At 37.7% G+C, this 55,590-nt stretch overlaps 2 protein-coding genes across 7 annotated transcripts; one reads left to right on the forward strand and one right to left on the reverse strand.

Moving 5' to 3' along the window:
• Positions 1 to 1,139: 1,139 nt before the first annotated feature.
• LOC124288322 (ribonuclease kappa-like) lies at positions 1,140 to 5,412 on the reverse strand. Its single transcript, XM_046724829.1, has 2 exons — positions 5,261 to 5,412; positions 1,140 to 3,656 (listed from the first exon to the last, which is right to left on the reverse strand). The coding sequence occupies exons 1-2, from the start codon at positions 5,333 to 5,335 to the stop codon at positions 3,435 to 3,437; spliced, it is 297 nt and encodes a 98-aa protein (XP_046580785.1). The 5' UTR covers positions 5,336 to 5,412; the 3' UTR covers positions 1,140 to 3,434.
• Positions 5,413 to 9,212: 3,800 nt separating this feature from the next.
• Positions 9,213 to 55,342, forward strand: LOC124288338 (pleckstrin homology domain-containing family F member 2-like). Of its 6 annotated transcripts, none has more exons than XM_046724853.1 (9): positions 9,213 to 9,256; positions 45,364 to 45,428; positions 46,548 to 46,685; positions 47,076 to 47,139; positions 47,653 to 47,778; positions 48,184 to 48,293; positions 49,055 to 49,208; positions 49,380 to 49,462; positions 50,420 to 55,342. In XM_046724853.1, the coding sequence occupies exons 1-9, from the start codon at positions 9,241 to 9,243 to the stop codon at positions 50,447 to 50,449; spliced, it is 786 nt and encodes a 261-aa protein (XP_046580809.1). In that variant the 5' UTR covers positions 9,213 to 9,240; the 3' UTR covers positions 50,450 to 55,342. The 6 variants fall into 6 exon arrangements, with proteins under 6 accessions (XP_046580809.1, XP_046580808.1, XP_046580807.1 ...); XM_046724852.1 differs by lacking the exon at positions 9,213 to 9,256 and adding an exon at positions 27,306 to 27,425; XM_046724851.1 differs by lacking the exon at positions 9,213 to 9,256 and adding an exon at positions 31,613 to 31,646.
• Positions 55,343 to 55,590: the final 248 nt, after the last annotated feature.

Genomic DNA, 55,590 nt, shown 5'->3' on the forward strand with positions numbered 1-55,590 from the left:
GGGTTTCACACTTTGTACCCATGTGGGGAATCGAACCCAAGCCATTGGCATGATGAGCAAACGCTTTAACCACAAGGCTACCCACTGCCCTTGTGAAAGAAGACCCAGGTGTATCTTATGGATGTTCTGGAAAGTAATCATGTGGAAAGGTTGCTCATTTAGTGTCACCCATTGTTTTGAATGCAAGTGATGTGTGAAACATTAAATTATTCGGATATTAAATACACATTTTGTCTTTATTTTGTAGAACATGTACACCCTGCTAGTGACATCAGATGAATTTATCACAGGAAAGGGTTTTTCTTACATATATCTGTATTATGACTGCCATCTGACTTTCAAAATGTGTAAATTGAACAGGGTCATCTGTAGTTTGACTTTCAAGCCATGTCACTTCAAACACCATGTACCCGTGAAGATCCAGGTTAGAAATTGATCTTCAGTAACCCATGCTTGTCGTAAGAGGCGACTAAGCGGATCGGGTGGTCAGGCTTGCTGACTTGGTTGACACACGTCATCGGTTCCCAATTGCATAGATCGATGTTCATGCTGTTGATCACTAGATTGTCTGGTCCAGACTCGATTATTTACAGACCACCGCCATATAGCTGGAATATTGCCGAGTGCGGCGTAAAACTAAACTCACTCATGCAAACACCACGTCATGACAACAGTACATGACAGTCAACCAGCTTTTATGTGGTCTTACAAAATGGTGACTATCCAATCAAACTGCTGTATCTTTTAACAACCAAAAATGTCAGCAAGCTTATGGTATTATTCTGCTTCAGTTAAGGTAGTCACACACATCTCAAGCACTGTGTAATCCACACAGCTTACATGATCACGATTCTTTCAGCATCACTGTTTAATCTCTACATGTCCTTACAGGTTGCCCCTGTTACATGCAGAGAGGGAATTCACTGTGACATAATTCCGGTCACACGTCACTTCATGTCTTCCATCCTTTGGGAACTGCCCAATGGCTTCCTTTAATTGATGTCAAGGGTGTCTGATCCCAGCACAAATACCTGACTGTCAGTACAGACAATAATTTCTGTACAGACCACAATATTACTTCCTGTGTTTTTCCTTCACCACAAAAGTGGGTACACGCAGAGTACAGAAATAACACATTCTTCAAATAACCCATACTTTATTTCATTTGTTCTATATATTCCTATGATACAACACGATCAAGTCTCCCTATATTGCCGAATCAGCACAACAACGGGAACTTCTTCATTACCCATACAAAGTGAGTCAAAAACTTAAATATGACATGAAACTGTACATTTTGTACAGACACACCAGTTAAAATAACCATGCGTACCAATTTAATACAATTTACTGAATATCTAAACCTGAAGATATCACTGAATATTCAGTGTATCCTGCAAAGATGAGACTGAAGAACATTCATATACATAAGGATGCCGGTCCTCATTACAATAATTCACCCGTGAGGTAATCATGCACTTAATGAAGATTATTGACAGAATTTGTAGGCAAACATCTTTAATCAAAAGTCCTCTCTTAAGTGCTACACTGACACACTTTTTGAATAGCCATTCAATAAGATAAGAAGTCACTTAAAATGGAATACCCTATGTAATTATCCTGAAACTCCATCAATATGGCAGAGATGCAGATAGAGCACACTCAGGATGAACCAGGGATTCAAACTAACCACAGCAGATCCCGGCAGCTAAGGAGCGCAACTCTGCACAACTTTATCACTTACACACCATGATGAAAGTCATGATGTGATGTTCAAAATGTACAACTTCATATATTTCACAGCCATATTTGCATTCTCCATAAACAATAATGTATTGATGTGAGATATGAACATATCTACAACTGGTGACTGGATTTTACCGAAAAGATAATCCACAGGACATATGTGACGTGTCTATGAGGAGGGTCATGATGCACATACACAAGTAATCAGTACATATCATGTGACCTCAGTCACGATGATGCATGTCACCATACTTATTTGTAATATTTTGGAATCTTTTTTGTGGCCAGCTAACAAAACAATGTTGTTTTGAACCTGTTTGTATGTGATATGCATGACACATTGTTTTGGCTTTTGGCAAACTTCGAACAGCATTAAGCGGATTAAACATTTTGAGGTTATCAGGCCCAGTTATTACAGGGCTTTTGCACATCACTTTTTAGATCTAACACAGATATAAAACAAATTCTACTAAAGGGAAAGCTTACGTATCAGATAGCCTGGTTTCAGTTTGTGATGCATCGATATATCTGTAAACATGGTGAATCATGACACTCCCAATGTCTCGTCAAGAATACAATACAGACATAATCAACAAAACATTACAGATATAAGTAAGAGCAAACTGATACCACTTATTGAAATATTGATTACTGAATATGGTTTACACTGATACAGAAAATGAAAACTTAAATGGTACACAGATGACAGTTAAAAAGATATAACAAGGTGGTATTGCAAAGGAATCAAAGATGAAGCATTCCACAAGACGGAAATGAAAGATCAATACAGACACTTATTCGATGCCAATGCCTGGCAAAATATATTTGGTCTCGTAAACTCAGCTTAAAAATTGTTGATAATTTGGAACTTCATTAACATCACTGAAAGGTACTGACAATTTGATTTAATAGGCATCCATAATTATACACTCTCTATGTACAAAAGAAGTCATTATTGTCAAATTGAACACTTGAGCACAATTAATTTCTCCCATCTCAAGTGTAAACATGCCATGGAATGTACCAAGACCACAAGATGACTAGAGATGCACTATTCAAGCTTATATTGACAAAAGATTTGGAAAACTGATGGGTACTTCCTTGGCCAATATCAAAGATATTTTCCCCAAAATTACTACCGGTACATAAATTATGCAGATCTAAATAGAACTTCTCTACACAGCCATATCATCATAATGGTCACGAAAGAATGCTTCTTTCATATATTTCCTAATCACCAACACCAGGGATAAGGTCAGCTTTTGACCGAAACAATATGCCTGACCTTTGAGTGAAAACTATTAACAGTGCAACCTAATTTTTATAAGGCTATATTTCATGACAATTTCAAGAAAATTTAGCTGTCCTTTTACTGCATACAATTACAAAAGATGTATTTCTTTCAAAAAAGGCTGAAACAAATATTCATCATTGGTTACATACAAGTCAGCCCGATTCCTTTCTTTTGATGGACAGTAATACATAAGCTTGTTCTTGGCTACATCTTGGGGGTGGATATGTCAACAACAGATTCCTTGATTCCTACTACAACTAAAACTATCTTTCATATCTGCTGGTGTTTCAAGGATTCTTGTTTGCAGGCTTCGCTTCATAGAATTGATCCAGCCAGGAGATCTCAACTTCTATGGACAGTTGTTTGGATACCAGAAAGTACATTATGTTGTAATCTATGACAGCTCATAGTTAGCTCTGGAGTTCATTCTTTGTTGTGTGAAGGAGAAGATAAGAAGGAGGAAGTAGAGACCTGCAGCAATCCAGCAGTTCGTGGCATTCTGTTCATACTTCTCCTGCACATGGGCGTAGGTATAGTTATTCTTCTCCCAGTCTCCCAGAGGAACGTCTTCAAACAGTGCAGGGCTTCGGATGTAAAAGAACAGACCGAGCAGACCCTACGAAAAAAGAACATATCATCCCTAGAACACAGGTACAATATTTAATTATTCAAGAGAATACAAAAAGAAGATAAGTCTACCTCCAGACACTGACACAACAGAACTGTAATGTGTTATTGCTTATTTATCTGTTATAATGTTATCCACTGCTATCAAACAGCTGATAAACAAAATGAATGAAGGGAGAAACTGGTAATTAGTGCTGGCGCAATTGATCAAATAATCAGTCTATCACTCCGATCTCAATTGTGTCAGTGATTATCTATGGGCTCAGGAGACTAATCAATATTCATAAAAATGAAACATCACATTAAACTTTAAAAAGTATGTTTCTTATTGTTATGTTTGTCATGGAGATTGTCAATATTCAAATATTCAACACACCAGGGCTCCAGATAATTTTTCAACATCAGGAGTACGTACTCCATATTTTTTCACTACAGGAGTACTGGAAAACCTTAAGAGTACATTATTGTTTCGTTTCATATACTCATGCCAATAATGGTTGTCACCCCCACACACCACCTCCAATAAAAAAAATTGAAGGGGATGACAACCATTATTGGCATGAGTATATATGCACCACAGCATTGATAGTCTTGCGTAAACAGGTCAATAAACAATAAACCAATATTTTTCTTCAGATAAATACGTCTGTAAATGATTCTAAGATCGTACACTATTGCTGTGGTGCGTACCTGCTATATTTTCTAAATTATTTGCTACCGTATTGTGCATATTTTTTATCCGTACATATGCCTATATGGCCCTTATCTGGAGCCCTGACACACAGATGTACACCAGGAAGTAACCTTGATCGTCTTGATCATAGTATTTATCAATATCTGTTTCACTTACACTATGTTATGATCATGATAATTGTGTCCCATCATTCCCCACATGTTTTGAGATGGGGTTTACGATTACAATCGATTATACTTATAGATCCATGACCCATTATATGACCTGCATATTGTGAGTGATAACCAGCACTATTGGTAACCATTCCTTTGCAATCACAAACCATGACTGATAATATAACTATAATTAAAAGAGAGATAGTATATTTCATGTTGAAGAGTTACATATTGTTATACCAATGATAAAGCATAATCAGTCAGTCCTAAAATGGAAACCGATCTGACACCCTGCTCTCATTTGTATTTAACTAGTTTCTCATCTGATGGTCCCACAGATTTGCTTATATCACTGTTTATTCGAACTCCTGGATATTCAGTGAATATATGCAGGACAGATACGTCCTCATGCCAAGGTTAGGTTCTTACGGGTTCACCCTGACCTACATCCTGTCTACATATCTCTGATGTCACATGTGTTGACGATCATGTGTGCTAAAATAAACACACAACGTTTGTCCTTACGGGTCACCATGAATAAATATTACCAGATACGTATTCTCATATACACAAATATATATCAATTTAGGAAAATATTAATCGGAAAACATTGATCTTTTAAATAAATTCACAGCCCGTTTCGTATTCCCGAATTCTTCGGAAAAGCTGAAGTCTGGGGTTGATATTTATAGACACCATATTGATGGTACATACAAGAAATAACAACATATTTCTGATACTTACCAGCATTATGATAGCCCATATACTTAGAACCATGCAATACGCCGACAATTTCGGCCCACAGATCGGACAAGCCATTGTAATATTCGGTGTTTAGTCTGAAGATCCGTATGTCACCTCAACTCAAGATCATGTGACCAGCCTGTAACGTAATGCACCAGCGCAAAATTAGGGAGGATAACTCGCACAACTTAGCGTACCACTAAATAATATAGTGAGAATATACGTACATGGAATCTTGGAGTTCACATGGTATTCGCCTATAAATATATACATGTATATGGAAAAGAAATGTATTGGAAATGTAAAGTTCATATGATGTTCAGTCATAAATATATAAGGCCTATAGATACTTGGAATTTAAAGTTCACAAAATATTTACAATCATATGACAAAACATTTCTTTCAATACAGTCATAATATATTTTTCTTAATAGTAAATTTCTTGGTAAAAGAGTTTATGTTAATGGGTTTTCTTTCTGGCAATACATGTTTCAACATAATGAACATCTTTTAGTATCGTTTTGCATAATAGAAAGCAAGGTTTTAATCTGTTGATGTTCATGACAAACATATTGAGTTTGGCCAAAAAAATCACCTGGTAAAGTAATGTGGTTGAGTTTTGATTGATTTTCCAAATGTACAAAATTACGGAATTACTGTTGTTTATTACGATTTTGGTTGTCACACTACCACTAAAGAAACTTATTAACAGTTTAACACGTATATTTGTAATGCTATTTGAAACTTTCCCTGACGTACGGTACCCGGCTAACGCACCGTTAAACGTCTCTGTTGACCACTTAAACGATATATAACTGCAATCGAGTTGGTGAACGCGACACTGTAATTTCATATACCGAAGCGTAATTAGCATTGAAATATTACACACAGAAATAAATAGATAATTCTAAGATTGTTTTAAAAATGTTTCTTTTCAAGGATACGCAAATTAACTGCAGACTGTCGATCGATACTATTTGCCTTTGAGGGTGATTTTGGTTTTATGCCGCTTTTAGCAATATTCCAGAAATATCACGGTTGGGGGCCAGGAATGGGCTTCACACATTGTACCTATGCGGGGAATCAAACCCGGGTCTTCAGCGTGATGAATGAATGCTTTAACCATTAAACTACCCCCACCGCCCCATGCCTTTGAGAAAATTATTACCCCTATTACGGAAATCGTGGTTTAATTCAATCATCATGAATAACTCGCTATAATAGGAGTTACGTGATTACTCTTTTAAACCCATGAAGATCCAGGTTAGAATTGGTTTTCAGTAACCCATGCTTGTCGTAAGAGTCGACTGACGGGATCGGGTGGTCAGGCTCGGTGACTTGGTTGACACATCCTATTTGCGTAGATCAATGCTCATGCTATTGACCATTGGATTGTCTGGTCCAGACTCGATTATTTACAGACTATCCCCATATAGCTGGGATATTGCTGAGTCCGGCGTTAAAACAACCAACCAACTAACCAATCAATATTTATTTTTTAAATACGTTGTCTTTGTACTGGGTTTGGATGTTTTGCGACTTTTGTTCAAGGTTACCACACGTTTAATAATATTAATTTAAGGTTGTGCATTTGTTACTTTTTGGAAATATATCAACAAATTATAGCTGTGTCCATAAAATATGTTTAATTTACATAAATGATAAAGGTAATGCCACAAATCGCGAACAGGGAAAGACAGAAATCAGAGCTTGTCTTGAATAAACCAAATTCCACGGGGTCAACCAGCGCACCACAGAAATATGTCTGCCTTGAATAACAGTGTCAACCAGCGCACCACATAGCGTTATGTGCATAATTATGTAAACTCTTGTATCACCATATGTGGTTTATAGAGAATAAGGTGAATTATAAAAAACCCAAAGAAACACAGACTTTAGGCCATGCTGTATCCTTGCACTGCTTGAGCTGCCGTATCTAAACGTATTTGTTCGATCCTGTTTAGAGAATAGCTAAGTTGGAATGTTCACATACAAGTCAAAGATATTTATTGTACTTAAGGCCTCCGGCCCATATACAAGTAATACAAGTATATATACAGCACATGTTACAGACATTTCACAAAGTAATTACAGTTCAGATAAGATATTGCTTCTAAGGAAAACAGCATGTTTTACATAAAGCGCAAGATTACGTATTACATTTTCATTTTTGGAAGATAGAATGGAAGCAAAGGCAGATGAAGGATATTTTAACAGGTAATTATTTGGGATATATTTTTTTCTTAAATCAGCATAATGTGGGCATACAAAATCGAGGTGAATTTTATCTGCTATAGCCGAGTTACATAATGGACATATCCTTAAACGTCTCTCTATTGAAAATCGTCTGCCCTTATTTACTGTTAAATCTAACAAGCCCAATCGAAAATTGACAAGTGTGCGTCTGATATTTCAAGATGTTAGTACAGATAGATATAGTTCTGGTTGAATTAAGCTCTTATGTGATCTATACAACTGGTATATTGAACTATTGTCTAGACAGGAATGCCATTCTTGATAATACATGCTAACAGGTTGTTCTCGAAATTGCTTAAGAAATAGATTAATATTACCAACTGTTTGATTTAGCCACACAAATCCAAAGCCATGAGAAAAAAAAAGAGTTCTAATATGAGACGCCAATGTTGTCTTACCCCTATCATCTAAATGTACAAGCATGTTATAAGCTAGTTTGGGGATTCTTTGTTCGTGCATTCCAAGGATCTTTAACCAATATTTTAAACATCTGATTTGTGACTTTATATATATCGGATATCTACCGCATTCTCCATAAACCATATAGGTTGGTGCTGCTCGCGCTACATTTAAAAATCTTTTACATGCTAAAAGGTGTAGTTTTTCTAGACATTCATGACGTTGAAATCCCCAAATTTCAGACCCATAAAGCATAATCGGTTGGATTTGTGCATCAAACAATTTAAAATATATTATCGGGGTTAAAATTCCCAAATTCTGGGAAACTGACATAACATTAATAAGAGCCTTCTTAGCACGTGATTTCAGGTCTATAACAATCTTTTTAAAGTTCATGGTATGGGAAAACAATAGTCCGAGATAGGTATACTGATTAACAATAGATACATTTTTGCCACTCAAAAAACATTTTCCTTTAGAGGCGACAGGCCCACCTCTTCTAAAGATAACTATGTTTGTTTTTTAAAAATTAACAAATAATTTCCATTCATTTGTATAACGTTCCAAAATATTAAGTTGGTTTTGTAGATCGACGATAGTATCTGACACTAAAATTACATCATCGGCAAAAAAAGGAGGATAAAAATTTCAATCATATCTGGAAACATTTGCACACCATGTTTACCTGAATTAGAAATATCATAATACAGTTCACTTATAAAGAAGGAAAACAATACAGGGCTTAAAATACACCCTTGCCGAACTCCCATGGGACAGTCGAAAAAATCGGTGACATCATCACCACAACGAACACATGATTTAATATTCAAGTACATAGATTTTAAAATAGAATACATTTTCCCTTGTAAACCAGACTTTCGTAAGCAGTGCCATAATTTACAACGATCCACAGAGTCAAAAGCTTTCTTAAAGTCAACAAAGTTATAACAATATTTTAAGAACTGCAGAGAAAGTTCCGACCAAAGACGCATATACACTTCCAATACTTTACATGCAGCAATATGGTATTGCTGGCCATTAGTGGGGCATTACTTAAATTCACAACCACTGTCAACCAAATCATTGTGAGTCTGTACATAATAAAATGTCTTTTCCATTGGGAAAATAGAAACCTTTATGATCTGTACACACACAAGACAACTAGAGTACATATCTGATACATACTCAAAAGTCGCACCCTTGTGAACCGTGAGAAACCCATTACAAGTCCGTGGTTCAAGGGAAGCTACTCTATCATTCACAGTGGTCACCTCCTAATTTTCTTGTAGGACATCGCGTACCTTGTGACTCAGAAAACATTCAAAATGGTGGACCGACTGGGTAAGTCAGCTGGTGGTGACATTTAGTGTTTTGTAAGGTATTCAAGATAGGTTATCATGAAAGGCAATCGTATGGCAGTTTATTTATGATCATGGAATAGACCATTGGTTACATTTTCTTTGATTTTTTCTTCCGTTTGAAATCTCAAAAGTACTATTTACTGTCGTTTTACTTATAGGGTGGTAGGCCGTAACTTTGGACATAGTGATTTTTTTAATATGTTTTGTTATTTGTTTTATTATAAAGGGACTTGGAAGTAAAATGATAATTCAGGAACGTGTTGAATTAATTATTTGTGATACTGAATATTGGTAAATATTGTGTGAACAACTTATAACAGATTACAGGTACAGTTGGAATACCTCCGTAGTTTATATTTAATATGCCGCCACTCCCCTTCAACCCCCATCAATAGGTTTTAACTTACTATGTACATACATACTACAGCCTACATGATTGTTTATAGGAAGACTTTCCAAACTGTACCTTAGTATATACATATAGATGATATATACTACTTCTTACCTGTAGTACAACGTGCCTGTATGAAAACTGTCAACAATGCAGTATTTTCTCAGTCATTTGCCAGTTTCAGTGAAACCTAATACCCTGATATGTGTGTTCTGTGTATCGGTAGTAGTGCCAAATAGAAAGTTCTTTGGCCCATGTTGTTTACTTGATGCCAAAAAGTAATTTCTCAAAAAGTGAGTTGGTGTTTGTTAGCAATATCCTGACATCAACAGAATTTCATTCTCTCTGCCAGGGTTCTTAAATGTTACCAATAATCAGGCTAGCATGCTCCATATTATTTTCTACACTGACCTGTTTTTTGTAGAAGCCAGGAAGTTGTTATATGGACCCTGTTGGATTCAAGTTTTTGTACATTATGTGAAATAACTCGTGTCTGCAACTGTCAGGCCAGTAGCTGTTCACATATTTATTCCACCTTAATATACAACTGCTAGGAAACAATGGTGAAGATGACTTGTCGAAAAGGTTTCCATTTATTTTACTTTTATGTCATGTATGTAGGATGCCTATAGCTGTCAATGCTGAGGTTATGTTTTCAATCAGACAGGCACCACAAGAGACTTGAATGATTACAAGACATGATCAAGTTACCCTATCAGTAATTTCCTCTCATTGATCAGTAATCGTAACATGATAGCAACATGTTGTGGTTGATTAATTCAATAATTGATTATCAGGGATGGAAGTAACCCATTGCCCGACGTCCAGTGTTTTTTTTCTGTTGGGCAAGCAAATTTGTATATCACACTGTACCAGTGTCCAGTTGACTTTCCAATGTTAATTATGTTGTTTATTTAAAAAATCAACAACAAAACGGCCAGTATAGTGGAAAAATTATCAGGGCAAGTGATTTTATATGTGCCACTGTACCGGAGTACACTAGCAATTTTAAAGTTATTTCCATCCCTGGATTATGCATACATTCATCATTCCAGTATAGTTGACAGTTTGTCCTCATTGATAGATTTAGAGTAACTGTTATTACACTGGTGAAAGTTTCATGTAAATTTGAACACAGAAACAGTCAGTTTCTGAGTTTACAAATGTGAAAGAGCTGGGTTTTTTAGTTCAGTGATATTGGGGTTCTCTATGAACTACCAACAATCACCAGTGAAGCAAGTTCCTTATATATGCATGTAAATATTTCAGCAAAACAACAGCACCCAGTACTAGACTACCATATTGCCCACTTACAGTTATATAGATGGAATATTGCTCACTTACAGTTATATTCATAGAATATTGCCTACTTACAGTTATATAGATGGAATATTGCCCACTTACAGTTATATAGATGGAATATTGCCCACTTACAGTTATATAGATGGAATATTGCCCACTTACAGTTATATAGATGGAATATTGCCACCACTTACAGTTATATAGATGGAATATGCCCACCCAGTTATTACAGTTATATATAGATGGAATATTGCCCACTTACAGTTATATAGATAGAATATTGCCCTACTTACAGTTATATAGATGGAATATTGCCCACTACAGTTATATAGATGGAATATTGCCCACTTACAGTTATATACAGTTATATAGATGGAATATTGCCCACTTACAGTTATATAGATGGAATATTGCCCACTTACATAGATGGAATATTGACCACTTACAGTTATATAGATGGAATATTGACCACTTACATAGATGGAATATTGCCCACTTACAGTTATATAGATGGAATATTGCCCACTTACAGTTATATAGATGGAATATTGCCCCCACTTACAGTTATATAGATGGAATATTGCCAGTTATATATAGATGGAATATGTCACTTACAGTTATATAGATGGAATATTGACCACTTACAGTTATATAGATGGAATATTGACCACTTACAGTTATATAGATGGAATATTGACCACTTACAGTTATATAGATGGAATATTGACCACTTACAGTTATATAGATGGAATATTGCCCACTTACAGTTATATAGATGGAATATTGCCCACTTACAGTTATATAGATGGAATATTGCCCACTTACAGTTATATAGATGGAATATTGCCCACTTACAGTTATATAGATGGAATATGCCCACCACTACAGTTATATAGATACAGTTATATAGATGGAATATTGGATATTGCCCACTTACAGTTATATAGATGGAATATTGACCACTTACAGTTATATAGATGGAATATTGCCACCACTTACAGTTATATAGATGGAATATTGACCACTTACAGTTATATAGAGATGGAATATTGATGGAATATTGCCCACCACTTACACTTATATAGATGATAGATATATAGATGGAATATTGCCCACTTACAGTTATATAGATGGAATATTGCCCACTTACAGTTATATAGATGGAATATTGCCCACTTACAGTTATATAGATAGATACAGTTATATAGATGGAATATTGCCCACTTACAGTTATATAGATGGAATATTGACCACTTACAGTTATATAGATGGAATATTGCCCACTTACAGTTATATAGATGGAATATTGCCCACTTACAGTTATATATAGATAGATGGAATATTGCCCACTTACAGTTATATAGATGGAATATTGACCACCACTTACAGTTATATAGATGGAATATTGCCCACTTACAGTTATATAGATGGAATAGTTATTAGATGGAATATTGCCCACTTACAGTTATATAGATGGAATATTGACCACTTACAGTTATATAGATGGAATATTGCCCACTTACAGTTATATAGATGGAATATTGCCCACTTACAGTTATATAGATGGAATATTGCCCACTTACAGTTATATAGATGGAATATTGACCACTTACAGTTATATAGATGGAATATTGCCCACTTACAGTTATATAGATGGAATATTGCCCACTTACAGTTATATAGATGGAATATTGCCCACTTACAGTTATATAGATGGAATATTGCCCACTTACAGTTATATAGATGGAATATTGCCCATAGATGGAATTACAGTTACAGTTATATAGATGGAATATTGCCCACTTACAGTTATATAGATGGAATATTGACCACTTACAGTTATATAGATGGAATATTGACCACTTACTTACAGTTATATAGATGGAATATTGCCCACAGTTATTTACAGTTATATAGATGGAATATTGACCACTTACAGTTATATAGATGGAATATTGCCCACTTACAGTTATATAGATGGAATATTGACCACTTACAGTTATATAGATGGAATATTGCCCACTTACAGTTATATAGATGGAATATTGCCCACTTACAGTTATATAGATGGAATATTGCCCACTTACAGTTATATAGATGGAATATTGCCCACTTACAGTTATATAGATGGAATATTGCCCACTTACAGTTATATAGATGGAATATTGCCCACTTACAGTTGGAATACTTACAGTTATATAGATGGAATATTGACCAGTTTACAGTTATATATAGATGGAATATTGCCCACTTACAGTTATATAGATGGAATATTGCCCACTTACAGTTATATAGATGGAATATTGCCCACTTACAGTTATATAGATGGAATATGCCCACCCACTTACAGTTATATAGATGGAATATTGCCCACTTACAGTTATATAGATGGAATATTGCCCACTTACAGTTATATAGATGGAATATTGCCCACTTACAGTTATATAGATGGAATATGACCACCACTTACAGTTATATAGATGGAATATTGCCCACTTACAGTTATATAGATGGAATATAGATGGAATATTATATAGATGGAATATTACACAGTTATATAGTTATGGAATATTGACCACTTACAGTTATATAGATGGAATATTGACCACTTACAGTTATATAGATGGAATATTGACCACTTACAGTTATATAGATGGAATATTGCCCACTTACAGTTATTATATAGATACTTACAGTTATATAGATGGAATATTGACCACTTACAGTTATATAGATGGAATATTGACCACTTACAGTTATATAGATGGAATATTGACCACTTACAGTTATATAGATGGAATATTGACCACTTACAGTTATATAGATGGAATATTGCCCACTTACAGTTATATAGATGGAATATTGACCACTTACAGTTATATAGATGGAATATTGACCACTTACAGTTATATAGATGGAATATTGACCACTTACAGTTATATAGATGGAATATTGCCCACTTACAGTTATATAGATATATAGGAATATTGACCACTTACAGTTATATAGATGGAATATTGACCACTTACAGTTATATAGATGGAATATTGACCACTTACAGTTATATAGATGGAATATTGACCACTTACTTACAGTTATATATATAGATGGAATATTGAATATTGCCCTTACTTACAGTTATATAGATGGAATATTGCCCACTTACAGTTATATAGATGGAATATTGCCCACTTACAGTTATATAGATGGAATATTGCCCACTTACAGTTATATAGATGGAATATTGACCACTTACAGTTATATAGATGGAATATTGCCCACTTACAGTTATATAGATGGAATATTGAATATTGACCACTTACAGTTATATAGATGGAATATTGCCCACTTACAGTTATATAGATGGAATATTGACCACTTACAGTTATATAGATGGAATATTGACCACTTACAGTTATATAGATGGAATATTGCCCACTTACAGTTATATAGATGGAATATTGCCCACTTACAGTTATATAGATGGAATATTGACCACACTCGAAAACCTACTAAAGGCAACTGTTATATGTAGCTGAAATATTAAACTAGATTACTTAGAAGCAGTGTAGTATGTAGCCTGAGTATTGCCCAGACAGACAGCTCTTATGTAGCTGGAATACTTGAATGTATGATTGTATTCGCTTCTCAGTTAACCCAAAGAACTTTGGTTTTTAAGAACTTTGACATTGGCGTATGAATGTGTGAAAAGGATGCTTGTGAAGTAAAATTACGTGTCAATGATAAAACTGATAATTGAACAACTGTTGAGGAGGTGTGGGGTTTTGATCATTAAGCTTTGTATATTACATAATGCATTTATAAACAACAGTTACAGAAACTTCCAAGCACACACATGTCAATTCTAAAGCTGAAACTGATCAGACCTCTTTCGTTTGTAATGTTTGTTATGCACTCTACTGACTACATTATCGTTGATTATGTTACCAGTTCCTGTTGTGTATCACATGATGACTGACTTGTTGGGTTTATGTTACTGGTAATAATCAGAGCTCCAGATAAGATTTAGCTCATGTGAGTATTGTACCCACTGTATTTTTTTTGGAGTGGGTATTATGAATGTTGAGTGGGTATTTCTTTTTCTGTTACCCACTGCTTTCAAATATGTGCGTATTTCAGTCATTTTACTCACCTAAGTATATGCCATTGAGTAAGTTTGCTAAGCAGGTATGTTCTGCCTTATGTCAATTTTGTCATACCTACCGTATATTACCGTCTATAAGCCGAATTTTGAGGACCAAAAACAGCAGTCTGTAGAAGGGGGTCGTCTTATCCATGGGTTACGCTTTCGTCAAACTTTTTTCCAGGGGTAAGAAAACAACATTGTATCACTTCGCGTGAACAAACAACAGAAGACGACTTTGTCAGTAGAGACGTCAAATTTGCAATTAAACATCACTAGACAAGATTATTTACCTTTTAAGTTCTAAGTTGTTTTTGCTGGGCATTGTATTATTTGCAGGGATTAAGATTACCGTGTGTATCTGAGCCGGAAATAGCAATCAGCTGTGCACACGTTTCCCGGCGATCAAGTTCAAACATGCACAATAATATAACGGGGCTAATTCTGACGCTGTCATCAGTAAAATATCATACAGAGAACTATTATTTAACCCCAAAATATAACCTAGCATTGTGTAATTTTAATTAGATTTTATGTAAAATATATATAATCAACACTGAGGTTATACGGACCCTCATGAATGTGGTAAGCAGAAGTTGTACGCACATGGAATGGGGTAAAATACGGAAGCCATTTAAATTCACACATTTTTACCGATGTTACTGTAAACTAGCAGTCAATGGAAAACGAGGCGGTAATCAAAACCAACTTAAATATAATGGAAATGATTTCATAAAAAATCACTCATCCTATACTGACAGTACAACACTTGTCCTATACTAACAGTACAACTTGATAGCAATCGATGTCTTTTTCATTACGCAAGCGATTTTTATAAATATATTCCGTACGCATTTGTTTTCAACTTTCTGCGTAACATTTTAAATGCGTAATTGGTACGCAACAATTATTTTTCAATGCGTAATTCTATGCGTATTTTACCCGGATACGCAGCTCATCTTGGCCTCTGATAATGATACCACACTATTAACCTACATACATACAATACAGGAAAATGTTACAGAACAAATAAACTTTTGTTTGTACTCTTTTAACTATTACATATGAAAGATTTGTGGTTAGTCTTATGCGGAACACCAAATTCATTCTTAAAAAACTTGTGGTTAATTAATACCGAAGCGGTTAAAAGTTGCCAAAAAGTCACCTGCTTCACTCTCGCCCGCCAACGAAACCACAGACAGGTTACGTAACTCTGTCGCCAGAGCACTGCAGTGACGTCATATGAGGAAGGATTTTCAGTTAGTTGTATATAAAGTGTGTAGCAAGCTCGTCATTTTGATGATTTCTCGACATCAACGAAGACATGCCGAATCGTTGCGTTGTTGTCAATTGCTCCTAGGGGTCGGGCGATGGTGTCACCATGCACAGATTTCCACAGGACCCCGCAGTTCGTGCTAAATGGGTTATGTTTGTAAGTGCGAAGCGAGCGTTGTGGAAGCCTGAAACGATATCTTACTTGTGTTCAGATCGCTTCACGGAAGTTAAAGAATCAAAACTACTTACTAGTTGTAGTAAAATATGTATATGATTGATGACCATAAAGAGTTTCCATGACACAACTTGTAACATAACGATTTCTTCCTCGGAAGCGAGGTTGTGGTGGAAGTAACAATAATATTGTAAGTAGTATTATATTGACACCCACCTCGCTTCCACGAGAGAAATTGTTATGTTATAAGCTATGTCATGCAAAATCCTATTGGCCATCAATCAAATACATAATTTACTACCAGTAGAAAGTAGTTTTGACTTTGTAACTCGGTGAAAACAAACCTAAATAGCATTTATCCTCAGACTGGCGGATGTTCGCGACAGGGCGCCGCCATTTTTTAAAATCGTAAAGTCACGGGCTAAAGTTAGAATTAATGAGATTATAGTTTGTTTTCTTCAAGTTAGAAAATCAAAAGTACTTTTACTCGTAGTTAAATATGTATTTGAATCATGACCAAAAGGATTTTGCATGACACAACTTGTAACATAACGATTTCTTCCACGGAAGCGAGGTGGGGGTCGAAGTGACAATACTGCGCGATGAATTACTTGCTACATTTACATGGTTAACGTCCACTCACCAGTATGTAGATACTAGTCAATGTACGTCTTTATATTTTGGTCTTATAATCCTAATTAGTTTATTATCATACTTGTATGCATTTTGAAACTAAATAAAAAGCAGACTATCTGCTGATACTTAACAGGACTGTACTATCTAGACATTTTATAGTTTGCCAATGTGAATCATTATTCGCACATACGCCCTAGTGTATGTTGTCTGTCTCATTACACGTCATGGCGAAAACAATGATTCTGTTGAATGCTACGACAAATGAATAAAAACAAAATGCAAATATAAAAATTAAAACAGATTAAAGTTATAGGAACAATGTCAGGCTATTACCTTGTTCGAGGAATGGATCCATCAATATCCACAAAAATGCATTCATCTGCAGCTGTTCCAAGTGATGTGTCTTTTAACAGTCTATTATATAAAAAAGTGATATATCATTTCAGGTATTTCACATTGGTATATAGTCTCATTGGTCACCCAAGATAGAACACCTGGCAACTAATTGCATAATGTCCGCCATTCTTTAAAAAAAGTAATTTAGTTAGCCAATAATGAGCAATCAATCAATGTATTGGCGGTTAATCCTTTGAAAGAAGGACGTTGTTTTACCCAGACACAGACACGACAGAGTGTATTCAGTATAGATTAGTAAATCTACATACATAAACACTACCTTTTGACAAATCCGCTGTGCAAGATAAAAGTAATTAATCAATCAGCGTGTTATCAGTTAATCCTTTGATCGATGTTTATAATGTTGAGTATTTACTCCAGACACAAGAAATGCCAAATGGGAACCTTTGTCGGGTAATCTAAGTGGTGTTACCAGTAATTATACCTGTTATAAATTCATTAACTGACCATCAAGTGAATGATGACAAATAACATGTGTAGGTTTATACCACCTAACACGGGTTACGACAAGGGAGTATTAATTGCTGTATTGCATGCAATTTTAATTGCATGTGAAAACTTACTGGCCGACACCGAACAGAACTTCATTGTTGCATAAGAAATACATATGAGCATTTGCTGTGTGCTAAAACTGTACGTACCTATTTAAGTAAAATTTCAGATTCTTCTAGCAATGGCAAAGTAGGGTTGTTTAGTTTACGGATTCAAATAAATCAAATGTAAATTTTTAATATCATAACGTAATAGACGTCATATTTTTACATGACATGATTACATATCGAGGTAAAAAAACACAGAAATGGGATCAATTTGGATCAGTCATTATACCATCCAGGCATTAGAAAACCTGAAAAAGCCCACACTGCTTTGATACTTTATTACAATCAGACAAGAACTACCGGGGATATTTTCAAATGACTGCATCTGATGGGAATCCACCCTTCTTAATGTAGCACTGTTTAGGTTGAAGAAATTAACCGTAACCGTGATGAGCGAGGCTGATCATCGTTTTCGCTATCACTAGCGTCTGGCTCGAACAAATAAGGCCTAGCGACACCAAGCGATTTTGACAGAATCGTCTATGAAAACAAGTTGGAACTCGGAAACTAGGCAAAGCAGGAGACAAAAATAAATGACAGTAGATTGTGAGAACATATAGCTTTCATTTTCCACAACAGTTGTCATGATTTCAGGTTTATACAAACCTGTAAACAAGATAATTTACCCCCTGAAATGTACATGAATTCTGCATCGGCCCTCATAGCTATTCCTCATAAGACGTCACAGAGACGCGTCGCTATGATTGGTTGAAATTTCGTTCGTGGGTGAGATTTGTTCACCGTTGTCAAAAAGGTCGATTTAAGTTAATTAAAGATCGAAATGAGTATTTTTAATGACGGGGTTTCATTTATAACGATGCCAATTAGTGATTTATGTATTTGTACCCCCCTAGAGTATATGTGATCTTTAACTTCCATGTTCTCTGTTGGCAATACCCTGTCATGTTTGTTTAAGTATCCCTCAACATTTGTCAGAGACACTAATATTAAAAAGCATGCTGCCCTTTTCAGTGCAGTGCATTGTCTGTTAAGACCTATTCTTAGCATACTTAGTACAGCATAGCATGTTTTGCTACAGGATATTTGTATAGTTGTCTCATTCTGTATCTTATATTTGTTAGAGCAGGAGCCAAGTAGCTAAACATTTAAAGTGTTCACTGGTCATGCTGAATAGGGCAGTAGCCAAGTAGCTAAATATTTAAAGTGTTCACTGGTCATGCTGAATAGGGCAGTAGCCAAGTAGCTAAACATTTAAAGTGTTCACTGGTCATGCTGAATAGGGCATGCTGTAGGCAGTAGTAGCTAAATAGTTCACTGGTCATGCTGAATAGGGCAGTAGCCAAGTAGCTAAACATTTAAAGTGTTCACTGGTCATGCTGAATAGGGCAGTAGCCAAGTAGCTAAATATTTAAAGTGTTCACTGGTCATGCTGAATAGGGCAGTAGCCAAGTAGCTAAACATTTAAAGTGTTCACTGGTCATGCTGAATAGGGCAGTAGCCAAGTAGCTAAACATTTAAAGTGTTCACTGGTCATGCTGAATAGGGCAGTAGCCAAGTAGCTAAACATTTAAAGTGTTCACTGGTCATGCTGAATAGGGGCAGGGCAGTAGCCAAGTCAGCTGAAAACAGCCAAGTTTAAAGTGTTCACTGGTCATGCTGAATAGGGCAGTAGCCAAGTAGCTAAATATTTAAAGTGTTCACTGGTCATGCTGAATAGGGCAGTAGCCAAGTAGCTAAACATTTAAAGTGTTCACTGGTCATGCTGAATAGGGCAGGAGCCAAGTAGCTAAATATTTAAAGTGTTCACTGGTCATGCTGAATAGGGCAGGAGCCAAGAACATTTAAAGTGTTCACTGGTAGCTGAATATTTAAAGTAGCTAAACATTTAAAGTGTTCACTGGTCATGCTGAATAGGGCAGTAGCCAAGTAGCTTAACATTTAAAGTGTTCACTGGTCATGCTGAATAGGGCAGTAGCCAAGTAGTTAAATATTTAAAGTGTTCACTGGTCGTGCTGAATAGGGCAGTAACCAAGTAGTTAAATATATAAAGTGTTCACTTGTCGTGCTGAAGGTGCAACTTTGATTTGCATGTATACAATATGTGATGCCAATTCTAGTGCTGACCTCTGATGCTGCTGGAATAATGCTAAAATTGTTAAAAGACCCACCTGTACACAGTCAGTGTATAGTAGGTAGACTTTACTGGGTATTTGTAGACTTCAAGTATGACAAGGATGCCTGTGCATTACATTAGTAAGGGAAGTCTCGCAGATTTCATATACAGTAAACTGGATACTGTGTATTGGGAAATAAGTAGGATATCCTTATTACAACTTTGAGGAAGTAGGACATTTAATTTGATTGAATGGGAATATGACAATTTGTACATGTACAATTTGATGTAGGCCTGTGTTGACATGGTCTTATCTGTCATGTGTGATAGATGTTGCTGTGCAGCAGTGGGTACATAGGTTGTGATCTGTTGGTGGAGGTCATGTGGGCGAGCTGGCTAAGGCGCCAGGCTAGTGATCCAGCGAGCTTGAGGTGACGAGATCGAGCCCACCTGTGACCGGGTGTAAAAACCTTGGAGTCAACTTTGTGTGCAGACTCTTTCAGTGTTGTCACAACCCCTAGTGTACAGTACATAACCCTGTGCACTTAAAAGAACCCACAAATCCGTTGATATATGACCAGATGGTGGCCACATGAATACGTGCAAACACCTAGTTGTGGGTACAGCAACTTGCAGTGAACTTGGACAAAGTACTGTGACTATGTGTACCGGTCCTCCCAGCTGTGAATGGGTACCTTGTTAGGATGAGAAAGCCGCAATAACTCGGTGTGCCTAGTGGCTGCAAGAGTTGCATACTCCCTAGGGAGTTGAGATTGATAACACGATGTGCCGTTCAGAGATTGACATCCAAAGATTGAGGCAAAAAATACCAGCGCCTTGAGCAAGCACTAGTTTCCTGGATATGTACTCTATATAAATATCATATATTATGTCTCAAGTCTCAGTGAGGTTAAGCCAGCGTCTGTCTGCAGTGGGGACATGGATTGTGATCTGTTGGTGGAGGTCATGTCTCAAGTCTCAATGAGGTTTAGCCAGCCGTCTGTCTGCAGTGGGGACATCGGTTGTGATCTGTTGGTGGAGGTCATGTCTCAAGTCTCAATGAGGTTTAGCCAGCCGTCTGTCTGCAGTGGGGACATGGATTGTGATCTGTTGGTGGAGGTCATGTCTCAAGTCTCAATGAGGTTTAGCCAGCGTCTGTCTGCAGTGGGGACATGGGTTGTGATCTGTTGGTGGAGGTCATGTCTCAAGTCTCAATGAGGTTTAGCCAGCCGTCTGTCTGCAGTGGGGACATGGATTGTGATCTGTTGGTGGAGGTCATGTCTCAAGTCTCAATGAGGTTTAGCCAGTTGTCTGTCTGCAGTGGGGACATGGATTGTGATCTGTTGGTGGAGGTCATGTCTCAAGTCTCAATGAGGTTTAGCCAGCGTCTGTCTGCAGTGGGGACATGGATTGTGATCTGTTGGTGGAGGTGGTGTGTCAAGTCTTAATGAGGTTTAGCCAGCGTCTGTCTGCAGTGGGGACATCGGTTGTGATCTGTTGGTGGAGGTCATGTCTCAAGTCTCAATGAGGTTTAGCCAGCCGTCTGTCTGCTGTGGGGACATGGATTGTGATCTGTTGGTGGAGGTCATGTATCAAGTCTCAATGAGGTTAGCCAGCCGTCTGTCTGCAGTGGGGACATGGATTGTGATCTGTTGGTGGAGGTCATGTCTCAAGTCTCAATGAGGTTTAGCTAGCATCTGTAAGCGTACCTGGAGACTAAGGAAAGTGTGTGTTTCCTAATATGGTTTCCTGACTTGTATAGGATCCCCAGGACCTCAGAACGATTATTCATTCCACAATATACGACTCCCTATTTACATGATCAACAAACACAGATATATCCTAATTAAATGATCATGCTACTTTATCAAACTATCACGCTTATCCAACTATCACGCTTATCAAACACGACCCAAAAGACAAGTAGGCATGTGCAGTAAATCTAGAACAGAGATATCACAAAGATATCACTACCACACCCTGAACGTAACACATTGAAAGAGTTGAACAATGTAATCATTGTCAACAAACCCAGATCTCCTCTAAAGCAAAACTATATTTTAGCAGCTGATCAATAACAGATTTCAAACTGTTAGCTTGATCACAAACAACTAAATAGTAAAGCTGGACACATATTTTGTGAATTTGTAAAAAAACTGTTGTAACGATTTTAAAAGTGTAAACACATGTATTTTTAGCTACAGAGTAGCAAAGCCACTGAAGCAAGGGAGGAGATAAGCAGGCTTTTCAGTGGTTAGTGTACTGAACAAAAAAGACTGTTTCAGGATATTTCTTGTAATGATCAATAAACAAATATTCATTATCCTGTACTTCGTTTTAGCTTCAGTGTATTGATGGACATGTTTGCTTATGGACAAATTGGAACTAACTGCTTGTGCTATTTGGAGACATCATCACGGTCAACACTTGGGTTGTAGCACAGGCTAGCTAAGCAGCCAGGACCATGGTCAACAGACCATTTGTAGCTCTACAACATTCCTAAGCTTATAATACAATCTAGAGTTACAATAGGTCGTAAGGCTGTGAAAGCCTTGAGGAGCAGTATCGATGCTTCCAGTTTGTATAGGAAGAGGCGTTTAAGCACAACATTCTGTCTAAAGGGCTGACTGTGTTGAAATTGTGGGATATCAGTGCATTCCAAGAAATAAGAGAAAAATATTAAGTTGTTTGGGTTCTACAAGGCAACTAAGTGTGATCCGGAAGGTCTTCCTTTGTGACTCTGCCGATTGTATCATGCCCAGACATGATTATGTCAATATGTGCATGCCAGCATGATATTTCTGGAATATTGCTGACAATGGATGTTCTATCTCCTTGACTCGGATGTCATGCAGCCAGCTGTTACATGGCGTCATCCTGCCAGGAAGCACACTATCGCTGATACTGATGATCAGGGATTGTATAGCCGTACACAGCTACCTGCATCAATTGTCACTGTGTTGCAAACTAAGCAGACATCTTGTTCCGGTGATTTCCAAACAGAGATTAAACGGAAAGCGGTTTGCACAGATCTGAGTTATGATATCAGGAAATGATCATGCAGGATCAGTGGTGATGTGTCTCACAGTCGCTGAACCATATGGTGATGTGTCTCACAGCCTCAGAACCATATAGTTCCCCTCTGAACAGCCTTGGGCTCATTTTTTGTTTTAAATGGAGTTATGTTTTTTTGTCAGACTTTTTAGTGACAAGCATTAGTCTAGATCTATGAGCCTGATAAGTAATCAATAAAATGTATGAAACATACAGTATCAGGTTTACACTGAAACAGGTAATGGTGGGTGGAACAAGTAACATGGTGACTTGACTCATTGCATCATTGACTGGTCACAGGTTTGTCTAGTCCAGATTGATTTGAACAGGCTGCTGTCATGTAGTATGAATATTAGTGGAATTAAACAAGTAACATGGTGACTTGACTCATTGCATCATTGACTGGTCACAGGTTTGTCTAGTCCAGGATTGAACAGCCTGCTGTCATGTAGTATGAATATTAGTGGAATTAAACAACTAGTGCAGTAATAGTCACCGATGGGACTATGGCAGGTGTAGGGCAATGTGACAAGTCTCAAGTAATGAGGCAGCTCTGCAGTCATAAGTCTCAAGTAATGAGGCAGCTCTCTTTCTTCCCTCTTCTCTCCTTCCCTTCTTCCCTTCCTCTATCTGTTTTGACTGGGAATCTCTACAGTTCCTGTTCTTAACAATGCTTAAATTAATCAAAACAGCCTTCCTTCTTATTGTGTAGGTGTACCCGTGTAGAACAAGATCAATGAATCATTCACTCATGTGCATATAATATCTCCATTCATGAATGCCAGTCCACCAAATGCACTTCTTGACCTTTGTGAAGGATGTTACAGTCTACTTTGTAGTACGGAAGTGGTGGAAGTAATTCACCCATGAAGAGCTCGTACAATGTCCTCTAAACATTGCCATTTACTGGTTTTGTCACTGATGGATTATTTTATATCAAAACAAAACTTGCAAGATTCATCCAAATAGTCCACCATTCCTGTGTTTTGTGTTTTTCACATTACGCTGACTTGAAGTAATTACGTCTGTGATCACCTACTTGGGATTCCTATATATGAATTGGTTCCGAACCACCAGTGCTCATCATATAGGCATCTCGATTAATCAGATGGTCAGTCATGTCATCATACCTCGACAGTGAAGGACTCATTTCATAATATCGATCTCCTGTTTTGTCAAGACTGGATCATTTTCAGGCTGCCAACATATGTATGATAGAGATAACACAGTCTCTGTTTTAAATGAAATATTCTATTTCTTTCTGAGACATACTCATCAATATATTAGAAAGGTTAGATTATTCACTTTTCCTTACATTGATGTTTGATATGTGCACACTCAACTCGGATAAAGTTCCTTTTGTGTTAAAAGTCAAGATCAACACGATCAAATAACCTAGAACAGCCCTAAAGAAGGTCACATCAGATGAATCCTGAGTCAAGTTCTAGAACCAGTCAGAAGTCAGTATATGATTTGGTTTTAACTTCTTTACCACCCCAATTTGGGAATACTATTTAGCCCAAGAAAACCAGAACAGATCAGGGGCAGTGGGGTGGCCTAATGGTTAAAGCATTGGCTCGTCACGTCGAAGACCCGGGTTCGATTCCCCACATGGGTACAATGTGTGAAGCCCATTTCTGGTGTCCCCCGTCACAATATTGCTGGAATATTGCTAAAAGCAGCATAAACCCATACTCACTCACTCACTCACTCACTCACTCACTCACTCACTCACTCACTCACTCACTCACTCACTCACTCACTCACTCACTCACTCACTCACTCACTCACTCACTCACTCACTCACTCACTCGCATAACATCAGATATATCCCTTCACTGATAATGAGTGTGTTGCTTTGGGTGCTGATGGTACTTTGTAAAGACAGAGCATATACGACTTATATACCCCATCTGTTTCTATTTAGAACTGCTCAGTCAATGTCCATTATCATGGTCCAGAAAGAACATATACTTGGTAGTAGTTAAATGTGATAAATAGTTTCAGTGGTTTGGTATTGTGTTTTTCAAAGGTCCATCATTAAGTTATCATAGAGTGACAAGTTACAATGTGATAAAGCTCCAAAGCACAGAACATGTTATTTCTTGTATATGGACACTGGGAACAGAACATGATATTTCTTGTATATGGACACTGTGAACAGAACAAGTTATTTCTTGTATATGGACACTGGGAACAAAACATGTTATTTGTTGTATATGGACACTGGGAACAGAACATGTTATTTGTTGTATATGGACACTGGGAACAGAACATGTTATTTGTTGTATATGGACACTGGGAACAGAACATGTTATTTGTTGTATATGGACACTGGGAACAGAACATGATATTTGTTGTATATGGACACTGGGAACAGAACATGATATTTGTTGTATATGGGCACTGGCAACAGAACATGATATTTGTTGTATATGGGCACTGGCAACAGAACATGATATTTGTTGTATATGGACACTGGGAACAGAACATGTTATTTGTTGTATATGGGCACTGGCAACAGAACATGATATTTGTTGTATATGGGCACTGGCAACAGAACATGATATTTGTTGTATATGGACACTGGGAACAGAACATGTTATTTGTTGTATATGGGCACTGGGAACAGAACATGTTATTTGTTGTATATGTGCACTGGGAACAGAACATGATATTTGTTGTATATGGACACTGGGAACAGAACATGTTATTTGTTGTATATGGACACTGGGAACAGAACATGATATTTGTTGTATATGGGCACTGGGAACAGAACATGATATTTCTTGTATATGGACACTGGGAACAGAACATGATATTTGTTGTATATGGACACTGGGAACAGAACATGTTATTTGTTGTATATGGACACTGGGAACAGAACATGTTATTTGTTGTATATGGACACTGGGAACAGAACATGTTATTTGTTGTATATGGACACTGGACAACAGAACATGTTATTTGTTGTATATATGGCAACAGAACATGATATTTGTTGTATATGGGAACAACAGAACATGATATTTGTTGTATATGGACACTGGGAACAGAACATGATATTTGTTGTATATGGGCACTGGGAACAGAACATGTATATATTTATTTTGTATATGGACACTGGGAACAGAACATGTTATTTGTTGTATATGGACACTGGGAACAGAACATGTTATTTGTTGTATATGGACACTGGGAACAGAACATGTTATTTGTTGTATATGGGCACTGGGAACAGAACATGTTATTTGTTGTATATGGACACTGGGAACAGAACATGTTATTTGTTGTATATGGACACTGGGAACAGAACATGATATTTGTTGTATATGGACACTGTGAACAGACTGACTGACTGACTGACTGAGTTTGGCTTTACGCCGCTTTTAGCAATATTCCAGCAACATCACGGCGGGGGACACCAGAAATGGGCTTCACACATTGTACCCATGTGGGGATTGGAACCCGGAACATGAATAGCGCTTTAACCTTTTGGGCTACTACACGCTGGGAACCGAACATGTTATTTCTTGTATATGGACACTGGGAACAGAACATGTTATTTGTTGTATATGGACACTGGGAACAGAACATGTTATTTGTTGTATATGGACACTGGGAACAGAACATGATATTTCTTGTATATGATTCAACACTGTGTTGTCATTAGCTTATCCTGTGTCCAACTGGCAGTATGAATCATGGGACATGAGTCCTCATGGTTCTGAAGAAATCCTGTGCTGAGAATATCTACTGCGTGTCAACATTTATGTAATACAGTTGATCTAAACTGTATATACACAATGTAGGGTGACACAGATATTTAATGAACTTGATGACTGTAACTAGGTGACCCCAATCTTCCTCCCTCCCCCTCCCACAGTAGTGAGTCAGTGTGACGTAAGTTTCATGTGATCAGTAGGTCACACTACTTACCAGGAAACTATTAATGCTCTGGTTCACAGTTAGCTTCAGTTGGGAAGTGTCATCATTCATCTCCATCGACACAAATACCTACACGACTTAGATCTGTCCATCAAGCAGTGACATCTTCAATATCGTCATGAGGGAAAATCTGGGTGAGAACTTTCACTGACAATTGACTGAATTTGAAACAAGAGAGATTCATTGTCCGTACTCACTTCTGTTATTGTGAGATTTTATAACTGCATGTCAGCCACCTTGGGTAAGATATTTTCTATAACCATTGTTATGTAAAAGTGTGGAATTTAGTTTTTGTACATGGAATGTTCCGACAAGTTGAAGAGAGAAAGGATGTTGATGGCCAGCTGGAAATGTCAGATTTTAAGTTGTGGAAATCTTAATCATGAGAAATATTGGCATGGATGAAGTAAAACTAAACAGGGCCCCGTTCCACAGGCGATCGTAGCGCTAATATGATCGTAACTCCCATACTTTAGTATAGACTTACGACTGTCGTAGCGCTTAGTAACGATCGCTTTGTGAAACAGGGCCCAGGTTCAGATAGCTGACAACCAGCATATTTTTTGTAACACTTTCAAGTTTTGAACTTCTGACTCTGTATGGATAAAGATTAGTGAAAACGGATGACTTATAAACTTCAAATGAAAATGTATGGGTGAGTCTTTGACTCATGTGAAGACAAGAATGGGTTACATAATGGTATTAGTCTAGCTTATGCAATTACTCTGTTCATATGAACAAATGATAGCTTTCATAGCAATTCTATTTGGCGATGTGGTAGCCTGGTGGTCAAAGCATTTGCTGAGCGTGTGTACATTGTCTGAAGATGTGGTAGCCAGGGCCCCGTTTCACAAAGTTCTCGTAGGCCTAAGTTCTCGTAACTTTTCTCGTAGCATTCGTAATCTCTATGTTACAGTATAGGAGGTACGAATGCTACGAGAAAAGTTACAAGATCTTAGGCCTAGGAGAACTTTGTGAAACGGGGCCCTGGTGGTTAAAGCATTTGCTGAACATGTGTACATTGTCTGAAGTCCATTTCTAGTGTCACCTGATGTGATATTGTTGCTGAAAGCAATTACTCATTACTGTCTCTAAAGGTTTTGCTTATCATGATAAAGATCTCAGGCCCAAGTTCACAAAGCGATCATGGTGCTACGACATTTGTAACTCTATGTTAAAGTATAGGAGTTGCGATCACCTTAGCCTTACAATCGCTTTGTGGAATGTGTCACTGTTTTTTTTTACCAATGTACTTATGCATCCAGTTTTTGCCCAAATATAAGCCTACACACTTATAAGCTATAATAAGTCAGTTTGGGGTGTTTTCTGTATGTTGTGTATCTGGAGTCCTTTCTGTGATTTGCAAGAAACAAAGGTCATTAAGACATTTATATATTTTACATTTTTTTTATTAAACATTCATCTGTTTCATTATCAAATATGTAAAAGACGGCAAGATTGTAGATGGCAATCTTTCATTGTACCATTAAGCAATATGAAAGCCTGCCCAATATTTTCAAGTTAGTTGTTTGCATAAAGCAGCAAAATTGAGATTTACAGAAACTCTGTATGTCAAACACGCTGCATTCTGTTTCGAACACCATGCAAACAATAGTTTACAGCTGGTCACAGTCGGTGGAAGTAGCAACTTTCTCTAATCTACGACTCCAGTGAACTGTCACCTGTTGTCTAATGTCATAGAATTGAATGAAGTCATCAGTGACTGTCGTTGCAATTTAGAATTGGAAAGAAATATTGATTTGTTCAAATTACACAAAGAAAGCTGTCATTTCCCAGTGTAAATGACAACTTAAATAATCAAGGGCCCAAACTTTATCACCAACTTTCTTTATTACAACATGTTGGATGTCACATGGAAAATGAGAATATGAATAACCCTGCACATATTTTTAAGTGAATTCATCATGAGAAAACCCCATTATTTTTGTATTTCCTTAAACTGTATCTGGAACAACAAGGCTGTGACACCCTAAAGAATTGAGTCAACATCCCAGTTTAGATATAGCTGGCTGTACAGAGTTGCTTTATAGGTTTTCATCTTCCTGTTGACTCAAGGAAGAGTCATCGACACACGGAAGCAATCAGAAATATAGATGGTTTTTTATGTGTCAGCCTTTTATTTGGTGAGTTTATAGGTTATTATATTACATTATTAAAGGTAGAGGAGAGAGGATTCATTCAAGGACCACAGCTGAAATATGTCACCACACCAGTAACCAGTAACTAGGTTATTATAAGTTGAAGCCTCTATGATTCTTTCCTAATGATGCAAAAACTGAATACTGACAATTATTCTAAATACTGATAATGTTACCAGTAGGAATAGTAACTACATATACTAATACAAATAGTAATAGTAACAGTAAATACAAGACAAATAGTAATAGTAACAGTAAATACAAAACAAATAGTAATAGTAACAGTAAATACAAGACAAATAGTAATAGTAACAGTAAATACAAAACAAATAGTAACAGTAAATAGTAATAGTAACAGTAAATACAAGACAAATAGTAATAGTAACAGTAAATACAAAACAAATAGTAATAGTAACAGTAAATACAAAACAAATAGTAATAGTAACAGTAAATACACAACAAATAGTAATAGTAACAGTAAATACAAAACAAATAGTAACAGTAAATACAACAGTAAATACAAAAGTAATAGTAACAGTAAATAGTAATAGTAACAGTAAATACAAAAACTAATATGAACAGTAAATACAAAAACAAATAGGAACAGTAAATACAAAACTAATAGTAACAGTAAAATAACAGTAAATACAGGTAAAACAAAAATAAGGAACAGTAAATATACAAAAAAAAATAGTAACAGTAAAAACTAATAGTAACAGTAAATACAGTAACACTAAATACAAAACTAATAGGAACAGTAAATACAAAAACAAATAGGAACAGTAAATACAAAAACTAATAGTAACAGTAAATACAAAAACAAATAGGAACAGTAAATACAAAAACTAATAGTAACAGTAAAACTAATAGTAACAGTAAATACAAAAACTAATAGTAACAGTAAATACAAAAACTAATAGTAACAGTAAATACAAAACAAATAGTAACAGTAAATAGTAACAGTAAGTACAAAAACTAATAGGAACAGTTAATACAAAAACAAATAGGAACAATAAATACAAAAACTAATAGTAACAGTAAAACTAATAGTAACAGTAAATACAAAAAAAGTAACAGTAAATACAAAGTAAATACAACAGTAAATACAAAAAGTACAGTAAATAATAAAAAAACTAATACAAAAAGTAACAGTAAATGGTAACAGTAAAAACTAAGTAACAGTAAATACAAAAACTAAAGTAACAGTAAATACTAAAACTAAAATAGTAACAGTAAATACTAATAAAACTAATGCAAAAACTAATAGGAACAGTAAATACAAAAAAAAAACTAATAGTAACAGTACAAATACAAAACTAATGGTGACAGTAAAACAAAAAAACTAATAGGAACAGAAAAATACAAAAACTAATAGTAACAGTAAATACAAAACTAAAATACTAAGTAACAGTAAATACAAAACTAATAGTAACAATAAATACAAAAACAAATAGGAACAGTAAATAGTAATAGTGACGGTAAATACAAAAACAAATAGTGACAGTAAATACAATAACAAATAGTGACAGTAAATACAAAAACGAATTTACTGTTAGTTCACCTGATGAAGACGCAAGCATACATTATGCAGAATAAAGAAGTTGACATCCATAAATCTTTCTTTTCTTAGGTCAGAAGACTTTGCATGCTGTCAGTTAGGTGCTTCAATCTGAGTGTGTGGGTTTGAATCCTGGGTGGGACTCAACCCCCAAAAGTATAAGAATCTGTACTACTCTGACCCACTCAGGCACTGTGGCTTCCTTTCCTGGGATTGTGTAATCCCAAATAGAACTTTTCTTTGCACTACTTGTCTGAAGCCTTGATGATTGTATTGGTTGTTGTGTATCTTTTACCTGTCGTTATGTCCCGTAACTCCCAATTCAGTGATTTACTCACTTCCCTACAATTGTTGCACAAAGCCAGCTGACCATTGAGAACCAAGTCAGGAAATGTGAGTAATAATTACATGACCATCATTCTTTACTGTAGGTCTCAGCACCACTCCTTTAAAGGGAGATAAATCAGTCATCCTGAACTTTCTCACCCTCCCGATCAGCCCTCCTCCTCCACTCCACCCCCTGTCAGGTGTTTATGAACTAAGTGTTATCTGAGCGTCAGGCTGTGTACAGGTGACACAGATTGTGAAGCTGATACTCTCATCTGTAGCCACAACCAGCATGATCTGTGTGGATACAGGTGAGTTACGCTCAATACCATATGGTTGTATGTCTCGTTCTCAGTCACTGTCACTCTTTAATGAAATGACTGCGGATTTGCAAAGTATACTTTAAAAATTTCCCATCACATTGTTCAGTGTTCATGTGCACTGTTCCTGACAATGGGCGAGAATGGAAAAGGCTGTTGTGATACTGTATGAGATCTAAACATGTCTGGCCTCCACTCCTACTGCCACTTCTAAGTCCCTCCCTGCCTCCACCCCCCCCTCTCACCCCCTCCATACACAACCCCTTCAACCCCAACTCAACCCTGACAATCAACTTAATTGGCAAATTTAGAAAGTCCTAGCTGTCCTCTTCAAAATGATGAAATTGATTTATTTTTAGTATTAATATTTTGATTGTTTGAACAGAAATACTGGTAATTGAACAAGACTTCCTGGACAGGTAATGTACAGCAAGTGCAACGGGCACTTCTACCTTTTGGATATACATGCGAACAGCCTCTCTAGTGTGTGACATAGTTTAGTGGCTGAAGCACCTGTTTGGTGGAGAATGATGTTGACATTTTACTTGTGTACCTTCGTGTAAACTGTTTCTTTTGAAGTTACGTCAGTTGTGAATCTGAGGATGGTACAGTGTGGGAAAGACTGAGTCAAAACTAAGTAAGATTCTTCTTGCTCCGGAATCACCCACTTGTTATCAATGCCTTTTTTTGCAATACTGTAATTAAATATAGTGCTTGTATTTACCTGTGTACCAGATAGTAGTGCAGGTATCCTGAACTTGGGACACGAGCAGCAATGTCAAGACACTGGAGGGACTTTTCTTTAGAAACAAAAATTACAATATTTTGCTCTTCTAAAGAAGCTAACTCCGAAAGGTACAGCGTTTTTTTTCGGTGTAGGTCTAATAATGACGTTAACTGTTTAGGGTGCATAGTTTTACATGATGTTCACCTCTTCCATTGTTATTATATACTACAAACAAAAAGTAAGGGAACACCCTAAAATTTGATAGTCGTATATAAACTGAAACGTTGTGAGGTCATTTATACTCTAAGGTAAATACAACTTTTTGTGTGCTTAATAGGCACTTTAAACGACATGTTGGAACATGCAGTGAAGCAACAACTGATTCAATATTCGTTGAGTTTGAGTGAAATGAAACATTGTTAAAAACAGCGAAAAACAAGGATGCTGAAACACACCAGCACCATGTTTGATTCAAACGCCCAAACACAACAGCCTAGTGCATGTGGTAGAAAGACTTCCCATGCAGCTTGTTGAAACTGGGCACAGGCAGTTGTGAATCAGTTCTGAAGGGCTTGGACCATAACATATCGGTCATCTGCCCTTGATGCTTTTCTGGGTATTCCAGAGCTAGGTCTGTCCTTTACTCTACCAGAGCCCTGGAACCTGTCCCTCAGTCTGTGAATGACAGAAGGAGACACCTGAAGACAGAGAGCAACACTTCTTATGGATTCACCATCCTGTAGCCATGCAATGGTCCTGCTTCTGTTGCGGGCACTTAACGGTTTGCGCTGTGGCATGGTGAAGAAAATGTGAGGCTTCATTTACTGTCTGTAGCTTCTTTTAAAGAAAACATAGCCACAAGCTGCATGGAAAGTCAGTCTTCCACATGCACTAGGCTGTTGTGTTTGGGCGTTTGAATCAAACATGGTGCTGGTGTGTTTCAGCACCCTTGTTTTTCGCTGTTTTTAACAATGTTTCATTTCACTCAAACTCAACGAATATTGAATCAGTTGCTTCACTGCATGTTCCAACATGTCGTTTAAAGTGCCCATTAAGCACACAGAAAGTTGCATTTACCTTAGAGTATAAATGACCTCACCACGTTTTGTATATATATACGACTATCAAATTTTAGGGTGTTCCCTTAGTTTTTTGCTTGTAGTATATATATCAAGCCATCAAGGGATGATGGGGTAGCCTAGTGGTTAAAGTATTCGCTCAGAACACCAAAGACCCGGGTTCGAATCCCCACATGGGTACAATGTGTGAAGCCTGGCGTTTCCGGTGTCCCCCACTGTGATATTGATAGAATATTGCTAAATGAGGCATAGAACTCAACTCAACTCACTCACTCACTCACTCAAGCCGTCAGAATAAGCAAAAGCAAACACAAATAATAGGTATCAATGTAAGCCTTTTTGTGTTTCTGTGATGTGCACCACCATTTATAATCTCATCTGACACATTGTTAGCTCAAATGGATAGGGTGTAAGCTAGCAGACCACATTTTCTAACAAAGATACAAACTTTTGACAGTTTTCTTCTGCCAATTGATCATCAAAGAGTGCATTCGACTGTCCCTTTGTCCCAGGTAACTAGTTCCCAAGGTTTGTAACACTGACCAGTCAGAGACGTAACGTGTACGCGAGACGGCCTATCGTCTCGTGTACGCGAGACAGGTGTGGTCTGCGGTACTAACTGAAGCGCTTGACCCTAATTAATTCAATCACCGTGGAACCAACTCGATTGGGTGCAAAAACGGTGCGGGGTGATTAAAGCGGCCCGTGAAATCACCAAGCGTGGTGGTTACTTGACAGTCGTGAATAAACAGGTTTCTCGGGAAGAAACACCACGCCCAGGGTCGGTTGTTTACATATGCAAATTACGTAACAATAATTTATCGCATTTGAAAAAGTGATTTAGTTTAGTGGATGTCATGGCTGACAGCATACACCAGAATAACTTGCATGGTCTTAATGTGTAAAACAAGAAAGGGAACTTTTTGAAGGAGTGTTTTTCTTATATTGCTGACACTGGAATGCCTTTTGCCAAGTTGATTTCTTACACATGCTATACAATTTGGTGAAACTATACTTTTTGTCATGTATGTTTTCCTGAAGTAATAAAAATTAACATTTTACATGTGACAGTACTTAGTCTTGTTAAAACAGTTTTAAATAACGTTTCACTAATGTTTCCCCAACTTGTGTTGTCTGCTACAAACCAAACATTTTGTGACACATTAAATGTGTTTTGGTCAATTTCCTTTACTTAAAATATAGCAGCCCAACAAAATTCATGAAAACAGCCAACATGTGCAGGGATTGGGATAGAGAACTTTGACAATGGGCCATTTTCAGGATTATTAGCCATTTTCTGAATTTAGAATGGGCCACTGCCCTTGTATCAATAGTGGGCCATTTTTTATTCTAATGTGCAAAATGGCCCATGGCCCCTGCCATTCCCAATCCCTGCATGTGGAAAACCTGAGATAACGTTACTTGTTTTGGTACATTTCTGTAGTATGTTATGTCACACTGACTCACTCACACAAACACACACTCTCACACACAGATATGTAATGGTTCATATTCTGGCCTAACATAAGAGTCCAGAGCTGACAGATTATGGTTGAACAACACCCTACAGGCTGTTCTCGTCATCACAATATACAAAGGCCATTAATTCTGACCTTTCACTGTGAAGACAGAACGTAAACAATACATGCTGATGTTTGTCGACAAGTAGGACAGATGAATCACAGCCATCCTCATGAAATCTTTCTTTTAGTGTCCGTCATGTATGTTGTATCTATGATTCTCATTATCAGTGTTGTCAGGTATAATATCCCTGTGTATGTATCAACAGGTTATATGTCACTTTGGTTTAGGACATTTTCACAATAAATCACTTCATGGATTTAGATTACAGTAAGGAAAATGGTTATAAGTGAAACTGTATCTTTGGGATCTTTATCAATGTATAATTATTGTCAGTGAACTCTTAACCGTATTCCTATTCTAGGAACATTTGTACACCCCACTAATAGATGAAGTTAGGGAAAACTAGAACAGCAGATTGATACGGTTCATGTACCCCAATGTTCTGACCTGGACGCTAGGATGCTGTGGGAAATAGGCTGACCTGAAAGTAGATGACAGATCGGTTGAATCAGGACTGTGTTGTGTTAGCGGCACGGTGTGTTATAGAAGACCTCCATAGGTGTGTGTACTGTATATCACCGACAACCATGCCTGTTGAAACTACACATTGGAACAGGGATACTTTGCTGACATTTACACAAATCCGAGGTACTTAGTATTTACATTCCGTCAGTTATTATCAACTGTTTCTACTCTGTCTAGTGTTTAGGTGATGTGGCAGGAATTGCTGCGGGTGGTGCGATATGTTTCGACAATGATTTTGGCTGTGAGAAAACGTTGCATTGTAATTTACATGAAATGGAAACGTGTTTCAATCAGTGTCAGAGTTTGAAGGAAGGCATGACAATTGGGTCTTGTCATAACCCTGATTTAATGTTAAATTGTTGATTTTAGGGTTCCTTTGTTAGGTTCAAATACTATAGCAGTATTAGTACATCTCAAAACCCAGTGAGATCTCTGAGTTATGAACAAATGTATGTATACTGTTAAACCTTGCTTTCTGTATCCACTGAAAGTGTTTACAGTGATGGATAATATGTATTGTTTGTATCCAGCTTTAACTGTAACAGTTTCCTCGGTCTTCATACTGAATGCATTTCATCTAACATTACTTGTCTTCTGGTTGATCATTGATAGCAAGGAATTAGATGCTTGGATTTATATGATGATGTTAACTAAAGTTCTGAGTGAAATGTATTAAATATTTCCACGTAAACTGACTGAAAACAGTGTCTATTGTTTTAAATGAGGTCACACATATGGCTGAAATATGTTTGGATTTCAAATTCTTGAAAAAAAATCTTTCTGTTTATAACTTTATATTTTCAGTCACTTGTACATGGTATTTGTATGGAGGATATATAACCAAATATGCTAACTTATGACAATGTCAGCAGGTTATCTATGTAGTAAGGGCCTGTGTTGAGTCATGGTGTCAGTTTAAAGCCTGACATCATTTTTTGCGGAAATGTAATGGATACCACATATTGTTGGAGCTGTTTTGTCCGAATCTGTCCAACAAAGAGCTGAGAGTGTGTCATAATTCAGCCACTGTTTGACAGGTAAAGGCAGGTTGACTCAATACAGCCCGACCTGTGAAACCATAGGCTATGTCATTTTTGTAATGGAGGAATAGTGGAAGCAGCAGCATTTTCATTTTGAGTGTCACTTAAATGAAGATAGGATACAATGTTTAACTGACACCAGAGGTTTTATTGTTCAAATGTTTATTGATAACCACTCAACACTTATTAAATGTGTTGCTTTTGCAGTAAGGGACCTTTCATAATCTATGGCTTGGGTAGGGTAGGTGTGTGTGATGATTTTAAGGGGGACTTAGGTCACCCATTTTGTTCTGGGGAGGTAGAGGGGTCATCAGTTTTGCACATAAGGTATTAAAAAATTATGCTTAAAAACTATGGGAAGAGGAGGGGGGATGTCATTGATTTTGTACATGACATGCAGAGGGGATGACTTACTTTGTACATTAATATCATTCAGATTGTACATGCTTCTCCATAAAAAACGTCATCATCCCCTAGTAATAAATTATGAAGTCCCTAAGAAACATGTATTTTCTAGGTCATCTGTTCCTTTGTTTGCCACCATGTTCTTACATAAACATGAGCTGTAAGTGTATGTAAATTATTCACTTAGTCTGATGATAGTGTTTGACAAGCTAAGACAGAGGGCCAGATAAGCTGCATATCCGGGTAAAATACGCATAGAAAATTTCCAATTACACATTGAAAAAATAATTCTTGCGTACCAATTACGCATTTAAAATGTTAGATACGCAAAAAGTTTAAAACAAATGCGTACAGAATATATTTATAAAAATCGTTTTGCGTAATGAAAAAGACATCGATTGCTATCAAGTTGTACTGTTAGTATAGGACAAGTGTTGTACTGTCAGTATAGGATGAGTGATTTTTATGAAATCATTTTCATTATATTTAAGTTGGTTTTGATTAGGTATGACATAAGGCAGAACATACCTGCTTAGTAAACTTACTCAATGACGTAATACTTAGGTGAGTAAAATGACTGAAATACGCACATATTTGAAAGCAGTGGGTAAAGGAAAATGAAATACCCACTCAACATTCATAATAGTATTAATACCCACTCCAAAACAATACAGTCTGTACAGTACCCACATGAGCTAAATCCTATCCTGAGCTCTGCTAAGATATGGCTGGTTGTTGAACCAATTTTATGTTTACAAGTGATTTTAGTTGTGTATGTTAATCTTGTGAGGCAAACTACATCTGTCTGTTTAACAGAAGATTTTAGATTGAGGCAGCGAGCGCACAGTTTGATAGTGTTATTGAGAGCCATTCAACCAACGCTTTGTGGTAACTGTCCCTGGTCCAGTGCAAGTGGTGGGAGATTGCTTTCTTCGCAGGATACGGTTTTATTCTGAATGTTTTTGTTATGTGCACATTGTCTATGTGTCTGACAAGACCAGTTTTACCACACTCAAACAGCCATTTAGGAAACAACACAATGCCCTATGTGTGACTGAAGGTACCGTCGTTTGTCTGTGTTTCATATATATTTAGGGTTGTTGATATAATTTATAATATTCAAACTATCTGAGTGTACTAGTAGCAGTCATCATGTCTAGGACTGTGATTTACATCATGAGCTTTGATCCATGTCGTAGTGAAGCCTTCCAGTCACACAACAGATTAGAAGATGATATATGAAACAGTTGTAAAATAAAATGTATTATCAGACATTCGTAATATCCTCGTGTTTGGGATTGTGTCCCAACCAGGAATCGAACCCACACTCCTAGAATGGATCAACAGATCCCCAGATGGAAGTCGGACAACTTGTAGTCTAGAAAATGTACTCTGTGTACCCCTCCGATAAGTGTAAACTGGCATATGTTACCTTTGACCACTTTGTAAAAGGAAGTGTGTTATGATACATAACCCATTCAGGAGCGGTGAGGTAACCTGATGGATAAAACGTCCACTCCTCACGCTAAAGACCTGGGTTCGATTCCCTACATGGGAATGTGTGAAGACTTTCTGGAGTCCCCCTGCCATTATATTCCTGGAATATTGCTAAAACTAACTCACTCACTCACTCACTCACTCACTCACTCACTCACTCACTCACTCACTCACTCACTCACTCACTCACTCACTCACTCACTCACTCACTCACTCACTCACTCACTCACTCACTCACTCACTCACTCACTCACAACCCATTCTATATTTAACTCTCCTTCACATCCAGCTGTTATCTGACAAACAGAACTATGGATAAGGAAGTGTTAGGGGTTAGATGGACCACGACAGAACATTACAATCAGTAGAGACCCTGAACTATGCAGACCTCTCTTTATACATATCATCAGTATTACTGTATCCATTTTTCTCCCACTTCATTTCCAGGAAGGAATGTTGGCATCTAGCTACCTGTACTTGTTGTAACAGGTGTTAAACTGGATCAAGGCTGGGGCTGTTTGTGGTTCATTGTATGTCATTGTATCCCAGTAGTCTTGCTCATGATGTTAGTCACAGGATTGTCAGGTCCAGGCTTGGTTATACTGCCATGGACAACCCTGTCTCTCTAAGATAGTGGCAGGTGGGTTGCAGCGTTAGACTGCTAAATATTGCAATACTGTCGACCATATTTGCTCTGTCAGTGTTGTGTACAGCTATAAACAGGCCTAACTTCCTTTTCTGCATACATTGTACCCTGTTGACGGGGGATAACACTATACTTTCACAAACTCTTCCTGGAGAGCTGGGCTAGGTTTGTGTGTTGTACTGTCCACAGACAGTGTCCTCATGTCGTGTGAGTGTTAGTTCATCCAGGGGATAGCTTCGACATGTCGTGTAAGTGTTGGTCTGGCCAGGATTACTGTCTACGAGTCATTTGAGTGTTGGTACATCCAGGGATAGAGTCTACATGTCATGTGAGTGTTGGTACATCCAGGGATAGAGTCTACATGTCATGTGAGTGTTGGTACATCCAGGGATAGAGTCTACATGTCATGTGAGTGTTGGTACATCCAGGGATAGAGTCTACATGTCATGTGAGTGTTGGTACATCCAGGGATAGAGTCTACATGTCTCCATGTGTCAAATGAGTGTTGGTACATCCAGGGATAGAGTCTACATGTCATGTGAGTGTTGGTACATCCAGGGATAGAGTCTACATGTCAAATGAGTGTTGGTACATCCAGGGATAGAGTCTACATGTCATGTGAGTGTTGGTACATCCAGGGATAGAGTCTACATGTCATGTGAGTGTTGGTACATCCAGGGATAGAGTCTACATTTCAACTGAGTGTTGTGGTGGTCTTTCCAGGGATTCATCTGCATTTTGCTTCGATCTGGATGAGATGGAGGAAATTTAAGCCATTTTCTCAATATTGTGCCTTTTGGAGGAATCTTATTTATTTGATATGAATGTGAGGTTTCATATGTGTAAAATTCAGCATGTTTTTATGGACATTTCATGACTTCACATGTCAGGATTCTAATTATGTCTACAAGTCTAGGTTCCTTGTCAAGACTCTTGACAAAAGATTCTGACAGGTCCATATATTCCAATACAGCAACCCACCATTTTTAGGAAAACTTTTATGTCCTTTGACTGTTACAAGGAAGAAAGATTTGAATGTAGTTTCAACATATGGGCTTTATATTGTTGACACGCTATCTACTAAACATTAGGATCAGTAGAGTGACTAACGCTGTGAGCTAAAGATCACTCCAGCATGAATGGGTTCATGTTGGATGTCTCTATGGTCAGTCAATATAGTGTTAACTGTTTGTAGTTGTACCACACAGTCATTTGTCAGCATCACCATGCATGGTTAAACATCTTGTCATGGTTCAGTTAATCAGTGGAAGTCATTTCCTGAATGATCAGTGACTATATACATGGAACAAGGGGGAGAGGTGGTCCTTCAGTAGCTTCCCTTGTTTCATATATACTTGTACATCAATGACTGTCAGAGTTTCTGAAGGACCACCTCTTGCTTGTTTCATATAAACTTGTACATCAATGACTGTCAGAGTTTTTGAAGGACCACCCCTTCCTTGTTTCATATAATCTTGTACATCAATGACTGTCAGAGTTTTTGAAGGACCACCCCTCCCCTTGTTTCATATATACTTGTACATCAATGACTGTGGGAGTTTCTGAAGGACCTCCCTTCCCCTTGTTTCATATATACTTGTACATCAATGACTGTCAGAGTTTCTGAAGGACCACCCCTCCCCTTGTTTCATATATACTTGTACATCAATGACTGTCAGAGTTTTTGAAGGACCACCCCTTCTTTGTTTCATATAATCTTGTACATCAATGACTGTCAGAGTTTCTGAAGGACCACCCCTCCCCTTGTTTCATATATACTTGTACATCAATGACTGTCAGAGTTTCTGAAGGACCACCTTTCCCCTTGATTCATATATACTTGTACATCAATGACTGTCAGAGTTTCTGAAGGACCACCCTTCCCCTTGTTTCATATATACTTGTACATCAATGACTGTCAGAGTTTCTGAAGGTTCACCCCTCCCCTTGTTTCATATATATATACTTGTACATCAATGACTGTCAGAGTTTCTAAAGGACCACCCCTCCCCTTGTTTCATATATACTTGTACATCAATGACTGTGGGAGTTTCTGAAGGACCTCCCTTCCGCTTGTTTCATATATACTTGTACATCAATGACTGTCAGAGTTTCTGAAGGACCACCCTTCCCCTTGATTCATATATACTTGTACATCAATGACTGTCAGAGTTTCTGAAGGTTCACCCCTCCCCTTGTTTCATATATATATACTTGTACATGAATGACTGTCAGAGTTTCTGAAGGACCACCCCTCCCCTTGTTTCATATATACTTGTACATCAATGACTGTCAGAGTTTCTGAAGGACCACCCTCCCCTTGTTTCATATATACTTGTACATCAATGACTGTCAGAGTTTCTGAAGGACCACCCCTCCCCTTGATTCATATATACTTGTACATCAATGACTGTCAGAGTTTCTGAAGGACCTCCCTTCCCCTTGTTTCATATATACTTGTACATCAATGACTGTCAGAGTTTCTGAAGGTTCACCCCTCCCCTTGTTTCATATATACTTGTACATCAATGACTGTCAGAGTTTCTGAAGGACCACCTTTCCCCTTGATTCATATATACTTGTACATCAATGACTGTCAGAGTTTCTGAAGGACCTCCCTTCCCCTTGTTTCATATATACTTGTACATCAATGACTGTCAGAGTTTCTGAAGGTTCACCCCTCCCCTTGTTTCATATATATATACTTGTACATCAATGACTGTCAGAGTTTCTAAAGGACCACCCCTCCCCTTGTTTCATATATACTTGTACATCAATGACTGTGGGAGTTTCTGAAGGACCTCCCTTCCGCTTGTTTCATATATACTTGTACATCAATGACTGTCAGAGTTTCTGAAGGACCACCCTTCCCCTTGATTCATATATACTTGTACATCAATGACTGTCAGAGTTTCTGAAGGACCACCCCTCCCCTTGTTTCATATATACTTGTACATCAATGACTGTCAGAGTTTCTGAAGGACCACCCTTCCCCTTGTTTCATATATACTTGTACATCAATGACTGTCAGAGTTTCTGAAGGACCACCTATCCCCCTTGTTTCATATATACTTGTACATCAGGGATTGTCAGAGTTTCTAAAGGACCACCCCTTCCCTTGTTTCATATATATATACTTGTACATCAATGACTGTCAGAGTTTCTAAAGGACCACCCCTCCCCTTGTTTCATATATACTTGTACATCAATGACTGCCAGAGCTCCTACTGCACTAACCGTCAAGGGAAAGTGTCACGTTGCTTAACTTTTCCTGTTGGTGTGTGTGACCTGAATTTAGTCATAATGTGATTTAAAGTCACTGTAACAGGAAATCTGTTCTATTTGTCTTACACATTTGCCACTTTTAAAATAGGTTCTGTGTTAGCATCACAAACACCTTCATCATCAGTGTAAAGATACTGTCTAGATACTGTTGGTACATTCCTCACACACCGGTGAACATTATCTCAGTGCAGGGTACTGAGCTTACTGGCCCTAGATGAAAACAAATCATTCTTTGTTTCTGAGGAATTTGTTCGAGGCCAAGAGCCTGAATCAAGCTTTTAAGCTACCCGACACCAAGAGTTGTTAAAGTATATTCAAAACTCTGCTGTTGTTATTGATATGAACTGAACATGGCCGACAGGTATGAATCTGTTCAATACAAGGGCCAAAGGTAATTGTATGCAGGTTAATAAATATAATGAATAATCATAACACAAACGATAATATCTACTTCCTTCCTGACCCCAACCCTCACGCCTCCAGGACTGTTCATTACGAGGCCACTGAAGCGTGATTTCTTTATGGACCCTTCAGGCACAGTCGGAACGTAAGAACCTTGGAAAGCATTAATCAATGGTGGGTTTGGAAGGGTTGAGTGATGGGGTGATATATTTCTTGCACCCTGCCTTAGGTGGTGTTGTCTGTCTGCTCAGGTGATCATAGCTAGCTTATTGAACAGATAATGTGTTGTTGGCAACATGTCTGTAATATAACTCACGATTTGCTAGTTATTGATGATGATGATGATGATCATCATCATCATCATCATCATCATCATCATCATCATCATCATCATCATGGTCATCATCATCGACCCGTGAAGGTCTGGGTTAGAATATTGCCCTTCAGTAACCCATGCTTGTCGTAAGAGGCGACTAACTAGATCGGGTGGTCAGGCTCGCTGACTTGGTTGACACATGTCATCGGTTCCCAATTGCGCAGATCGATGCTTATGATGTTAATCACTGGATTGTTTGGTCCAGACTCGATTTTTTACAGACCGCCGCCATATAGCTGAAATATTGCTGGGTGCGGCGTAAAACTCAACTCACTCACTCACTCATCATCATTATCATGGTGATTTCACTAGATTAGCTCTTAAATGCCAACTTTGTCCCAAATTTAAAATAGATCCTTTTCATAATACGGTGACATGTTGTGTTTTTGAGCTAGACTCCTTGCTAAGGTGTTTTAAAAACGGATGTAGAAAGTCTTAGAAATCAGTCCATCATGTCTGTCAGATATAATCTGGTGGTCTCTAAATTAAGCATGAATTTGGGTGGTGAAAAGAAGTATATTTGCCCCAATTTCCAATCTTTTCTGAGCAGCTTGATCTCAGATCTTACTTCCTTATTCCTGTAAAACTTGTGGCCTGTTTCGGTTCCTTATCATTGGGTGAATTTATTTTGAGTGAATGTTTTAATGTGTGATCTTGTGGTGCGTGGCACAATAACACATGCACAGTCAAACATGCACATGCAATCCCATTGTGAAGATGTAGAGGAAAACATCTTCTGGTTTGTGTCTTGTTCAGAGTTTTAAGATGGCTATGGGGTGGTGCCGGGTTAGCCTAGTGGTTAAAGCGTTTGCTTGTCATGCCGTAGACCTGCATTCGATTCCCCACATGGGCACTAATATTGCTAAAAACAACCTAAAACCCAACTGATGGACTCACTCACTAAGATGGCTATGCTGTTGTTAAGGGATGAGAATTTTTCGCGGATCCACAGAATTCCGGGAATTTCATAAGGCCAAGGGTCATTTTTGTGAATCGTCTAAATCCGTATAATTTGGCCTCGATTTGTTTTTCTCAAAACTTCATTCTCATGCCTGGTTGTTAGGAAACATGAAGGAATTCTTGGTCATCAGTGCCCTGTGCTGGTCATAAACAAGAGACGAGTGGCGATTCAGGTTCAGAATAAACCGCAGTTGGTAGATTTACTTAGACATTACCACTAAAGGTATTTTCTGCGCATGATCGGAAGGAAGCTTACGGTTAGGCAGAGTTCCAGATAAGATTTAGCTCATGTGGGTACTGTACCCACTGTATTTTTTTGGAGTGGGTATTATGAATGTTGAGTGGGTATTTCATTTTCCTTTACCCACTGCTTTCAAATATGTGCGTATTTCAGTCATTTTACTCACCTAAGTATTATGTCATTAAGTAAGTTTACAAAGCAGGTATGTCCTGCCTTATGTCATACCTAATCAAAACCAACTTAAATATAATGGAAATGATTTCATAAAAAAATCACTCATCCTATACTGACAGTACAACTTGATAGCAATCGATGTCTTTTTCATTACGCAAGTGATTTTTATAAATATATTCTGTACGCATTTGTTTTAAACTTTTTGCGTATCTAACATTTTAAATGCGTAATTGGTACGCAACAATTATTTTTCAATGTGTAATTGGAAATTTTCTATGCGTATTTTACCCGGATACGCAGCTTATCTGGGCCTCTGGTTAGGGTTAGGGTTAGAGTTGGCAGGGTTAGGGTAAAGGTTAGGGTTAGGGTTAGAGTTAGCAGGGTTAGGGTAAAGGTTAGGGTTAGACTCCTATGTACAACAACCGGAAGTAGCTAAAACAATGGTACCGGTATAAGTAAAGTGCCCCAGCAACCTTATCCTTGTCATAAGAGGCCATCATGCTGGGAGTCTGGCACTGACTTGTCATCTCAACCCAGTATCAATCACTGGTTCGCCTGGTCCAGACAGATCATTTCTTATTATACAGTCTTGATGTGGAAGGTAACTGATGGAGAAGACAAATAGGGACAGATAAGAGCAAGGCATTGGTGCCAGAATGGTAAATAAGATATTTTAATCAGTTATTAGATGGATGCCATAAATCTGATTACTGTGAGTCCATCTGAATGTTGTACATAGTGTGCTTATGTCTTGTGTTATATTTCAGTGAACTCTGAGGCCAACGCCAGACGTATAGCATGTGTAGAACAGTGCTTTGGGGCAGCGGGGCAGGTATGCTAAAGGAAATCTGTAATTAGTGTACATTTATGTTTTTTGTGTGTGCTTGCGTGCTTGCGTGCGAGAGAGAGAGAGGAGATCGTGAAGAAATTTATGGATCACTTACCTTTGCCTGAGTAAAAGGATTTACATGTTTATGAATAGGGATTAGCGACCAAACATTAGAAATTCAGGTACAGTCAAATCCCGATGAGTCGAATCACTGGGGACCAAGTAATAAATTCGATTTATCGATGTATTCGAGACATAGGTATGTCTATGAGGGTAGAAAAAAAGATAATCCAGTCCTAATTCCTCCGCCTAAGCATTTGTTTACCTAACGATTTCCCTATCACTAATAGGGACACCTTATCAGTTCCAGTCTGATTAGCACAGACAGTGATTTCCGTAAAATCACTTATCTGCCTTTTGAACTCACCCGTCAATGGCGGAAAGGTGTGAGCCGAGCTGGTTTGTTAATTGGATCAGTTTGCTACACCAATCAACTTCTCATTGACTGACTTCGGCTTATGTATCCAAGATTGCTGTTGTTTGAATCTCATGGGACCAAATTTCCTTCTCGAGTCATCGTGTGTATTTATGAGACGAATTCGTGTAACCGGTATTCAAATGATGACAAATATAACAGGGAATGGTCGGGACCGACTTGTACTTCGAGTTATGCATAATATTCGAGACACCGGCATTCGACTCATCAGGATTTGACTGTATATTCAAAATACTATTTTGTTCATAAAAATACTTGAAACTATATCCATCTGACCTAAGATATTTCCCAAACAATAATATTTCTCACTGTGTGTCTGCAAAATTGGATTCATTCCAGAGTGAAATGTATGCCTTGAAGCAGTGTAATTACTGTTTTATTCCATCTCAAAAACCCTCACATTCATCTGACGCTAATATTATTTCGTGATGGTAAAATTGTTCATTCAGAACTGATCTTGTATATGTGACAGTTCAAGTGTTCATCTGTGTCAAATGTTGTTTTTCCGAGGTAAATTTGTTATTCTGACTCTGATATTCTTTTCTCACAGTAAACTTGTTGATCCAACTTAATGTTTTTTTGTCCTGGGACTTAAGTTGTTCATTGGAGACTGATGTTGTTTTCAGCCGCTAGCCGTCCCAGGTCGGGTGCTGGTCGGAGAGGGTGTGCTCACCAAGATGTGTCGCAGGAAGCCCAAGTCAAGACAGTTCTTCCTCTTCAACGATGTCCTTGTTTATGGAAATATACTCATTCATAAGAAAAAGGTGACAGCTTTGACCAACTATTCATTTCCATTCAGCAGATGCATTAACCATCTTTGCTAGGCAAAGTATGATATTACCAAAGCATGCAGATATCACAACTTCAGTAACCAATAACAAAGGCATGCAGTTATTGCAAAGTTACACTAATAACAAGGTTGTACTTTGTAATATTTGGTTGCACCAGTGCAAGTAACAAAGCACTAAATCAAGCCCTTTTTACCTAAACACGGAGATACAGTTTGAGAGTTATACTGTAAAGTAACTCTTTCATAATGATAACAATCAGTGAATGATTAATGTGAAAGTTCTGGTTAACTATATGAATATTCAGAGCAGTACCCATTGTACACCCCACTCAGAGATGTTTCACAGTTTCCTCATGTGTTTCAGTACAACAAGCAGCACATCATCCCGCTGGAGGACATCAAGCTGGACAACGTGGAAGATGAAGGAGGTAGGAGTCATAGCAACCTGTTGCCATGGTTACAGGTCCTGAGTCATACCCCAACAATGTGGAGCATTGCTCACTGTATCGATCACTGGATAGTCTGGTCCAGATCTGATTACTTCCAGGCTGCCATCTTACTGATGAATGAGGGTTTACATAAGAAAACACAACAGGACTTTCACTCTGCATTCAGACTCAGTATGGTGGGGTAGCCTAGTGGTTAAAGCGTTTGCTCGTCACGCCGAAGACCCGGGTTCAATTCCCCACATGGGCACAATGTGTGAAGCCCATTTCTGGTGTTCCTTGCCGTAATATTGCTGGAATATTGCTAAAAGCGTTGTAAAACTAAACTAACTCACTCACTCACTCACTCACTCACTCACTCACTCACTCACTCACTCACTCTCTCTCTCTCTCTCTCTCTCTCTCACTCACTGCACAATTTTTTTAGTTTCACCATGTGGAGGACATCTAATCTTGCTTGAAACTGATTAGAGATGGTGTACTTTGTTGTTGCAGAGCTGCACAATGGGTGGAACGTGATCAGTCCACAGAAGTCGTTCACGGTGTACGCTGCAACAGTCACGGAGAAGAAGGAATGGATGGCCCACATTAGGAAGTGTGTCAACGATCTGCTTGTAAAACGTGAGTTCTTGTTTATTTACCTGAGCAGGAATTTCATCATGGCTGTTTGACATCATAATAGTCTGTTGCTGTAATCAGAAAACCTAACAGCAAACATTAAGTGATGTTTTGTTATTGATAAATGTGTCTATCCATAGTTAAAGTGTTAAAGTAAAATTCATTTAGGTTGTCCATATATGTAAAACTGTTAACACTCTCAATAGTATGTCTCCGAAATGGAGTTGACAGAGTAGTTGAAGAGTCTGCCTAGCAAAATAATATACACACCACTGTGATTTCTTTTTTTCATTGGCACAGTTTACAAATAACTTTCTTAGAAAAGGTTTACGGTTCTTGATCGGAACTAACAGACATGTGATCAGTATTTGTTGGTGCACAGTACAACATATGTTTTCTACCTACCAGGTGGTATTACCCAGACTTCCAAGGAAGACTCCCCAGTCTGGGTGCCAGACTCAGAAGCCAGGACCTGCATGCACTGCCGCAAGTCAGAATTCTCTATTGTTAACAGAAGGGTAGGTGACTGCACAATGAAAGTTTATCCACTAAAGTGAGTGAGTGAATTGAGATTTACGCTGCACTCAGCAATATTCCAGCTATATGGCGACGGTCTGTAAATAATCGAGTCTGGACCAGACAATCCAGTGATCAACAGCATGAGCATCGATCTGCACAATTGGGAACTAATGACATGTGTCAACCAAGTCAGAGAGCCTGACCACCCAACCCCATTAGTTGCCTCTTACGACAAGCATGGGTTACTGAAGGCCAGTATTGTAACCCAGACCTTCACAGGTCTATCCACTAAAGCAAATGTAATCAGTGTCTTTGGGGGAGGAGAAAACAATATTTAAACAATACGGGCAAATTTTCCCCACTTTTTCAAAGAGAAACATATAGGTTTGAAGAAGTGCCCAAAATATTTCCATTCTGAGGGAGAAATCCCATGCCTCCATTGAGAGTTTTATGTGTTAGATCCTCCCCTTACTGTGGAGATGATGGATCTGTGGATGTTTGTGTTAACAGTCCAAGGAACTGTGTTTTTTAGTCTCCTTTCAAATACAGGTTCTGCTCCGTATAATTTTATACTATTCTGGAAGACATCTAAATTGTAGTTTCCTGTGCATTTCTCATTGATTATGTCTTCATAGTTCACATGGTGCATGCAGTTTGAAGACATGCAGGCAGCTGTGTTGTTTTTGACAGACGAAAGAAATCAGAGTCACATCTGTTGATGAATCCAGGTCATGTGAAGGTCGTCTGTTCTGTGTTTCAGCATCACTGTCGGAAATGCGGCATCTTGGTGTGTAATGCCTGCTCCAACAAGCGACTTATGATGCCCCAGCAGTCGTCGAAGCCTCTGCGAGTGTGCCTCACGTGCTACCACAAGTTGTCCAACTCTGCAGAAGGCAGAAACAGCTCAGTGGCCGGTGAGTCAATCAAGTCATCTCACACAATATTTTATTGCTGTTGTAAAAGAAATAGTCTCAACCAAACAGAGACTTTGACATAGCAATTGGACACACTTGTCTTGTGAAGATGCCACAGAGATGATATGTATTTCCTCTTGTTGAGTATTTGTTACTGTTGGTCATTTCCAGTGCCGGACCAGGCTCGCCTCAACGATTCTTCGGGAGAGGAATCATCCGATGATGACGATGAGTCTGGGTCCCTGTCCAACCAGGTGAGATAAGACCTCGTGTTTTGTACCAACCCTGAAATACTTTGTCCAACCAGGTGAGATAAGACCTCGTGTTTTGTACCAACCCTGAAATACTTTGTCCAACCAGGTGAGATAAGACCTCGTGTTTTGTACCAACCCTGAAATACTTTGTCCAACCAGGTGAGATAAGACCTCGTGTTTTGTACCAACCCTGAAATACTTTGTCCAACCAGGTGAGATAAGACCTCGTGTTTTGTACCAACCCTGAAATACTTTGTCCAACCAGGTGAGATAAGACCTCGTGTTTTGTACCAACCCTGAAATACTTTGTCCAACCAGGTGAGATAAGACCTTGTGTTTTGTACAAACCCTGAAATACTTTGGCAAATCTAGAATTCTTCTGAGAATGAAACTTGCTTTGCTCATTCCTATTTTATTTTAGAAGACAATTTAACCCAAAACTGATGTTAAATATTATATCAGTGTTATAATGTTACTGATAGTCCAGAGATTCTAGTTTGACTAATGCCTTGGGATATGTCCGTTAGCAAGACAGTGTTACCTTATCGAACTGTTAACCAATATTTCCTTCAGGAAAAATCTTAATGGATTACAGGAATCATATTTCATAAGCCCAGTGATGCAGTACAGCAGTCCGTGAGTGGGTGTTGCCTAAACTGCTTTAGGGTAACAGAATGTTTTCCAGTTCATTCACAGGATCTGGTGGTCAGGCTCGCTGACTTGGTTGACACATGTCTTTGTATCCCAATTGCATAGATCAATTCTCATGCTGTTGATCACTGGATTGTCTGGTCCAGACTTATTTACAGACCGCCGTCATATAGCTGGAATATTGCTGAGTTCAGCGTAAAACTAAACTCCCTCACTCACTCCAGTTCATTCATTTTGACTCATCAACCCCTTTCATATGAATTATTGCCCTGCTTATTTGAAATTTGTCTCTTTTCTGTATTTCAGAATCAGTTTCAAACATATGGAGGCGAATAGTCCCAGCAACAGCATGAAAAGGACAAATATATTTTTGTGACTCAACAATCAAGTGCAGGTTTAGCCAGATGTGTTTCTTATACACCAAGCAGCAGCTGTAGATTGAATACTATTTTCTTGCCTACTTGTCACAACTAGGTTTTTGTCAGCAACATGTAGTGGATAGGAATTAGTTATCTGACTTTCAAGCTGCTAGTTTGATTGCTGTGGAGATATGTATGCTTCAGCGTTAGGATGTGAATTATTGAATCAACAAATGATTGATAGTTTGAAGGTATGTGGTAGTGTACTGCTGAACAGTGAAAAACACACAGTTGTTGCTGACAATGGACACCGTGATTTGCCAGGAGTTAACAGATTTGAAGTTCAAGAGTTCAAGAAGCCTGGAATATGTTGATGACTTTGATATTCCAACAGTATTTCTGATTTTGCATATTTACCTTTGCATCAGCAGTTAGGGATCTGTTTTTGTCATGACAGATTTGAAAGTACAAGGATCACCTTTATAGCATTTGGGAAAAAGTAAATTTGTATCCCTACAAAATTGCTGTGAGAAATAAGTGTTATTATTAACTAACATCTTTTGAACTAGTACTAGTTCAGGTGAAATTGACTTAGTCTCACATGACAAATGTGAAATAGTCAATATGACGTGAAGTATTTCAGTCAGCTGCAGGTGGTAACCTGCCTTTAGTTGCACAGGACATACTGAGTCAGCAAGAATGTAACCATGGCGTATTGATGAAATAGTGTGTACGGAACCTGACAAGGAAGTAACTTATTTATCGTTAAATGGCTTTGCTATATAAGTGTACAGTATATTATATGTTTGAACACTAAAGGCTCCTTCTCTTGGAGATCTTTATACTTAAAGTTTTGCCAATGGACTGTTTTTGATGGTACCTACCCTTGCTGTTTACAGAAGGAGTTGTCTGCCCTTGCTGTGTACATAAAACATAAAAGTTAACTGCCTTTGCTGTGAAAAGAAATCTGATGAGAGTTACCTTCCTTTTCTTTGTACAGAAATGTTCTTAGATTTACCTCCCCTTCTTGCTGTGTAACGTAAGAATAAAGTTGCTGTTCATTTCTATATACAAGCATTTAATCAAGTTTATTTCCGCTTATCATGACAAAAAAATGAAATAATGTAAGTTGGAAATGTATTGGGTAGGAACGAGAAACAAAACTCAGGATTTTGGTCATTTTAGACATGCTGAATCTAGTGTGTTAGTTCATGCTGAGGCTGTGAGTAAACTTGACAACATAAGTAACATGTATAGTACACTCTTGCCAATACGTTGCCGGAATCGGAACAGCGTAAAACCTGTCTCTCACTCTCTAATTGCTGCAAGACTATGAAAGAATACTGTTTAGTCTGGAAAGTCTTGTGCATCATATGCCCATGTGATCGAATAAACACAAACGTATGATAGGTTGATTCCCAGGGTACCTGCACCTTGTCCGTTGATCAGCTCGTGGGGTCAGAAAGTCAGTCAGCTTGTTCTGTGTCTGAAAACATCTCTTTCCTTTACACAAGTAAAGTCGGCCATCTGAAATGTTCCTGGCTGAATATATGCTGGAATATTGTTTTTGAATCATGAAAGATTTGGCTGCATACCACTGTGACCTTCTGTGTTCTTGCTTGGCGCTTTAGTAGCAGATATATACGAATTATAACGTAGATATTTTCCATGTTATTTTCAAGGGTTTTATCTGTACATACCATATCAAAGTAATTAATCATATGATGACATCATTTGTACAATATTCATGTAGGAATCCATATCACGTACAAGCAACGACCAAGTGGAATTATTCCTAAGTATTAAAGTTGAAACAAAATATTTAATTTTCTTTTTATACAAGTCACATTCGTCAGCAGATAGTTTGGGAATCATTTTTAGTGCAAGAGATAACTCTATTCTGTACAGTATTTTAGAAGAAAGATGGGGTATAGAAGTCAGTATAGATAAATATTATAACAGTATAAAAATTTAATAAGGCCCGATAAACAAAAATATTCTTTTCTCTTTCCAAAACTGACTGTAAGGAAGAGGATGTATTTTTTCAGATGCATTTCATTATTAGGTGATTATCTGTCAATGTAAATTTGATTCTTATGTTCCAAAATATAAAATATTTTAAAAACTTTAGAAGAATGCAGTTTTAGGGTTGAATGGGTCTTGAAAAACATACAACCTATTTTTGCAGGCCTCATAATGAAGCTGTCTGTATTCTTACATCCACTTTGCCCCATTTAGTGACGATGATGGAGAATAATGACAGAATGTAGTTATTTATCTCATGATTGCTCATGTAGTCGCCACATGAAATTCATTGCTTAATCTGTGGTCATTGTGCTTGCAAGATTTATTGAACAATTTGTATAACCTTAATGCATCCAGTCAATACTGGGTGCATTGTGCAGCAAATGTTTATCTGGTAGTGCCTTATCCTCCCACAGCAGCGTCAGGTACATTCAAATGGCATCTGTTGGGCTCCAAAGAGGTCAGCAATTGATCTTCAAATTAGTCAGTTTGATTGTATTGCAATGGGAGGGGTTGTGTCCCTTGATACTATCTGGATCCGCTGGACATTCACTCAGGTTCAGCAGAATGCTGAATATCTACCACCTGCATGAGTTTCACATGCCTTGAATTAACCTGAAGTGATGTCCAGAGATGTGTTGAGTGGCAGTCATTACATGGCTGATCGAAGACGATGTGCATCCCCCCTCTGGAGCGGCAACAATCCGATCACATATTTCACACATTCACTCTTTATTACCTGCATGCAACTTCAGTATTGCTGAAACTGTTGTAAAACCATCCACACTCACTCACTCTCTAAGCCTTCATGCCGTGTACATAGATAAGAATATCTATATTATGCCACAATAACTTGACTAGTACATTTTCTTCCAAATTCATCCATTGACCCCTTCAATGTTACAGTTTTTGAAAGTATCCAATCACTTTTTTCAGACCCACATTTTCCAGGACATTCAGGGAACATGTAAGGCAGTTGTATTTTCATTATTTTCTGGATCAAATTTAAATTTAAAAATTCCATGTCCCCAAAATGAATGGTCCTTCCCAAACTGAAAGATGTTATTTGTTATATATCCTTTGTCCTGTAATGACAACCAGGAAGCTGTTACCTGTCATTAATATTTGACTAGGAAGAAAATCTCATTATCAACTTGTTGTGGCCTAACTGTAGGGGCTATGATCTCATACAACCCGGGGCTCCATGTCCTGGGGTGGTAGATAGTTCACTGGTTGGTCGTATGGCATTATTCTTGTATTTCCTTATAAGGATGTCTGTTGATTATGTATCGTTTCATACAGGAAGGAGGTAGCCAGCCGCATTGTGAACTGTGGACATTGTGTCATTGTAGCCCCTGCTCACTTCGCACAATGAATCACAAAACACAAATGTATGATATCATCTATAAAACAATCATGATCAAATGATATCAAGTTTCTCATGTAGTGTAGAATTGTGTCAGTGAAGTTGTTTTGTATTGGTTTTATTCTGTCTTTTGTATTTTGATACTTGACTACAACATTTGTACATGTTATGTATGTCTCTGGCAACATCACACAAACATTGCTGCAAGGTTTCCACTGGGGTGTTTCGCTTTTTGACCAGGTAAATATACATCGTAGTGACTAAGTATCCCTGCAGGTAGAACAAGTTTAGTTTCAGTCTAGTATTCCCTGGGGAAATGCATTTCAAAACATGTCACCAGACATCTAAAGATGCTAAATAATATCAAGTGAATATTTCATTCTCAAACTAACTGAAAATACCTAATCTGTACTTTTCATCACTGAACATTGTTGCTTGTTCAAGCAAATATTTCATTACTTTGCCTGAAGTTGCAATGTTTGTTGAAGTGTCAGCATTCATCAGAAGCTATGCGTGGATGATCCCGATGATATGTTGGAAATAGCTTGCTCTACCCCATGTAGAGTAATAGAGTGTAGTTTTGCCCTGAACTTTCCCAGTTAAAGCATGGGGAGTTCCAATAAGTATTGTCAGCACCTTTGATCTTAGAATTGAAATCAGAGAGTTGCAGTCCCATGTGAACTATAGCCATGGCAGCCATATTGAAATTGTATTTTGGGCACCAAGCCTGCAGTCATTATGTGTGTGTATCAGATGTGTGATTGGATCATGTCTGTAACAGTACATGCTAACACGATAAACTCACTTGAGGAAATTAGGGAGTGGCTCTAATTTATGTATTGGGCATATAGTTGATGACATGACACTTGTTGAAATTACAATTTCTTGTTTCTCATAACTGCCCACCCCTTTGATTGCACCTTATCCCAAATATATTTTCAGTTTTAAGAAACAAGTTTCTTTACTTAGAAATAGTTATGCCACTGGACTTGAGGTTTTTGCAAACCCAGTGACCTTACTTTTAAAAAGTATGTTGAGATGTCATTTTAACTGACATTAACATTGTTAGCCAAACTGTACAGGTTACTGGTGTTTATTTCAGATGTGTTATGTATCTATATCAAATACATTGATGCAACTTTGTACTAATTATTGAAGGGAATGAATTTTTCAAGTTTTTTTCAAATGTGATTACATCCGATGAATCTACAAGTTCACACTTACCTTTATCTGCCCCCATTTAATATATTCCACGAGCCCTCAGGTCCGACAAACCTACCTTAGAGAGAGACCCTATTACATCTGAAAAACTTGCCTTTTTGTCTTCGTCAACATGCAGGAGACATCTGCAGCATGAGTGCATCCAATATTATCATGGGTCACCCTTGATTGTGGATATGTTGTGCAACCTTTTTTAGCTGCTAAGGCCAGACCAATTTCGTTTCTTGTTTTACATATTCTTGTCCTCAGAAAACCTATTAAAAACATCACCTGTCAAAACAAAAACTGACATGAGTTTTTCAAAGGCATTGTTTTTCAAGTTCACACTCGCTGAGGTGCTTGAAGCAATGATTTCTAACACAAATATTGTTAGATAATTCAGTTTAAAGTCTTTGAGAACAGATACCAGTGTTTTAGTGTCCAACAAACTGCCTTGTGTAGTCGAGGTCTTGCTCCCGTATATGTTAACATTGGGATTATATTTTTAGAGGGGGGAAGTTTTATTT

This window comes from Haliotis rubra, unplaced genomic scaffold (assembly GCF_003918875.1).
Source record: "Haliotis rubra isolate DU_JTF1 unplaced genomic scaffold, ASM391887v1 Scf415, whole genome shotgun sequence".
Taxonomy (NCBI): domain Eukaryota; kingdom Metazoa; phylum Mollusca; class Gastropoda; order Lepetellida; family Haliotidae; genus Haliotis; species Haliotis rubra.

What these genes read in the sequence shown, in the direction of transcription:
- LOC124288338 (XM_046724850.1), top strand. Translation starts at nt 35,633, where the DNA reads ATGCCTGTTGAAACTACACATTGGAACAGGGATACTTTGCTGACATTT. An exon ending in CAACGATCTGCTTGTAAAAC is followed by an intron (nt 47,779 to 48,183) that starts GTGAGTTCTTGT and finishes TCTACCTACCAG; the next exon opens with GTGGTATTACCCAGACTTCC. An exon ending in TCTCTATTGTTAACAGAAGG is followed by an intron (nt 48,294 to 49,054) that starts GTAGGTGACTGC and finishes TCTGTGTTTCAG; the next exon opens with CATCACTGTCGGAAATGCGG.
- LOC124288322 (XM_046724829.1), bottom strand. Translation starts at nt 5,335, where the DNA reads ATGGCTTGTCCGATCTGTGGGCCGAAATTGTCGGCGTATTGCATGGTT. An exon ending in TATGGGCTATCATAATGCTG is followed by an intron (nt 3,657 to 5,260) that starts GTAAGTATCAGA and finishes CTTTTTTCGTAG; the next exon opens with GGTCTGCTCGGTCTGTTCTT.